This window comes from Bidens hawaiensis, unplaced genomic scaffold, assembly GCF_021521415.1.
Source record: "Bidens hawaiensis isolate Kalapana, Puna unplaced genomic scaffold, B.hawaiensis_p1.1 tig00028070_1, whole genome shotgun sequence".
Classification (NCBI taxonomy): domain Eukaryota; kingdom Viridiplantae; phylum Streptophyta; class Magnoliopsida; order Asterales; family Asteraceae; genus Bidens; species Bidens hawaiensis.
This window is the reverse complement of record NW_027494567.1, coordinates 3,605-75,693: the sequence shown is the minus strand read 5'-3', so window position 1 is coordinate 75,693 and position 72,089 is coordinate 3,605. Positions and strand designations below refer to the sequence as shown.

The following is a 72,089-nucleotide window of genomic DNA, read 5'->3' as shown; positions in this document are numbered from 1 at the left end:
TCACTCGAATGGTGCATCGACCTCTCAACATCATAAGTAACATTCTCATCACCTACCCGAAGTGTGATCTTTCCGTCATACACATTGATAAGCGCCTCCGCGGTACGTAAAAAAGGACGACCAAGAATAATGGAGACCCTATCGTCGGTCTCCATATCGAGCACCACAAAATCCACCGGGAAAACAAACTTTCAACTTATACTAGCAAATTTTCAATAATTCCCCGCGAGTATTTAACTGAGCGATCGGCTAATGAGAAAGACAAGTGAGTCGGTGTAAGCTCGCTTAAATCCAACTTCTCTCCGTTTCTATTTTTTCATCCACCAGTTCTTCATCTTCAACTTCAACCTCACCTTTGCCTACCTCAGGACCCAAAACCCTTCCTCTACGAGCAGTAATTGCTTTTAATTGAGCGATTGGATTCTGTTGAGTAAAACCTGAAAAATGTCCCAGAAGTCTCTTATCTAAACGTCGATCAATGTCAATAACCAACGGACCTTTGAAGGTCAAGTAGTGATGATCGATGATTTTTCAAAAGTAGATCATGATAGGTAAGAGTCTTCTGATTGACTTGATCACTAGCAAGAATTTGCTGCATTATCTCTTCCAACCTATCCATTCCAACACTCAGATCTTTCCCATTACTTGCACTTTGAACATCCGAACCCCCATTGTTATACCGACCTTGTCCCCTGTTGTAAGCAACTTGAAAACAAGGTGGTACGCCGGCCGGATGCCAATTTGAGTTGTTTTGATTCTAGTTATGGTTCTTGTAATTGTTCCAATTCTGATTATTGCTATTGGTGTAAGTATTTGGGAACCTGTCTGACCAACTACAAAATCCACCTCTTGATTATTCATCAACGGCCATTCCAAAGTACCATGACCACCCTTGCAGAACTCACACTTATCCACTCTAGCCCTCAACTCTTCCATCTACCCGATTAAATTCTCCAAAGCAGCAGCCACACCAGTATCCAGATTAACCTAGTGCACATCTCGAATGGATGAGGGGGCACTAGTGACGGGATTGTAATTCCCCTAACGTGGCTTCTTCGCGTATTCTAATTTTGCAAAACTCTAAAATATCTCATTACATTCAGCCGCGCTCTTCCTATCCATCAAATTACCCCCAGCAGCTGTGTCGAACCGAGCTTGAGTTTCGTAGTTCAGCCTATAGTAAAACTTCTCAACAAGAGCCCAAAGAGTGAGACCATGCTGTGAACAATGGGAAAATAAGTTCTGGAAACGCTCCCAAGCTTTGTAGTAAGGTTCGTCTGGCTTCATGTGAAAGGAGTGGACTTGATCACAGAGACGATATGCTTTGGCAGGCGGAAAGTATTTCTTAATAAATGTTGAACGAAGCGCCTCCCAAGTAGTGAATTCCCCAGCTGGTTGCGAATCGAGCCAAGTGGTGGCTCGTCCCGCGAGTGAAAACGAGAACAAATGCAAGAAAGTCGCATATTCATTAGCACTTTGCAAATTGAAAGTCCTAAGAACATGGGTGAGACGGTTAATGTGATGGTGTGTCTTCATCTTCACGGACATGAAACTGATTGTTTTGGGTGAGAGCGACCACGATGTGGGCTGGGATTTGCCATGAATTCGGTTTATTAATTTCAGGAATGATGATGGGTGAATGAATTTTGGTGAAACCCTCGAAGGCTTGCTAGTAAACGGTTAGGTTGTTAAAAGCCATTTGATTAATAGGAAAGTTTATGGGACTTGATGGCGGTGCAATTGTTGGTGATGATTTTGGTGTAGAATCTATGTTAATCTATGTTGATCGGTAGCTTTTCTGAAGAAGATGAACTGGCCTCGAACTTTAACGGAGTAGGTCCAAGACAATCCACAGGTGGTCCGTGCGAATGAAGATGTGGCATATACCTACAAAACGCACAAAACCGAGTAAGTAGACTAAAATATAAAAGACTCAAAAAATAAACTAAAATTAAAAATAGACTAAATTTAATTAGACTCCTACGACTCGGAAACAATGTAAAACAAAAGAAGTAGCACGTATGTAGCAAGTAAATCTAATCAAAGCTAATAACACAATCGCCAAGAGTTCCCGGTAATATACTTATGTAGCATGTATGTCATACTCCCATGCCCTAAGGAAAGGGAGTGAAAACAAAATACAGGAATTTCTAAGGAATTTTCTAAAATAAAAGGCAATCTACTAAAAATAAAAGATTTAGAAAATATTTTGAATGGTGAGGTATAGCCTCGGAATTTATGTGTGCAACAAATAAATAAGATAAAATAAAATAAAATAATTAACCTAATTAAACTGTAAACAATTAAATAGCACATAAAGTAGTTCAGATCAGCACGTATGTGGTCCTAACATATGACTAGGACAATTTTTAACGACCTATCTTAAAACCTTCGGCTCTGATATCAATCTGTCACACCCCTACTTAAGGTGGAAATGTCGGGTCATGAGCTGATTGTTTACAGCTCGAAGATACTATCATGAATATAAATAAAAATATCTATTTAATTATTTTATTTCAAAGACTACACACAATTTTACGAATATTACAAAACAATTCAAATAAATAAATATAATCCAAGATAAACTTAAATAGTGATTGTCTTCGTTAAATCCTAAGGTCTGGTCTAGATGTCCTTTTCACGTCAAACTTCAATTCAAAAGGAACCTGCATATGCATAGAAAATAATAGAGTTTGTTAACAACACATGTTGAGTGAGATGATCACCAATTTTGACACTAACAGTAATATCTATATAATATATGATAAATGTTAAATACGCAAACAAGCATATGTGAGTAATAATCAATCAAACCATAACAAACCATATAAAAACCATAGACATGCTAGTGTGCAATTAATGTAACATCTCAGATTTTTCGTATTTGTATTCGTTTAAGTTTAAACCGATTCGGGAACGTAATTTGGATCTTTCCAACTATTTAAAACTTGTATTTATTGGTATTTAACTTGGTTTAACTTATTTTATAATTTCATTACTTTCAATTATACCAAATAGCCCATAAAAACTTTTAAAATCGCTTAAAACGGTTAAACATCGCATTTTCGGGAACTGCAGGGACTAGTTTTGCCAATTTTTTCACATTTTCGATTAAATTAACGAAACTTAAGCTCCAAGATATATGTTAACTAATGTTATAAAACATTTCAATTTCGTTTTATTGCTATCCAAACCAAAATCTTTAAGTTATTATACCCGATTTTGTCATTAATTGATTATTTTGTTTCCTAATTCGTTTTTGGTATCTAAATCACTTATTTTTGGCATAAATCAAGTGTTTTAAGCCCCAAGAGATCCCCCAAAGGTTAAACACATGTCCATATTCATTAAACATTGTCCAAGAACGAATTTTACTGATTTTAATGTTGATTTGATCATTAAAACTCAATTCGGTTTCTTAAACGAGTAAATAACCATAATTAGTTCAATTTAGTGTTTCCTCTATAAGCAACCCTTATTTCTCAAGCCATAAACTTCCCTAAACCCTAAATAGACACCCTCCATCCGTCACCTACCTCCAACATTCATCATCTTCTTCAGTTTTTGATGTATTGTTGAAGATACGCTCATAAACGGTTGACTTTGCATACGTGTGGACCTTTAACTCATCGTTTCTCTTGATCCTTTCACTTTCCGGGTAAGTTGTAAACATTGAAATCATTCATACATATTCCCTAGTCAATAACCTTCAATCAATTTCGGTGGTTGTAGGGTGTTAACTGGTCAATTCGTCTAAAACTCTATAAAGGGCAAATCAGTCAAAAAGTTTGACTTAATGTTTTCTCATACTTCTGATTGGATTCAACGTTCGGTCCAGAAGGATTTTATTCTCGTAACAAAATTAATGCCATTGACCAAAACCCGACTTCTGACTTGCTGTTCGGATTCTGGTCAGTACCAACTCGCTTAAATCTTAAAACAAACATAACTTGAAATCTAAACGTCCATTTGGATTGATTCCAGCGGTAATAAGTTCTTTTTGACTTATGTTATCGTATCCTAAAATCTCAGATTCTAAATTGGATATATCGTTTGACGTGTAGTGGACGACTCGCTTATTCGTTACCTCGCTTATTCGTATTTATACTCGTTTGTCGTTAATCTAAGGTGGGTTTTGTTGATAATGTTTAGTACGTCTCAGTCTTTATTTTATCTGTTAATGTAATAGTCTTATTTTATAGGGGGTTTAATGTAAATAGTCACATTCGCCTTTATTGAATGTGTCACATTCGTATTAATGTAAGTCCCATTCATTAACCCTGTTTAACGAATGGAACATAACGAATGAAGGCTATTCGCTATGTGTAATGTAACAAGAATGAGATGTTTCATTCGTTAGTTTTTAATGTAACGAATGACCCATTCGTTAAGGCTATTTTAACGAATGAGGTCATCTTCCTATATATACCCCTGTAATCTATTTCAATGCAACAGTTCTTATTATTCATCCTCTAGCCTCGTTACTCGGTCCAAATTTACTCTCAACACACACAGTACACATAGTTAACGTAATCAATCCAAATTGTATATCTAAGCATCGAATTCATCGATGTCATCATAAGTTCTAGATCCGATAAAGCTAAATCAAGTGGTATCAGAGCCATTTGATCTGATCTTTGAGGTTATTCGTTGGAAAATTGTATTTATTGATCAAGGAATGAATCAATTTTGTTATGATTGATCTAATTCGTGATTCGTTAAGCTCTGATGATACAGAGGTTTTCATTTTAACTGTAATTAGATTTTTCTAAGTGTAATAGACTGTGATTAAGGTAATTGAAGCTAGATAATTGAGGTTTAGTTCGAATTAAGTCTGAATTCAGTACGAATTGAGTTTAATTAAAGAGAATTAATTGTTACGGACTTGTGTTTGAAGTAATAGATAATTGATAGGTTCTGGTGTGGTTGGTGATTGCGGACTAGTGTAATCTGGTTCGGAATTGTGTTCACGAGTAGATTGATATAGATTATAGGAATTTTGGACAAATATGGACATAGATTTGATGGTTTGAAGATTTGAATAGTTGAAGACTGATTCGTTAATCAGTTGAAGACTGATTCGTTAAGCCATTCGTTCATCCTCTAATCGTTCAAACACTTTCACTTAAATTCACATTCGTTAAACCCGTTCACACTCGTTACTATTCTCATTCGTTATCAATCACATTCGCTTAAACTTCACACTCCTCATTCGTTATCAATCACATTCGCTTAAATTTCACATTCGTTACGATAATCATTTGTCATCTCTCACATTCGCTTGAATTGATAATGAATATCACTCCATTCGTTACTCATTAAAACTTCACATTCGTTATTGTTATGAATCGTTTGAACAGTAAACATAAGTTTTAAAATTTGACAAGTTTGGTCCCTGAATTTCAAAACTTGGTATCATATGGCTTCTCAGAATGCTTCGTTCTATGCATTAGCATCCAAGAATGATTTAATGCAACAAATACTGACGATGGATAACGAAATTGGTAGTCATAACAAGTGTCCAAAACTTCTGAAGCTTTCAGATTTTTCTAGGTGGGAACCAAGATTTCGTGCTCATTTGGGGTCGGTACATCCAAGCAGTGTGCGGTATCTCGATGTCGTGTATGCAGCACCTCTTGTAGGTAGTGACAATCTTGGTTGGATTCCAAAGGAATTTAAGCATTATGAAGCACAAGCACTGAAAGATTTTGAAAGTGAGACAAAGGCTTATTCGACTCTCACAATGGCTTTGCCCAAGCAAATCTTTCACCAATATAGCACTATAAAGATTTGTGCATCTCTATTTGATACTCTGGAAAGAAGAACCTTGGGTAATACCCTTGAGAGTAAGAAGACTCTTGTAAAGTTTAAGTTTAAAAATGTTATCTTAATGAAGAATGAAACTGTGGAAGAAATGATTTATCGTTTTAGTCATCTTGTTGTGGAAATGGCAAGTGTGAATCTTGAGCCAACTAAAGCCGATAAAATTGATACACTAAAGAACGCATTGCCCTCATCATATTCTAGTTTCCTTTTTGTGTTAAAAGAGAATGGTTTCTTTCGTAACACAGAGTTCACGACAGTGCAATTTATTAACAAGATAGAGGAAAGAGAATTTGAGTTGAAATGCCAACATTCTTTGAAGGACAATCAAAACCAGAATCCTTCACTTTATGGTGGAGCAATGCTAGCAAACAATTCATCAAGTTCAAGTTCTGTCCCAATCACTGCTTTCTTCACTCAAGCTTAAGATGAGACTTCTAATGTAAAAATCTCACCTAATGTATGCTTCATGGCAACGGGTGCAAATTCTGGGTCAAACTCAAATGCTCTAAGTTTGTTTCCTAAAGTGAATCTTCAAGAAGCTAAATAGCAATTTGCATTTGTATGTGCATTCATGACTTCATATGAACAACTGGTTGGTAGCAAGATTGCAACAAGTGAGTTGACCAATGAAGACTATGACCAAATTGATCCCGATGACCTTGAACTAATGGATCTCAAGTGGAATATGGCAATGATTGTCAGAAAGGTCAAGGGGTTTATGCAAAGAACGGGAAAAGATCTTCCATTTCTTAACAAGCGAGTTGGGTTTGATAAACTGAAGGTCAAGTGTTATAATTGTGGGGACTTTGGCCACTTTGCCAAAGAATGTGATAAACCAAGAAAGGAGTATTCAAGGCCACGTAATGCTGAGAAAACCCAAGGAAAGAATGCATCGGGAAGTGATCATAGTAAGAAGATTTCATCAGAAAGTGACAAATCTAAGTTGTCCAACAATCAAGCTCTTGTCACAAATGAAGGTGTAGACTGGTCTCAACGCTTATTGGAAAATCAAGCAAATCTGGCGGTTATCGAACTGTATGAGAAGTTTGAAGATGCAAGCAATGATAATGTATCTGAAGAAAGCGACTCCTCGGACTCTGAAACTGATTCTGATCAGAGTTCGTCTGTGCAAATTGAATCTGATAAATCAATTCCTGATCAAGTTGAATCTAATGCTTGCATGGCTAAGATCGAAGAGGTATGTCCTAAACCTCAAGTTAATGAATCTGAACCCTCAGCTAGTGTGATTGAGTGTACTGAATGTGCTGAACTCAAAACTAAACTTGAATCAGCTTTAAATTAGAACACTACTCTCACAAAAGATCACTTTATAATCAATGAATGCTATCGACAGAAATCCAAATTACTAGAACAATCTACATTAAAAATTCAAAATCTGTCTGAAAGCAATCATGATCTCAAAGCTGAGGTTCAATGTAAGATAATTGTTGTTGAGCAACATTTCAAGGAGATTCTCCGACTCCGAACCTACATTTCTAACCTGGAAAATGAAGTTTTAGAACTGAAAAACAAACTTGGAAGATTTCGAGATTCCTCATTTCTTTTAAATGAGATCATTGAAGTAAACCATTCTCACAAGAAAAATGGGAAAGCAGGTTTAGGGTATGTCGAGATTCCTCCTCCTTTTAAAGGAGATTACTGTAGCATTCCCGATGTGAAACAATGTCCAGAAATGCATACAGTTGAAGCTGATAATGTTGAACAAATTAAAACAACTAAAGAACCAATTCACATTACAAGTAAATCTGTGTTTACCAAAAGTGAAATGGATGGTTCTAATGAGGAGTTGTGAACCTGCTGAGAATCATAACTTATGTGAACCTGAAGAGTTTGAACAAGCAGTGTATGGTTCAAAACCTTCAGGCGGTTCATCAAAAACTCCTAAGGTATCTCCTAAAGTATATAAACCAGATAAACCTTCAGTATCTGATGAGGAGTTGATGAGGTTCATCAATCCTCAACCTAAATCTTCAAGTGGGAAGATTTTTAAGTTAAAAGGATTGTCAAAAGTTTTTTCAGATAAAGAAGTTCCTTTGAATCTTCTAAATCCTAAAATAATCGAAAGTGTCTTTTAAGATGACACGTCAAAAGTTACTGAGATTGAACAAAGATTTACCAAATCAAAATTTGAGAATGTTCAAGAAAATTCAAACGGTAACAAGTTTGAACCTATAAAATTTGTAAAATCATCTGGGATGGAGAATTCTTCTAATTCTACCAACCTAGAGTTTTATCAAAATAAAAAGGGACTCAAACCCACTGTTCCAATGAAAGTAACTTTTGAAAAGTCTAAGATTGATGTTCCTCAACCTGTGCATGAAAGTAAGCCAAGTGTTTCACCACATAAGTCATTAGACACACGTTTATGCTTCAAATGTGGTGAACCGAGTCATGTTTTGAAGAAATGTGAAGCAAAGGTTGATATATCACGTTGTCATCAAACCGAAAGACTGAATTGAATCAGAATATTGGCTGGTACAGCACATTGGCTGACCATTTGATAGAAAGTGGATTCAAGAGGGGAACTGTGGATTGTACTTTGTTTTATAAGAACGTTGGTGATGATCTGCTCCTCGTCAAAATCTATGTGGACGACATTATTTTCGGTTCGACAAACGACAGCCTGTGCAAAGATTTCGAGAAGACGATGCGAACCAAATTTGAGATGAGTTCGATGGGAGAGATAAGCTTTTTCTTAGGATTGCAAGTTCACTAGTCTGAGTCCGGGATCTTTATCCATCAGACCAAATACGTGAATGATGTCTTGAGCCGATTCAAGATATCAGACGGCAAAATTCCTTCGACACCTCTTCCCGTGGGTCACAATTTATCACCGGATGAATTGGAGGATACCGTAGATCCAACCCTGTATCAAGCAATGATCGGATCTCTTATGTATTTGACTGCATCTTGACATGATATTATGTTTCCTGTTTGCTTGTGTGCCAGGTACCAATCGAGTCCCCAAGTGACTCATCTGGCGGCAGTAAAGCGCATCTTACATTATCTGAGGGGAAATCTTGACATTGGGTTGTGGTACCCCAAGGATGATAAGTTTGATCTCACCGCTTTTACTGATTCGGACTATGGAGGATGCAAGATCAATTTCAAGTCTACAACAGCGGGTTATCAGTTCTTAGGAAACCGGCTTGTTTCCTGTTAGTGTAAGAAGCAAATGACGGTCTTAACTTCAACAGCCGAAGCGGAGTATGTGGCGGCCTCGAGTTGCTGCTCACAGGTTCTCTGGATCCAGCAACATTTGAGGGATTACGGTTTGAAGTTTCTTACTACTCCTATTTTATTGACAATTCGGCAGCTATTTCTATCACCAAAAATCCGGTTCACCATTCGAAAACTAAGCACATTGAAATCCGTTATCACTTTATACGTGATTGCTTTGTAAAGAAATTAATTTCGATTGATAAAATTCACACGGATTTTCAAAAGGCTGACCTTTATACCAAAGCGTTTGATAAAACACGTTTTCAATATTTTCTGGGTATAAATGGTTTAAAAACTTTAAAAGATATTCAAAAGCTTGGTTAAATCATTTTATTTCTTGTTTTAGTTCAATTTTTGTTGTTTTTAGGGGGAGAAAATTAAAAACTCCAAAAACATTCATATATTTAAAAATTCAAAAACAATGAAAAATGCTCCTCAAAATGAGTTTAGTAGCAAAAAGGGAAAATGATAGTACATTGATCATTTGCTCCTAAGTCCAGTAAAAAGTAAGTAATAAAAGACTATGCGCTTAATTGTATTGATGTATTGGTAGGTCTTTTAACAAACAAGTATGGATTAGTAAGTGATATAAACATAAAATTGCTAAATATTCAGGGAGATTAATTCTATAGAAGGTCTTGATAATGATGGCAGAAATGTAATAATTCGGTTATACTCAAGCCTTTTAATCAATTCGAAAACACTTTTAACAAAAAGGTCTAGTTGGTGGTTAACGCTTCAACGATGTATGGTCTTGTGTCCTTAAATCCTGTATTGATGGGATGCTTTAAGGTTCTGGATTCCATTGGGTCTTTATACGGTTTTACATCTGGTATTCATTTCTATGAATTTAAAAATGCTTGTAAAAGCGAACCCGCAGTGTAACTGCTTAAGTCTCTAAACTTGATCGCAAAAAGTACTTCGTGTACAAAATGAATTACAGACTTGATCAAAATACAATGTGAGTCATACATTGTCCCCTTGCTCGCGTCTTATTACCATTAAGAAACAGACCACAAGGGACACAATGTTTGTAAACCGACAGATGAAATCATGCATACTCATCCATGGGAACGGACCTTAGGGTATTGCTTGATAACGGGGGTATGTCTTGTAGTGGGGATTACGGACTATGATTGCTTAAATTAATCACTTTTCATCAAATTAGCTCTAAGGTTTAAGTCAAGTTGGGGAGATTTGGAGAAAATCAAATTACGCTTGAATCAAGATTTGAACTAATTCTTTTTAATATTGGTGCCTTATTGAACAACTTAAGAAATATCACTGAAAATTCTGAAAAATTTGTTAGAAGATTTAAGTGGACAACAATACCAATAATCGACTTAACACCTGTCATAATAAAATCTAAAAATAAAACTGGTATGGATGGAAATTTTGATCAATATGATTCGCTCCTCGACTTACAAAAATATGTACTGCTTTATTAGTTAGTCTTACTACTTTATTTTTGTTTGTTATTTGAAAAATATTTCAAAACTCAAAAAGATTTTATTTCTGCTTTATTTTCGATTTACCGAGCTTGCGAATGAATTCAAAAACAAAAAGAAAAAGTTAAACACCCCAAATTTTAAGTTAATCATGCTTAACGTAATTCACAACTGGTATCGGTTGAGATTTAACGTAAAAATCTGTTTAATTTAAACCGTATTGATCGTTGATCGGTGATCTAATGTATTCATTAAAACATAGTTGGTTTTAATTTTATTTAGTTCACTAAACCCTAATTGGTTTTAATATTATTTAATTCCTTAATGAGATTACTTCTCATTTGCTAAGGAAGTTTGGTGATTTGTTAACTAGTTAACGAATGTAAATCCATTCATTATCTAAAACATAACGAATAAGTTTCTTATTCGTTATCTTAACATTCGCTTCCGTTGTGCATAACGAATGAAAGACATTCGTTTAAACTTTTAACAAATGAAATGAAATGATTTTAAAGTATTATTCGTTAAGATTTTAACGAATGATTCCTATATTCGTTAAAAAGTTAACAAACAAGTGGAATTAAATTTAAGATTCTTTAAAACTTAACTAATGGACAACTTATTCGTCTAAAAGGATGACGAATCAGGTTCTTAATTTAACGAATGAGGCCATTCGTTAGTTCAAATTTGAACGAATGACCTTGTAATTCGTGAAATAATTGAGATTTATAATCCCAAGGACAGACGAATGACCTTTCATTCGCCTGTTCCTATTTCATCATCAACCTAAAGGAAACCCTTGCCAAATTTTCTAAAAATTCTGTGCTTGCTTAGGTACTCTATTGACTAATATATTCGTATCATTCAGGTAAATGCGAGTTCAAGGATATAAGATTTATGAACTTTCATCAGGTGTTTAAGGGTTAATTGGTTTAGTTGGTTATTGCATATTAACCGAACAGTTAACTTCTATTAAACCTTATAATCGAATCAATTTAGGAACAGATGATCCGTGTTTAGTGTATTAAATTGATTATCGATCATCATTGTTATGGTTAATTGTTGAATGATATAGAAGATCAAACGTTCCGAAGATATTCATCGTCTTTTTTGACTTTAATTAGCAAAATTAAGTGTAAACTTGACTTTTGTTAGTCAAAGTGGGTAATGAAGTCAGATTCGTTACTGATATAACGAATGATGGTCCGTTTCTTGAACTTGTTAACGAATGACTATATAATTCGTTAAAAGTTGTAACGAATAAGAATAACGAATCTTAGTTAATTCGTTAAAGTATTAAGAATTTTGTTAGTTTAAACGAATGACTTAATGTATGTGATTCGTTATTAATAACGAATATGAGATATGTAATGTATAACGAATATCTCATTCGTTTAAATCTTTTTAACGAATGAGATGGACATTCGTTAAATCATCATTATAATCCTGAACAATTTACTAATGTTTGTATTTGTTTTAGCAATAATGGCAGACGAGAATGTTTAAAACCCTGTTCCTGAGCAAAATCCCGAGGCTAACCCTGATTAACCGCCTCAAGCTGAACCTGAACAAGCTCCAGTTTTATTATCATGGAACAAGAGCCACAATATATGTGCTTATCTAGAGCCGAAGTTTGAAGACTCACCGATATTCGGGGGCATGATCAGTTTCTTGACGCGTTCTAGAATACACAAGGCTATCTCTACTCGTGCTGTCGTTTATCAGAGTATTATACGTGACTTTTAGGATACAGCTAAGTTTAACGAGGCTGAGAAACATATAGAGGCAGTAATTCAAGATAAACGAGTAGTGATTGATGTTGGGGTGATTCGAGAGTCTTTGGGCTTTCGTGATACCATAGATGATAGGTGCGAGTTTGATCGGAGTTTGATACGTGGGTTATTTGGAAGGGGGGAGTATAACAGTGATATGGGAAAATCAATGTATAACAAAGCAAACTTGTGCGAACAATACAAGTACTTGCTTCACGTGTTGATACATTGTCTCGGTGGACGTTGTGAAAACGTTATACGAACGTTACGAGCCAGGAATCTAGTCGCAAATCGATACGTTAAGTCGTGTTCATTCAATACGTTAATGGAGATCAATACATTAAGCCTAGAGAGAATCCGGCAGCATAACGTTACATAAACATAAATAAGCACAGATCACTATGCACATTCACTAGGGAAGGCCTATTTATAAGCAGTCCTCCTCATTCGTTAACATCACTAACGAATGAGGTTTCCCATAGCGAATGACCTCCCATTCGCTAAACATCCTTAGCGAATGGGCATTACTTTAACGAATGAGCCTCCATTCGTTACACAGTAGTAACGAATGAGCTCTTACATTAACGAATATGTCTAGTCTTTAACGAATGAGGCCCATTCGCTAAACATCCTTAGCGAATGTGCCTTTATACATTAATATAAAGACTAAACAACCCCTATCCTATTCGAATAGTTGCGGACACCAAATCCGTGCACTTACAGACTCCCCCTTGTCCGTAGCTGTCGAATGCTTTCCAATACTTTAGCATCCAATACTTTAGTCTTCAATACTTTAGCGTCGAATACTTTAGCGACGAATACGTTAACGTCGAATACTTTAACCGTTAATACTTTAACTACATATCATCAGCCGTATAGCCAACCTCCCCCTTGGCTGATAATTCTCGGGCTTGTGCAAACAGACAAAATATAACTCTTTGTAAGCAAACCAAAACTTGTAGCTACTCGTATCAGATCTCCCCCTCAAATCAGCATCTCCAAGTGATCATTCCGATCATCCAACTAACATATGATATGGTTCGATCAAACGAGTCAATCATCAACAAATCCTCGGCTATCTGTCACACTGGTAACGTAAAAATGTCTTTACGTTAAACCTCGTCACACATCTTCATGAACCACCCAATCATTCCACATCTTTCACATCGGTCTTCACTCTCTTGATAACGTCTATCCCAAAATATAACTGTTTGAAGCCCCTCGACATCCCATTCGTTAGGACGCTTAGCCAATGCTTTGGGCATATGATTCAGAGTTCCAACCTTTGTTAATCAGTCTCGAACGATCAAATTCATCAATCTGATGACAAGACACGTATATTCTTCAACAAGATCAACCCATTCAAGAATTTTCCCCTTCAACAGAAGCAATCTGCCGAATACTCGTAGCCAACATTGTCAGGATCAAAGTCCCTCAGAAAGAAGTAATCGGACAGACACTCATATCCCACATAGTCAGATTTCAATCTTGAACAAATCAATCCACAATGGAAGAACAATTGCAGTCTCAAACTCGGTCAAAGATAGCTTTGCAATCACGTATTACCACCCAAATTGCAGTAATTTTTCAAAAAACATTTGCGAACGTAGGAAAATAACGATCGAATAAACTCTTTAAAGTTTTATCTCCCCCCTTTTCTTGACAAATTCGGCAAGGTCTTGAACAATTCTACGAAAATCTTCAATAAAATTCTAGTTAACTTAATCGGTTACTCCCCCTCGGCCCCTCGATGTGCGTGAAAAGTTGGCCGAAAAATATATCACCAAATTTTTATTTTTTTATGAATCTCATACGTTATCCTGTTCATTCGTTATCCAGGTATCACATTCGTCTAGCATCCATCCTCATTCGTTACTTCTTGAACGAATGGTTCTCATTCGTGAACCCTATAACGAATGACTCATTCGTTAAATCCCTCATTCGTATGAACAGTGAACTCACATTCGTTATTCCTTGAACGAATATGACTCCTTAATGAATTAAGCTCACATTCGTTAAATTCCAACGAATAACTCATTCGTTAAAACTCCGTAACGAATGAGTTTAAATTAACGAATGGGTTGTTTATCGCCGGAAAATTCCGTTATCTTCATCGGAAAAACGGGTTTCTCGCCGGAAAATACAAATCTTCAACCTCTAACAATGGCAGATTGATCAAATCTTCATCAAATCACCACCAGATTATACTATTATGCTCGGATTTGTATCAGGAACTTGATTCAATCTCCAATTTTATCAATAATACATTAATCGTTGTCAATTCAGATATGCCATTGAAAGCTTCAACCAAGGTCATCAATGGCGAATCAATTAATTCACCATAATTAAACACCAAATTGATAACGAAGCTTCGGATTTGATCCATAAACATGAATATAACATCAATTTCATGATTCATCCTTGAAATCATCCTTAATTAGATCATACATTAACCGAAACACGAAGAACACAAACCAAACCGTATCACGAGCAACCTCCGGCTCTGATACCAATTGTGAAAACATTATACGAACGTTTACGAGCCAGGAATCTAGTCGCAAATCGATACGTTAAGTCGTGTTCATTCAATACGTTAATGGAGATCAATACATTAAGCCTAGAGAGAATCCGGCAGCATAACGTTACATAAACATAAATAAGCACAGATCACTATGCACATTCACTAGGGAAGGCCTATTTATAAGCAGTCCTCCTCATTCGTTAACATCACTAACGAATGAGGCTTCCCATTGCGAATGACCTCCCATTCGCTAAACATCCTTAGCGAATGGGCATTACTTTAACGAATGAGCCTCCATTCGTTACACAGTAGTAACGAATGAGCTCTTACATTAACGAATATGTCTAGTCTTTAACGAATGAGGCCCATTCGCTAAACATCCTTAGCGAATGTGCCTTTATACATTAATATAAAGACTAAACAACCCCTATCCTATTCGAACAGCTACGGACACCAAATCCGTGCACTTACAGACGCAAAGGTGGATTCGATGAGTGCCGAGTAATATTACAATCTGCTTTTGTTGCCTTGGTGTTGAATAAACCATTCAATTTCTCTGAATTTAGTTTATTATCACTTTAAGGAAAATCTCACGAGCCGTCACAAGTTTCATATGTGTCCGAGATTTCTACAGATGATTATCAATGATTTACAGCCTAATTTGATTAAAGATCAAGATGATGTTATGAAGCTTGAGCACATGAATGACGAGACGATGAGACGTTTAAGATCTTACCGAGGTCAGAGTCTGGAAGAACGACCGAGGTTTAAGCGTTTGATTGGTCACCTTGTGAATATTGATTATGTTGCACCACCTATTGATCGTTGGGCTCATTATGATTCCGACTCTGAACGTGAAGGTGGTGATGGTGGAAATGGTGGAAATGATGGTGGTGATGGTGGTCCCGGACCACAAGCTGAGTTAAATTATGAGCAGAAACGTAAACGTAAAGGCAAAGAACCTATGGTGGAAAATGGAGAAAAACCAAAGAAGCAAATGGTGCGACGTGGTTATGGTATTGAGATTCCTAGTCAACCTTTTGAGAGATCGACTCCACCGGTATCTATTTCAGCTCCTATTCCTACTTCTCCATTGCTTCAGAGTATTCCGAGATCTCCTACTCTTGTTTTTACTCGATCTCCAACTCCTATTCAGATGCCTATTTCTCTAGTGCCTCCATCTATGACTTTGGTTACTACTGCAAGACCAGATCCTTATTTTGGAGATGTATTGCAGACAGTGTTGGCTCGTATGCCTACACCACAGCCAACTACTCTAGTGACTCCAGTTACACCTTCACAGTTGCCACGACCTGAGCATTCGTTTATGACATTTACTCGTCCTCAAGGTCCCTTGCAACTAGTTCATCTAAATTTCTTTGGTATGTCTCCTCAAACTCAATGGTTCCATATGATGAATCTGTTGCATCTTCAACAAACATAGATGCAAGCTGACAGAGCTTCCCATGAGCTAGCACAATGGAATTTGTTACGACATATTCAGTATATTCAGCGACAGAATAAGGAACTGAAAGCCCTTGTTGTTGCTCAGGGGGAGAGGATTGATAGAGCTGATGAGATAATTCTTCAACTCACGTGTAATGATGATGAGTTGAAAAGATTGAGGAATGATGAAGAAGATCCGGATGCGGGAGGTGTGGGTGATCAGCAACCGGGCGGTGGTACATCGTCGGCTAGTAATGCTGAGAGTACACCAATAGCAGGTAATCAAGCTGGTGATACAAGTATGGGTGGTGGTAGTGAAGGAGAAGGTAATCAGTTGCAGATTGTGTTGTACAAGGATTACACGAGTGTGAAACCGATTGACGTTGTACCAGCAAATATGATTTTATCTGTGGGTATGGACGGTATTATTTATAGTATGGTGAACGCGGATGAGATCGAAGAAGGCGAGTTTGTGGATCAATCGTTGACTAAAGAGCAAATAGCCTTGCTTGTGGATCTAAATGAAGAGGAAGTTGAGGAATTGGGTAAGAGTGTGGATGTGGATGTTGAGATTGAGGAAAGTACGAAAACAGGCATTCCATGCGGGAATGTGCCTGAATTTGATGAAGTGGAAGTTAAGGATGTTACTGCTGAGGAGTACCCTGAGTTCTACACTAACAACAACAACAACAACGACTCAAGTATTCCGTTTTTCACTACAGAACATTTTGATGCAGCAGAACGTCGTTTACGAGAAGAGATCGAGAAGTGGAACAAAGCTGCGGAGACAAGTCACATGTCTGCTAAAGAAAGAAAATAGAAACGTGCTTTGGAGGGTATGTTTGAGCATGATATGAAGAAAATGAACAAGATGATCGAGGCCTTTCGATATCATGAAAAGGAGGAAGTAAAATTGGCCAAGGCTCGAGCTTCGGCATACCAGATGTAGAAGTACAAGCCTGTCAAAGATGTTAAAGGTGATTTGGTGGCATGGCAGTTTGATTCTGAACTTAAGGTATATATCGTGAAGTGGGAACATGATATTTATTACTTCAAGCATCCACACGATATCTTCTCTATGCCAAGGTGGGATGTTAGAACACTAACCAACAGACCGTTGATGAATCGTGGGAAAGATTAGTGGGCTGAGTGGTTCTACACACATTTCATGAAACCCGTTATGGTTTCAAATTCTTCAAGCCACAGGTGCCTACTCACAAGTATATCGATGAGATTGATCCGCGCACAGGCTAGAGGAAGATGATTCTACAAGTAAAGCCGCCATAGACCATGAAGAGGGCTCCAATGACGACATTCCCTCAGAGTCTATTCACCTCGTTTAATTATTGGTATTATGACAATCGTACAGGTGAAGCGGTTATTGTATTTGGTTCCGGTTCAAATACGAAGACTATTCATGTGATTGATCCGATGTGGCTTGTTAACTTATTTGAGTCTGACAACGATGCTTTATTTACTAGTTAGGTCAGATTTGCTAACGTAAGCGATTACGAACTTGCTATGCAGTTTCAGAAGGTTGTTCGTGTCTGTTATGCATACAAGATTCATAGTTGTGTGGACTGGAAGACGAAGATGTTCCAGCGTTGAAGAATAAAGAGCTCGAGACGAGGGGGAGTTTGTTGATACATGTTTAGTACGTCTCGGTCTTTATTTTATTTGTTAAAGTAATAGTCTTATTTTATAGGGGGTTTAATGTAAATAGTCACATTCGCTTTTATTGTAAGGCACATTCGTTACCCTGTAACGAATGTGTCACATTCGTATTAATGTAAGTCCCATTCGTTAACCCTGTTTAACGAATGGAACATAATGAATGAATGCTATTCGCTATGTGTAATGTAAAACGAATGAGATTTTTCATTTGTTAGTTTTTAATGTAATGAATGACCCATTCGTTAAGGCTATCTTAACGAATGAGGTCATCTTCCTATATATACCCCTGTAATCTATTTCTAATGCAACAGTTCATATTATTCATCCTCTAGCCTCGTTACTCTGTCCAAATTTACTCTCAACACACACAGTACACATAGTTAACATAATCAAGCGTAATTGTATACCTAAGCAACGAATTCATCGATGTCATCATAAGATCTAGATCCGATAAGGCTAAATCAAGTTTATCATTCCCCTATTTTACCAACTTTTCTAAACGTTTTTGGGACATATGCGTACCTATCCGTATTTCATATATATTCAAACAAATGCATACGTGTAATTGTGAGTGACTTAATCAAACATACATGCTACTTGCTTACTTGTGTTACTATTAATTCATTCGTATATTGTGATTACTATTCCTTCATTCGTATAGTGGGTGCTCCTGCTATTGACCAATGTCCGATTCGCTTGGTCTACATACTTGTTTATGGTTTGATTATATTTACCGCACTTATCACGTTATGCTTATTTATATTGGTGTGTCAAAACTGGTGATATTTTCACTCAACTTTATACAGACAAAACTCCATTTTCTATGCATATGCAGGTTCCTTGTATTGAAGATTGAAGTTTGGACACGTAGACAAGACCTTAGGATATAATCAAGATAAACATTATTTGAGCTTATATTCATATTTGTAAATTGCTTGTTATAATTGGATAATGTGTGTATTATTTGAATAAAATAATTAATTAGATATTGTCGCATTTTATATATGATAGTATCTTCGAGCTGTGAGCAATCAGATCACGCCCCGACATTTCCGCCTTAGGTTGGGGTCTGACAGATTGGTATCAGAGCCGAAGGTTATAAGATAGGTCATTAGAAATTGTCCTAGAAATATGATTAAGACCCTATACGTGCTTATCTAAACTGCCTTATGTGCTATTTAATTGTTTACAGCTTAATTAGATTAATTATTTTATTGTATTGTATTCTATTTATTTATTGCACACACATACAAATTCCGAGGCTATGCCTCACATTCAAAATATTTTTCTAAATCTTTTATTTTGGTAGATTATCTTTTATTGTGGGAAATTCCTTTAGAATTCCCGTGTTTTGTTTTGCTCCTTCACCTTGAAGCATGGGGGTATGGCAAATGTCGTACAACCATAACTTTAAGTGGTACCCATAATCGGCTAAACGGTTGCATGGTAAACATAACTGGCTAAACAGTTATACTTCCAAATTGTGTTTTTATTTATTTTAAATTTATTTGATTCGTTGATTAGATAATTAGTTGGGTCGGTTAAATGCCATGTAACGCTCATGGTCTGAACAACTCCATTGATTTGATAATTCGTTAATTAGTTGGGTCAGTTAAACGCCATGTACACGCTCATGGGCTGAACAACTCAATTGTTTATTTCTAGTTATTTGAATGGGCCAACAAATTGCCATGGAATGCTCATGGGAGGTCAATTCACAAACTTTATGTTGGTTATATAGTTGGGCCATTCAAATTGCCATGGAAAGCTCATGGGAGGTCAACTCGTTTGATATGCTTACTTATTTTATTCTTGGGAAAAAAATTTATAAACATTGTTCATTTACTTAAATGCTTCAAACTTATACATATTATTTTAAATCCCAACTCGTCCTCGAGTCTTCCCTAGCACTAATTCATATACATACATATACATATACATACGCATCCTTATTATTTCACATCAACTCATTCCCACAACTTACCCATCATCTCATTAAAATTTCATCATTGGTCTTCGTAGAATGTCTTCCCTACTAAATCATCGTCATAATCAACATCGTTCACCTATTCCTCGTGAATATTGTTCGACTACTAGAATCGACAATGAGTTTGCTGTTGTATTCCGTTAACCAAACGACCGCCAATCTCGACAAAACTAAAATACACCAAACAAGAACTCTTATACTAACTCATATCCGATAAATATATATATATATACACACACACACATACATATATATATAATTTAAATTATTCTTTTTATTTATATCCATATTCTCAAACTATAAATTTCTAAGTGCATTTAAATTCTTACCCTTAATTTTAACTATAAAAAGTTTATTACTTCCTGTCTTTCCTCAACTTCATGTTAGTTTTCACAACTTACTTTTCATTTCTTAAATCTTTATTATTAAAATTCAATTATGGTAAATTTTATTATTATCCTCTAAATTTAATTTTCATTTTTAAATTAAAAATCATCCATTAATTAATTTAACATTCGACTTTTTGATTAAATCTCCATATAAATCCATTCAGTGATTAAAGTTTCGTTATTTAATTGAAATTAAACGATGGTTCATAAATACTTCAACTCCCCACTTTGATTTTTGATATATATTGAAAATTTTGAACGTTTTAAATGATAAATTCGTAGTTGTAAGAATAGTCATGGTGGTTCATGCATATCTAGCCTTGCATTTATCTTATTTTATTATACTATTTCACACTTATTTTTGGTATCACAATTAATTTAACATTTCTTATTTACTTGAAATTCCATTATAAACCATCGATAATTCGATTTACATAATTCCTAATATTTATAACGATTTTGTGAAAAAGGAAAAATCAACGAATTTCCAAGTTAATCTAATTTAATATCTTCAATTACCCATTTTATATTTTATCTAATTTTAAAAGATTTAATTGGAATAGGACTATCTCGGTGATTCTGGAATATCAGCTTCCCAATATAATCTATTAACGATTTATTGGAATGCATACATTTTCGCATTTTCATTAATTATTATTTAATAATTATTATAATATTTAATTATAAAATCGAATTAATCTCATCTCAAAATCACAACTTGAAAAGCTATAACTTTGTATTAACTTTTCTTTAATCTCATAAGTTCTCAAACTAACTAAACTCGACTCACCAAAATCCTCGTTTAAACTTATACTCTCGTTTAAACTTATACTTTAAAGATTCCACCTGCTATTAACTATATTAGTATTTGTTATAAATTAAACTTTTGCACATTTTATCTCCTGAATGAAGTTCCTTTCGTCAAGGTAAACATTAGAATCTTGTACCTCTATCTCATTTCCTTATTCTCGATTATCACAATAACATCTGTTTCACGAAATTTATTTTCTTTCAATTTTCAAAATTGAACCTTTAAAAGCTAAAGATGTTTTAGAAATTTCACGGTTTTATCAATCCAACTCGAAAATTATTAATTATCTTTTGAATTTATATTTAAAATTTTCAAAAACATTTGCTTTCTCTTAAAATTTTATTTTCAATGTTTTATAACCCACATAATGAAATGGATTATGCGGACCGTCTGACGATAAGAGTAATTATGGATGCATACATAATTATCCGAGTTCTCGCATGAAATCATAATACGTAAAATTGTGTGTCATGGTCTAGAACCTAATGTAATTTGAGTAACGGTACAGATGATAAGATGATAAGGACATGGTGTATACGCCATTGGTACATCCTATACATAAGTGCCCTTATCAGATTGTCATTTGGAGCGTTGCTCGATTATTAGAAGTTCTATGTTATGATATTTTCCTTAAAAGTTTAATTATTTTTAAAAATGATTATGTTTTAGTTTTCTTAAATTCGGGACGAAATTCCCTAAAGTAGGGGAGACTGTAACATCTCGAATTTTTCGTATTTGTATTCGTTTAGGTTTAAACCGATTCAGGAACGTAATTTGGATCTTTCCAACTATTTAAAACATGTATTTATTGGTATTTAACTTGGTTTAACTTATTTTATAATTTTATAACTTTCAATTATGCCAAATAGCCCTTAAAAAATTTAAAATCGCTTAAAATGGCTAAAAATCGCATTTTCGGGAACTACAGGGACTAGTTTTGCCAATTCTTTCATATTTTCGATTAAATTAATGAAACTTAAGCTCCAAGATATATGTCAACTAATGTTATAAAACATTTCAATTTCGTTTTATTGCTATCCAAACCAAAATCTTTAAGTTATTATACCTGATTTTGTCATTAATTGATTATTTTGTTTCCTAATTCATTTTTGGTATCTAAATCGCTTATTTTAGGCATAAATCAAGTGTTTTAAGCCCCAACATATCCCCTAAAGCTTAGATAAATTTCCATATTCATTAAACCTTGTCCAAGAACGAATTTAACTGATTTTAATGTTGATTTGATCATTAAATCTCGATTCGGTTTCTTAAATGATTAAATAACCACAATTAGTTCATTTTAGTGTTTTCTATATAACAACCCTTATTTCTCCTGCTATAAACTTCCCTAAACCCTAAATAGACACCCTCCATCCGTCACCTACCTCCAACATTCATCATCTTCTTCAGTTTTTGATGTATTGTTGAAGATATCCTCATAAACGGTTGACTTTGCATACGTGTGGACCTTTGACTCATCGTTTCTCTTGATCCTTTCACTCTCCGGGTAAGTTGTAATATATAGAAATCGTTCATACATATTCCCTATTCAATAATATTCAATCAATTTTGGTGGTTGTAGGGTGTTGACTGCTCAATTCGTCTAAAACTCATTAAAGGGCAAATTAGTCAAAAAGTTTGACTTAACGTTTTCTCATACTTCTGATCGGATTCAACGTTCGGTCCAGAAAACTTTTATTCTCATAACGAAATTTTAAGGCTACTGACCAAAACCCAACTTCCGAATCGATGTTCAGATTCTGGTCAGTACCTGCTCGCTTAAATCTTAAAACAAACATAATTTGAATTCTAACGTCCGTTTGGATTGATTCCAGTGGCAACAAGTTCGTTTTGACCTATGTTAACATATCCTAAAATCTCATATTCTGAATTGGTTATATCGTTTGACATGCAGAGGACGAATCGCTTATTCGTTAGCTCGTTTATTCGTATTTATACTCGTTTGTCGTTAATCTAAAGTGAGTTTAACATTCCCCTATTTTACCAACTTTTCTAAATGTTTTGGGGACATATGCGTACCTATCCGTATTTCATATTATATATATATATATATATATATATATATATATATATATATATATATCTATTCAAACAAATGCATATGTGTAATTGTGAGTGACTTAATCAAACATACGTGCTACTTGCTTACTTGTGTTACTATTCATTCATTCGTATATTGGGTGCTCCTGCTATTGACCAACGCCCGATTCGCTTGGCAATGGTCTACATACTTGTCTATGGTTTGATTATATTTACCGCACTTATCACGTTATGCTTATTTATATTGTTGTCTCAAAACTGGTGATATTCTAACTCAACTTTATGTTGACAAAACTCTATTTTATATGCATATGCAGGTTGCTTGTATTGAAGATTGATGTTTGGACACGTAGACAAGACCTTAGGATATAATCAAGATAAACATTATTTGAGCTTATATTCATATTTCTAAATTGCTTGTTATAATTGGATAATGTGTGTATTATTTGAATAAAATAATTAATTTGATATTGTTGCATTTTATATATGATAGTATCTTCGAGCTATGATCAATCAGATCACGCCCCGACATTTCCGCCTTAGGTTGGGGTATGACAATTAAATTGTTGCCATGCGAACGGGCATTGGTTACAATGACTGACTGAGGTTGTCGGTTTACCATCGCCAAGCGAATTGGGCTCAGGTTACTACGACGGCGTACGATCATACTTTAAATGAGAATATGTAGGACCTCTCTAAATGTGATAAATTAAACAATTAAACAAGTAGCAATAAGCATTTATTGAAATACAAACAATAATTATGTTATCGAGTTTGTGTGTATATATGATCTAAAAATATAATAAGTACATATATGTCCCTAATACATTTTAAAAACAGTAAAATAGAGGGGAATGATCAAACTCACCTTAAACCGAAGGCAAGTGTATAATGATAACGACAAATGAGTTAATAATTAAGCGAGTTGTCCACTAATGCGTCGAGTGAAACAAACTAACTGAATCTTAAGACTCATTTTGAAAAACGATAGGCGTAAGTATATCCAAGAACAAACAATTTTGATAGGAAAGATCCCTTTAATGACTTCTCTTGGATCTTTTATAGCAAATGGAATCTATAGAATTGTGATCAATCAAATATTGCAAAGTCCCGGTATTTATTACCAGTCAGAATTAAACGATAACGGAATTTCGTTCTATACTGGCACTTTGGGATATGAAAATATAAGTAAAAATGAACTCGTTGCCGCTGGAATCGTTCCAAACGGATATTTAAAACTCCCGTTATGTTAAATTAAATATTTAAGCGAGTCGGTACTGACCAGAATCCGAGCAGCAAGTCGGAAGTCAGGTTTTAGGTAGTAGCCTTAAAATTTCGTTAGGAGAATAAAAATCTTCTGGATTGAACATTGGTTCTGAACAGAAGTATGAGAAAACAAATAGTGAAACTTGTTGACTGTTTTGCCCTTTAACGGGTTTTAAACGAATTGATCAGTCAACACCCTTCAACCATTGAAACTGATTGAAGGTTATTGACTAGGGAACATGTATGAACGATTTCACAGAAGACAACTTACCCGTATAATGCGTGAATTGATGAGAAACGGAAGCCAAAGGTTGATGTATAAGCAAAGTCAACTGTTTAAGCTAGTATCTTCAACAATAATTCAAAAACCGAATGATATGATGATGAACAGAAGGGGTGACGGCTGAGGATGCTCTCTTAGGGTTTAGGTAAAGTTTCTGGCAGGTTATAATGAGTTTATATAGGGATTACTAAAACGAAACAATTATGGTTAATTCACTCGTTTAAGCAACTGAATATGCATTTAATGACCGAGTCAATATAATAACCAGAAGATTTCATGCTTGATCAAGGAGTTAAGAACATGGACATGTATTTTAGTTATATTCCTTTTCTTTTACCTTAATTTGCTCAATTTATGTAAAAAATAAGCGATTTGGATGCTAAAAACAAACCAGGAAAGAATAACAAGAACCAAATCTGTACAGCTAGGTCATAGCGCCCCAGCACCAAGGGGTTAGGGTTTTGATTTTTGTCACTTATGGTCCTTGTAGTTTGATAATTGGCTAAATATTGAACCTTTTATGCTTAAAACAAGAAATGAACAACATGGAAAATGTAAAGGGTAAAAAAATGAAAATACCATTCTTAATAATGCTAAAGATCTAAATAATATTCAAAATTCGATAAAACAAAAACAAATGCGAATACGGAAAAACCCTAAATGTTACAGTCTCCCATACTTTAGGGAATTTCGTCCCGAAATTAAGAAAAACTAACACATAATCATTTTAAAAATAATTTAAAATTTTAAGAAAAATATCATAACATAGAACTTTTAATAATCAAAGCAATGCTCTAAATGACAATCCGATAGGGACACTTATATATAGGATGTACCAGCGGCGCATCCACCATGTCCCTATCATCTTAACATTTGTACCGTTACTCAAACTACTTTAGGTTCTTGATCATGACACACAATCGTACGCATTATGATTTCCATGCAAGGACTTGGATAATGATGGTTCATCATATTTACTCTTATCGTCGGATGGTCCACATAATCCGTTCCATCATGTGGGTTATAAACATTGAAAACCATCATTTTGAAAGAAGCAAACGTTTTGATAAATTCAAAAGATAATTAATAATTGTTCAAGTTGGATTAATAAAACCATGAAATTTCTAATATATATTTTTCTTATAAAAGTAGAATTTGGAAGATTGAAAGGAAATGAATTCCTTGAAATAGACGCTATAGTGAATCATGATGAATAAGAATAAGAGAATAAGAGAAGGGTACAAAATCATAAGAACTTAACCTTGATAAATAGAAACGTTAATTCATGAGATAAAATGTACAAAATAGTTCAACTTGAAATTATCCAATACCACAAATAACTAAAGAGTCAATAAAATGCATAAGCAGAAATGACAAGATTACTTAAGATAGAAGTAATGAAAGCAACTAAATCTTCAGAGTCTTCAAGAATCTTCAGTTACGGTTTCCTTGATTCACTTGACTTGGAGCACTTGAGGAAGTTGGATCCATGATAACTTGAGTAGTCGAGGTAGATGGATTTGGGATAGCTCAAATAGGTTGAACTTGAACAGCTTTCATAGGTGGGGTTTGGTTAAAGTGAGTTTGGTAAACTTGAGCTTGCGGGTATGGGGTGTGATAGGTTTGAGTTAAGTATGGAGGATCTTGGTTAACGGGAGGAGCTTGAATAGTATATGGTTTATGGGTTTGGACTTGATGAGCATTGGTAGTGTAGAAGGATGCAGGTATAGCTTGTGCTTGGTGTGCATGGATAAGTTGAGGACAGGCATTGCGGAGATGATTTGGGTTTCCACAATTGTAGCAAGCACGTTAGTAGAGGGTCTAGGAGTAGGCGGCGTACGACAAACATTAGCAAGGTGGCCAAAACGGTTGCATTGGGTGCAATATTGGGTTGGATGATGATAGTTACAAGTGGAGCATAATGGGTAAGGTGCGGTATAGGTTTTCTTGTTACAAGCATTTTGGTTAGAGGGTTGAGAGTTGGCTTGGTTAACAACATAGTTTTGGTCGTTGGATTTACGTTTGTGGTGAGAAAGGTTACTATTGTGCGGGGTGGGTTTGGGTTCGGCTTTAGCATCGGGTGAGGAATTGGTTTTGGAACTTTCAAGAGTAGGTTTAGTGTCCTTGTGAGGTAGGGTTCCATCTCTAACATGGTCATCAGAAAGTGAGGCAGCAAGAGCAATAGCTTCCTCGATTGAGAGAGGGTCTCGACTAACCACGGCATCACGGAAAATCGTTGGCAATCCACGAATATACTTTCGAATCCCACGAGACAGAGGGGTTACGAGGTAGGGTACTAGCAGGCTAAGTTCCTTGAAACGGTTGGAATAAGTAGAGTTGTCACCACCAATTTGCTTGACTTCCCAAAACTCTGTCTCCAGATGATGCAGTTCATGTTCAGGGCAAAACTCCTTCTTCATAGCATCCTTTAGTTCATCCCAAGGCATAGTTGTAGCGATCTCGATTCCTTGGGGGCCTTGAAAGTATTCTACCATGTGAGAGCTCATTCCTCAAAGACACTTGAGGCGAACCTAGTATGCTTGTTGTCCAGACATTCATAGTGGATAAAGATATTCTCCATCCTTTCAAACCAGCAGAGGAGCTTGGTAGCATTCTCTTCATCAAGATAAGGGGGATGGTTTAGCACTTGTAAAGTTCTTGTAGTGGAAGTTGTTCGGTGTAGCCAAAGTAGCGGATCCATTGGAGTTGATGCTTTGCAGTTGGGACACGACCTCGGGCAAAGCAGTAGTAAATTCTCTGGTGATCTTAGCAGCCAAACGGTGATCATGAGCAGCCGATGAATTAGAGAAGACATTATACGAGTACCGAAAATGAAAATTTATAAGATGATGGGTAAATTGTGTGAATGAGTTGATGTGAGATAATAGAGATGCAGATTTTAAATAAAATTTTTCTAGTGATGACTCGAGGACGAGTTGGGATTTAAAATAATCTGAATAAGTTTGAGGCATTGAATTAAATAAACAATGTTTCTAAAAATTCCAAATGTAAAATGTTATTGGGTTGGGCTTTCCATGGGCTTCCCATGATAGCTTGAGATCCCAAATAGAATAACGAAACATATCAAATGAGTTGACCTTCCATGAGCTTTTCATGGCAATTTGAATGGCCCAACTAAATAAAGGAACATAAATTTTGTTAATTGGGCCTCACATGAGCGTTCCATGGCAATTTATTGGCCCAATTAAAATAATGAGTAACATACAATTGAGTTGGTCAGCCCATGAGCGTTACATGGCATTTAACTAACCCAACAAATTAACGAATTATCAAATCAATGGAGTTGGTCGAACCATGAGCGTTACATGGCATTTAATCGACCCAACTAAATATCGAATCAACGAATCAAATATGAGTAATTGGTGTATCTCAGTAACCACCCCGTACGATACGTTCCAACCAAATATTAAATTGAAAACGGGTTGACAAATGGATAGTTGGTGTGCCCATGGATTTACATGGATTTTTCACCCAACTAAGCATTTTAAAATAATTAAAAACACAATTTTGGAAGTTTTCCCGAATTTAGCCACGAACCACCGTGAATTTGGGTTTTCTAAAAGGAGTGCAACCATTTAACCGGTCACGTTGAACCCCTTAGGGGTCCGGTCGTATGACATCTTGTTCTGCTTTGGCCTAGAGGCTCGAGTACTATGGTCAGGGTATCCTCCAGGTAAGGAATAGTGTCATAAATTTGGTTCTTGGAACCATTTTGTCAAGGCCCAACTCACAGTTTCTCGCACCCCCTGCGGTTACTTACCGAACATGTCATATTCCCATGCCCTAAGGAGAGGGAGTGAAAACAAAATTCGAGAATTCTTAAGAAATTTCTCAAAATAAAAGGCAATCTACTAAAAATAAAAGGCAATCTACTAAAAATAAAAGATTTAGAAAATATATTGAATGGTGAGGCATAGCCTCGGAATTTGTGTGTGCAATAAATAAATAAGATAAATAAAATAAAATAATTAACCTATTTAAGTTGTAAACAATTAAATAGCACATAAGGCAGTTCAGATAAGCACGGATGTGGTCCTAACCTATGACTAGGACAATTTCTAACAACCTATCTTTAAACCTTCGGCTTTGATACCAATCTGTCACACCTCAACCTAAGATGGAAATTATTAACCACAACACAATCATACAACCAAACACAAGGCCATGGCTAGGTTATGAACATCTATTACACATCCAAATATGCAATAATCCAAGACCAAAAAATGGTTCCCCTTTCCCTCAAAACTTTCGGCCCAACCTTAACCAAACCGAAAGTTTTGGGTTTGTCCAAACAAAGTAAACAATCATCCAAATGACCTAGTTTTTCAAGATTACCACATGCATGTAAAGTATAACCTTGAAAAACCATGGGGAAACCAAAACCCCAAAAACTTTCGGCCATATGGTAAACCCACCATAAACCCAAAAATTTTTGGGTCTAATGAAGCATGCATTCGTATAAGCGGCTCTTGATGCCATTGTGGGTTTTAACAAGATTAACAAAGTGATAAAACCTTACTTTTACCAAAAACGCAGTGGATAAATGTTTTGAATCTTGTTCCTCCTTAAGCCAGCTGCCTCAATCTATTTGTCTGCATGCATACTAAAAGTCAGCTACGCTGAATGAGTTCTAGTTAATCATTTAACATACAATACATTCATACCCTTACTCATACGCATCCGAAGATACGTATTCATACCTTATTTACTCTTACTTCTTTCATACAAACTTTATATACATGCACACGCGCTTACAAACTTTCTTTCATAAGGCCTTGTAAATTACCATAAGCTATTCTATCTCTACCATCACAGATATTATTAGGGTCTGTTCCCTTCTGTCTCAGATATTATCAGGGTCTGGTCCCTTCTGTCTCAGATATTATCAAGGTCTGGTCCCTTCTGTCTCAGATATTATTAGGGTCTGGTCCCTTTGTCACCAATAACCGTACATGTCACGTCACTCGATCATACATTCATTTTCATTTATACATACTTTACATATCTTCTGGTCATGCACATACATATATGTACATATTCAGTCGTATAAACAATCCATACTTAGTCATACATTTAACATACACATATCATACACTTACCACTTAAGTTAAGTGTATTAACAACTATCACAAAGGAGTATGCATGCAGCCCCAAAAACATAACGGATAAAGGGGCTAGAATCTCACCTGAAGTCGGTTTCTCTCGCCGTTAATAGTAATGCCCTTCTTTAGCTGTGCACAGCTAACTGTATAACGCATTACGAGTGTCAAATATCCATTACTACTACTTCTTATATCTAAGTCAATGACACCATCAACTCACGGGGGTCCGGGGGCAGCGCCCCTGGTAGCAGGGTCTAGGGGCGGCAGCCCCTAGCAGGGTCCAAGGGGCAGCGCCCCTGGCTGGGGTTGAGCTGCCCCTTGGAAGAATTTTATAAAATGCATCAGAAAATGAATTTTATAAAATTTTTGCATGGAAGAATTTCGCTTCGCATGGGACTGTTTCGCTTCGCATGGAAGCGTTTCGCTTCGCATGAAACTGTTTCGCTTCGCATGGAAGCATTTCGTTTCGCTTCGCATGGAACCATTTCGCTTCGCATGAAACTGTTTCGCTTCGCATGGAAGCGTTTCGCTTCGCATGAAACTGTTTCGCTTCGCATGGAAGCGTTTCGCTTCGCATGGCTAAGCGAAGCGAAATTCCTGTTTCGCTTCTCATGGCTGAGCGAAGCGAAATGCCTGTCTTTCTTCGCTTTTACCATCTTTAAGCCATTTTACTTTGTGGCTCTTCCTCAGGACCTGATTTTTACTCTTTCCCAACTTTTGACACATTCTGACCCCATGCACCTGATCCTGAACCCATCTCTCAAAGTCCAAACACCACCTTTTTATCACAAAGTGCACCCGAGAGGTTATAACTTACCAAGTTTATATTTTTCTTACATTTTACAACCCGATCTATCATTATAACTGTTTGCATAACGATTCTAACCATAAAACTTAACCATTTAAACCGAAACCTACCTTTGCTTCGGGTTCGAGTTCAGATCCGGACAATACATAGATCTGGACTATGATTCTTGCTATTTGATGATGTCTACACACGAGATTCTTCCTCTTTTTTTTACACGGATTTGGATCCGGAGTGTAGAGAGAAAGTGTGTGTGTTCTTGAGTGTGTGTGTTTGTGTATGTTTGAATGAGAAAGGAAAAGAAAAGGAAGAAGTTGTTAGGTTATATATATAGGGGGTTTCATGGGTCCCACCACCCATTCCCAATTCCTACTTCCCAAACACTTAACACAAAACTATTTTAACGACACACACTATTAACAAAACTTTCTGTTATTTATTTCACAAAAGTTGGATGTTACAATAAATAGTTTATTTGATTTTTGATATAAATAAAACAGGTTTTAAAAATAATACCAGAAAATTTGCTTTGACCCGGGTTCGAACCCGGGACTATGGTTTAGTAACAAACAGGTCCAACCATCAGACCAGAAAGTGAAGTTATTCCTGAGCCAGAAAACAAAATATAAATATCATATTAACTTGTTCATCTTCTCCATAAACAAAACCCTAGGTCTTCAAACTGATAATCCGTTTCATGATCGATGTAATTGACTTATGGGTTTTGTTAATCACTGAAAAACGAATTGGAACCATATACTAATTACCTGTAGACGTGAGGAGTTGACGACGAACGAAGGTGGCGGGAGTAATGAACTTGGACGGATTAAATAGGCAGTATAAAGTGTATATTAATGAGTTTCTATATGAGGGACGAGTTTAGAAGAAGGTAAAGGTCCTATTTATACTAACAATTTGATCGTATGCCACACAATGTTCGTTAATGATATTTCGCATAATTTTTGGCAAGGATAACGGAATTATTTCCGTGATTAGGACGTCATAATACAATTAATATATTGATTAGCGGTTGTTATGGTCGTCTAAATATGTCATACTAAACATACGGGTCAAGGAACGAGGATTGTGGGATTTTAATGCTTGCCAGATTTGCTGTAATTGGCAGGAATTCTGGCCGGGTTTATTAGCCAGAAAAACGGGTTTCCAAGGTGGGTGAGCTGGGTTATTTTATTAATTTAATATAATTTAAATATTTACATATTAGCCTCCTCAAGTTCCAAATTGTTTTAAAATCATAATATAAAGTATTTTTATACATTAAACCTTAAACTTTGGAATGTTTTATAAACTTAATATACTTGGATTAGTTTTGTATTATACCCGATAGTTTGCGAACAGATTAGCTTTAATAAACTTTAAACCTAGAAGTTTCATTATTTGAATAAAATAAACAGAAATTGAAAGAATAATAATCGTAACTCATCGCGATCTTTAATAATTATATTAAACATGAATGTATAACAAAACAATATCGAAATAACGAAACGAGTCGATTTAATGAATGTGAAGCAATAGCGAATGTCACATAACCACATGCGACAAAACATAATGATATATATATATACACACACATATAATATTTATAAATAAAAACCGAAAATTAAAAATGGGTCGGTTTTCAGATTTGAAAAGTAACGAATGTTACAGGATTCACAACTTTTAGAAATTTGGTCCTGAAATTAAAATAAAAATAAGATTTTTAAAAGAAAATAACTAATACAAGTGGTTGTTAAAATTTTAAAAATTTTCTATATACATAATTATATAAAAATAATAATATCAATCTTTGAATTGCCCGAAAAACGTCACAAATGGGAATATGGCAAGGACACTTATATATAGGATGTACCAGCGGCATATCCACCATGCCCTTATCATACTGCATTTGTCTCATCTTTCAAAATCATTCCACGTTTTGAGTTATTGCACATAACTATTATGCTTTCCATGCGAGTACTTGGATAATTACGTGTCGACCTATAATTGCCTTTATCGTCGGATGATCCACATAATTCATCTCATTGTGTGGGTTTAAAATATAATAAGTCCTTATGTGAAAACTTTAGAATTCAAGATCAATGAACTATACCGATCAAAATTTAACAAAATATAGAAACCAATCCTTAAGGTCAAGGATAAGTGAGAATATGAAATCATTGAAGTTTTAAAGATTCAAACGATGTTTTCCAAACAAAATGCGTGAAACTCTTGAGTAGTATGAGATAATTAGAATAACGGATGACATCAATGGAAATCATGAACATGAAATAATAAAGTTGAGAATAACATGTTAATTAAACATAACATTGAGCTACAAAATGTAAACGCGTGAGTCGATAAGCATTAGGTCCGAGAATAAGATAGAATAAACAAGACTTTAGTAAAAGAATCAAGTAAGTTCTTGGAGTCAATAATGACTCCATAAACAACTGAAAATATCAACGTGAATAAGAGCCACGTTTGAGATTAATAAATAATTGCAACTTCGAGATCAAAGTAAAACATTGACCTAAAATTGGTAAGACATTGAAAATAAAATAATCAAAATTCCAAGATCGAATTAAAATATTGATCTTAAATTGGTAAAACATTGGAAATAAAATAATCAAAATTCCAAGATCAAATTAAAATGTTGATCTTAAATTGGTAAAATATTGGAAATAAAATAATCGAAATTCCAAGATCAAATTAAAATATCGGTCTTAAATTGGTAAAACATTGGAAATAAAATAATTGAAACAAAACGTTGAGTGAAAACAGAACAATATGACCAAACTATTCGTGTAACTAAAATAAACTCAAAATGTGTAAAAACATGCTCATGGTCTCCAACTTCCACTAAACGATTATGTTTATGGAAAATCGGTTATAGACCGCGAAATTGAGACAACTAAATAAATCGATTCAATAATGCAATTATGAATTACGTATGGAAGTAGCTCACCAGTCAAGGAATAATCAAACTTAGTTTGAACTTCGTAAATAACATTTGAAAGAACTTGACACATAAAGCTATTTTGACAAAGTCCAAACAGGACAATATATATATACGTGAAGAAGAAAGAAACGTTAAACAAAAGGGTAATTTGTGATGCTTGTCTTCTCGAGGATGGGTGGAGGCATGAAATTTGTTATGGGGATGGTGGTATGATTTATTAATTGAAACTCTTTGGCGTTGACAAAGAAGTGAAAAGGAATGATTGATGACATTGTTTGTGAAAATCGTTTGTAGGGACGCGATGTTTAAAACTCAAAGGAAATTTATGATAGTAATTTTGGATATATAGTTAACTAGATTAGAAAACTTTGGAAAACTTTTGATGTAAAGGATTTTCCCGGTTGGGTGACGTTTTAGGAAAATGAATGTCGTTAGATAAAATAACCCGTTGATTGTAATATAATAGCCTCATGGCTTAAGAATTGTTTAAAGTGAAATATTTTATTTGATTTTTAATAGTTTTACTGGAATAATAGTAATAGTAATAGTAATAATAATAATAGTAATGGTATTAATAATATTAAGGGTAATAATAATAATAGTAATAATAATAATAACAACAACAACAACAACAATAATAATAATAATAATAATAAATCATAATAAGGTGTTGATAGTAGTAATGACAAAAATGAACCATTGAATTTTCGTAAAATTCTTTTGATGCAAAAACTACTTAAGTATACTTCGTATACCATAATATAAACTTATCAATGATTTTTTTAAAATAATAAAGATTTGAAATTTCATGATAGAGAATACTTGTAAACAAACTAAATGTGAAAAAAAAGAGTGCATGAAATAATAACAGGTTTGACAAGACGAAGTATTTAAGTCGAAAATCAAAAAAACCTTTGATAGGTCAAGGAATGCGAGGTAAGGTTTTGTATGGCGCAAATAAGTTAGGCCTCTTAACGGGTGTGTTCAAGTTACTGCAATAGTAGCGAGTTTGAAGTAAGAGCATGAGGTAAGGTAGAAGGTAAGGGGATAAAACAGGTCGTGGGAATAAAGGTATGTATAGTTATGAGACAAAAGTTTGATGAGTTAGCCGAATTTAACACCATTTGGGACATTTTGACATTGCGGTAGCGGAGTTGGGGGGGGGGTAATCGTATGTGTTATACAAAGAGTGGGTTCTCATGTATATATCTTGGTTGGGTTGGGTTTGAGTATCCATGAGTTAGGTTGGGTTTGTGTAAGTCCCGTGACGGGTCTTTCAATGTGATATCAAGATACTCAATGATTAGGCGGAAACTAATCACCAAACCGATTCTATGTAACAAGCAAGAACACACGTAAAACAAATAAACATGCTTCAAAACACACGTATATTATACGTCGGGTGCTTAAGCCCTTAAAAACTTACACGGGTGAGTAATACTTTTATCGAACAACCTTAAATTCGTTAACATAGATGAATATATATTCTACCAACTAGGTCCAAAACAAACTAAAGCCCACCGAGATCAATAGATCTAGGTTTACATACAAAAGCCCAACTAAGCCAAAAACTAAATCCAACACTACAAGCATACACCACAAAATACGACCTAACATTCTCTCCATTGGTTTATTGCTTGATTCCTGCTACTATCAAAATGTTAACCATAAACGTCTAATATGCTCCTATACCTCCATTTCTTCCTTCCGGCGTATAAACTGTGGCTTCTAAATAGACAATTGGAAGTTGAGTGTCTTATTTAGTGCCTTTATTCCGGTAATAGTAACCCCAACGAGTAATCCAGCATAGGTCATGCTACTTGCCAATAGAAGTAGATGTTCATGAGGTTGGTTAATGAAAACAGTAGAAAATCCTAGGCTCGATCGACTCGGAAACGTCGAATATGATGTACTTTTGATTAAACAAACAAAATCCCGATCAAGGCAACCTCCATCAGGAACACATAAACACGACCCTTCGTCTTCACCATTCTACCAATCACCATTGATGCCAAAACCTGCATCTACACTCAACAACTCAAAAAGGCAATTAGTAACATCAAAAGAAAACCGAGAAGACAGATCATAAACACAAATCGATTGAGCCATCGTTACTTCAAAGCCGTCATACCCAAGAATCAAAGATATATATCTGTTACATTCACTTACCTTTCTCAATGATTTTTTCAAAAGAACTTAGGTGTAAACATGAAAAGATGTAGATGGATGATTAGATAGGTATGATTTCGGAAGATCTTGGAAGATTTTGAAAGATGCAACTTTCAAGAATGATTAATAAGGTACAATGAGTGCCTTTTAAACTTCTAGGTCACATCAACCTGCACCGAGAACATATATTGACCGAAACATGTATGGGCCAAGAACAGTTATCTTGAGCCGAGAACACTCATCTGTGGAGTTCGTTGGACCTAATGGATCAGGCCGAGAACAAAAACATCCGTTGGGCCAAAGGACTGGTCCACTAATCAAGACCAGTAATTTTAAGATAAAAAATGAGAGTCATGAAAAATTGATTTCTTATGGACATCTGTTTCGACACGAGTACACATGAGGTAAAAATAAAAAAATAAAAAAAAAATAAAATCACAACAAAACTAAATTAAAACAAAAACAATTTACATGTCTAGCAGATTAATCAAATTTTTGGGATCAAATTTTAGCTGTTTGAAAACATCCATTCCCTTTTAGGAAAATATCCAAACATCAGATCATATTGATTAAGATACTTTCACAATGATTCATTTTCAACATTATTATGACATAGTGAAAAGGTTGATAGCAGGTAATTAGAAATTTAGCTTGACTTTCATTGCGCCAGTGATATGCTTAGATTCAATTAGGCATAAAGCTTATATGGACATCACTTATGGACCTATGATGCCCCCTATCTCTTCTCAAAGCTTATTTGGCTTTCCCCATATTACCACAATTTGACTCCAACCCCCTAGTGCTTGATCAAAATAATTTCTCTATACAAAGATAATTTTAAGCTTTAAGGTTGAACGTTGGACTTACATGCCATCCGGACTTACAAGCCTTACATTCAGGGTGTTTAGGACTTATTTGTATGCCCCACCCTTGTAGTTCCCTAGTGCCCCTTTAAGCCTTTGAAACAAATTTAAATTGCAGTAATTTTCATATATATATATATGTACACAATTTTTTTTTAATAATGAAATATAATAATTTTTGGCAATCAAGACACTAGCAGGCTCGTATATGACCGGGTAATTACTTTTCTGCCTAACATTCGGAGAGATGTATCTAGGGACATGCAAAGCATCTTCAAAATGACTCTCCACAATAGGTTTAGCAAATTTAGTTTATATCACTTCAAACTTTTACATATCATGGAAGGCTACCATACACATCAATGACCAATCAAGAGCCTTTGTTTAGCCTAATAACTTCACATGTTAGGCACACATAAACAATTGATCTATCATTTCTAAAAGGTTGGATCAATTTTCATTTGAAAATATTTTATGTTTCTAGTAAGCTTTTAGCTGAATAATAATATCACTTCCCAGATGATAACTTAGAATACAATTTTAGATTCAATCACCCTAGTCACTTTCAGTCTTCAGATAAATGGCTATCCTATATGTCTACAGGTAGACAATAGGACCAAACATATAATAATATATGTCCTTCAAACTTAGATAACCGACATAATTTTTCAGTGAAGGAACTTAAAATCAGATAGTTAAACCAAAAAACTATACATATTTTTATATTCAGTCGCCCCAGTCACTTTCAGTCCTTAGGTTAATGGCTATCCCGTATGTCAACGATTGACAACAGGACCAAACATAAAGATATGTCCCTTGAACTTGAGTAACCGGCATAATTTTAAGCAACAGAACAAAACAATTTTTTTTAAAGTAAGAACGCACACACACTCTTTTTTGTCTTTTTCTTTTTCTCCCCCTAAATTTATATAGAAATTAAGATAAAATCAGAAAACATTTTTGTACAAATTTAACCTCAAAAGTACTCAGTCTTCAAAACATAACATCTTAAGAAACCCTACAAGCACATTGAATCTGGCTGTTCTGACTGATTTCGTAAATAGGTCCGCCACATTATTATCAGTGTGGACCTGTTTAAGATGAATTAACTTCCGGTCGTAACAGTCACGAATAAAATGAATTTTAATATCGATGTGCTTGGTTTTAGAATGCTGGACGGGTTTTTAACAATGGCAATTGCAGCATCATTATTGCAGAAAATGGGAGTATCAAGAAAGTCCAAACCATAATCCAGTAGTTGATGTTGCATCCATATGACCTGAGAACAACAGGCAGAAGCAGCAACATATTCAGCCCCAGTAGTGCTTGTGGACACCGTTTGTTGTTTCTTGCATTGCCACGAAATGAGCCGATCCCCCAAAAATTGACATCCAATAAACGTCGATTTCCTATCAATATCATCACCTCCATAATTGTTGTCAGCAAAAGCATACAGATCAAATTCTTAATTCTTGGGATACCAAAGACCAAGCTTTGGTTTCCCTTTCAAATATCTAAAAATTCGTTTAACAGCAATTAAATGAGAGAGTTTAGGATTAGCCTGGAAATGAGCACACTGACAGACTGCGAACATGATGTCAGGGCGACTGGCAGTAAGATACATTAGGGACCCCATCATCGACTGATAGTACGTTTGATCTACTGGTTTCCCATCAGGATCTGAAGACAGAAGAGGTCTTTCAGCCATAGGAGTCGCCGCACTTTTGGAGTCCTGAAACTCAAATTTTGTCAGCATGTCCTCGACGTATTTTCCCTGATGTAGCAGAATCCCTGTCGAGCTTTGACGAACTTGCAAACCCAAAAACATTGTCATCTCCCCCAACGAGCTCATCTCTAACCTTTTCTTCATCACCTCTTCAAATTCAAAACAGAGAGCAGTACTAGTAGATAAAAAGATGATGTCATCCACATAAATCAGAACCAAGATCAGATCCTTTCCAACAGTCTTTATGAACAGTGTCTGATCAATGGTTCCACGCTTATACCCGTGCTCCAGAAGATGTGCAGTCAACGTCGCATACCATGCTCGAGGAGCCTGATGAAGGCCATAGAAAGCCTTGTCTGACGAATGCTTGGAATCCACAAAACCTGGTGGCTGATCCACATAAATTTCTTCCTTCACTTCTCCATATAGAAACGCTGTCTTGACATCCATTTGATAGACTGTGAAGCACATGTACGATGCATAAGCCAAAAAGATCCGAATGGCCTCAAGACGAGCCACTGGAGCGTACACCTCAGTATAGTCCAAACCCTCAACCTGACGAAAACCACGAACCACAAGCCTTGCCTTGTTTCTAACAATAACCCCCGAGTCATCATGCTTGTTGCGAAAAACCAATCTCGTATCTAGCGACTTCTTCCCAGCAAGTAGTTCGACCAACCTCGAAACCTTGAGTTTTTTAAACTGATTTAGTTCCTCATGCATGGCGTCAACCCTACTTGGTTCTTGCAGAGCCATGTCAATTGTCTTGGGCTCAATTTGTGAGATGAAGCAAGAATACAAGCAGTTGTTGATTGTTCTAGTCTGACTTCTGGTTGAGACGCCAGCTTCAAGGGGACCGATTATACTATCAATGGGGTGATCCCGTTGAATTCTTGATGGAATAGAGTGATCAGGAACAGAATAGTTTGATGATAAATTGGTTGGATCTGCAAGTAGTTCTGTGAGAGGGTTTCTCCATCCCGATGTTGCGGTACTGTGCGAGTACAAAGTACTGGCAACATACTCGTTTGGAATGGCATCAGGAAATAGGGTGCTACCGAATATCTGACAAATGACACTCTCCCCCTCAACTGGTGAAATCTCTGTTGTAGAGGGTTCTAGTGGGGACACAGTCTCGGTGACAGTCTCTTCCAGATTCTCTGATGACGGCTGAGTAGTGTTTGAAGGTTCAGACGGGTCCACACTCATCATAGGAAACTCTTGAGTATTAATATAAATATCTTCTTCATCATCAACAGCAGTGGAAATTCCTCCCCCTTAGTTATCTGAATCAATCACAGGGAACACATTGAATGGCTTGAACAATTTGTCATAATCAAATAATCAGTCAGGATCCACACGGGCATTTGTCTCATTTTCTTCAAGCCAGCGCACATCATAGGATTCTACAATCTATTTTGATGCCTTGTTGTAGACTCTGCAGGCAATTCTACCAGCATAACCAACAAAATAACAATCATCTGCCTTCGCTTCAAACTTAGGAGTCGACTCAAGATTCAACAAAGTGCACGGACACCCGAATGCTCGAAAGTGTGCGACTGTGGGGCTTGTGACCGTAAACGATTTCATAGGGAGTTTTCATATGAGATTTGTTGATCAACACCCGATTTTGAACATAACAGGCGGTGTTGACGGCTTCAGCCCAGAAGAATAATTGTAACTTTGAATCACATAACATCGTTCTTGCCGCTTCGATCAAATTACGGTTCCTTCTTTCAGCAACACCATTCTGCTGCGGGGTACAAGTTGAGCTGTAATGACGAAATATTCCCTTTTCGGTACAAAAATGATTCAGTGTAGAATTCTTGAACTCCGTGCCGTTGTCACAACGAATTCCCTTGAGCTTCAAGTTCAACTGATTTTCCATAAGTATCACGAACTTCTTGATCAATTCAGCTGTATCACCTTTATTTGATAGGAAAAATACCCAAGTGAAACGAGAGTAGTCGTCGGTGATGACTAGACAGTGATTACTACGACATAGACTCAAGATATGAACTGGACCAAACAGATCCATGTGTAGCTACTAGAAGACACTGAAAATTGTATTGATCAGCTTCAGCTTGTATGCTTTTCGATGATGCTTGCCTAACACACAAGCCACACACTTTTCTATAATCACAAAATCTTTAACTGGCAGACCACATACAATAGGATTCTTCGCAAGACGATTCAGGGTTTTGACATTTGCATGACCTAGGCGACGATGCCACAGCATGGCATTATGTTCCGACACTTTAGAAAACAAACATGTAATTTCGTTGGGAATGTTCTTGTTCATGTCAATCAGGTAGGCATTATCTTTTCTCTGAGATCTGACTAGAACCCACTCCTCTGGTATGTCAATACCAGGTTTCAGAATCAAGCATTCTTTGTTGGTAAAGTGTGCAGAAAAACCCTTATCATAGATCTGTGACACGCTGAGCAGACTGTGCTTCAGTTCTGGAACATAGTTAACATTTTCAAACTTCAAAACCCCGTTACTCACGGTACCCTTTTTGGTAATCTTCCCTTTCTCTCCTCCCGCAAAGGAAACATATCCACCGTTAAAGATTTGAAGTCACTTAGCTGAGATATGTTCCCCGTCAAGTGCCTGGAACAGCCACTATCAACAAACCATGGTCTGATAATATTCCTCCATAGTTGTTCCTGCACAATGTGCAAGATTAGTTAGTTTTGGGTACCCAGTCCATAGTAGTTCTGGGTATGCCGGACTCGGTTAATCGTGTTACAGATTGCCATGACATATCCTCATTGTTATCAAAGGTCGAGCCAGAAGACGATAAGGACTTTGTTACCAGAGACTTGGGCAAACACTTGCATTTTGGTTTTAAAACTTTGTGATTTACACAAGTGGTTGACTTAGCATCCGGTTTGCGAATAGAAAACTCGATCGCCTTTGACCTGAGGCCCACTTCGGTCTTGGAACCGAAATCAAGTTTCCATTCCCCCTTTGATTTACAACGGGCTTGGTCCTATGAGAATTTGACCTGTCAGCCTTGTCTCTTCTCCAATTGCCATCAGAGAGCCTTGCTTCATAATGCCTTGTTATATTAGAATGAAAGTTTTTGCAGGCATTCTGATGCATGGTCCTCTGATGTCGTTTATAATAAGGGATATACGGGAGACGAGAACAGTTTCTAGCAATGTGACCGGGAATAACATAGTTGAAACAAGTCTGCCTTTTAACATAAAGGTCGTTGTGGCCGATTCCAGGTCTTGCTCTGTTGTGTGAGTTTTTCTTTCCCTCATTGAACTTATCATTTGAGGTTCCACATTTATTATCACAAAAACTCTTTTCTTTTACAAACTTAGGTGATAAATATTTATTATGTTTTTTATGCTCATCAGATTTATTAATAGACAGATCACTGCCTTTGGAAGTTTTAAGAAAATTATTCAAATTGTCTTTGCTCTTAAAACCTGAGCCCACACACACATCAGTAATATCATTGTTTAAATTAGGCAAAATAGGTAAATTAGAAAGCATAGCAGAGTCAATAGGTGGGTCATCATCCTCATCGGTCCAATCCTCAACTATTACTTCATCTGCACATGAGGTAGACACATTAGAATTGTTCGCCCCAGAGGTGGATTCAGATGCCAAGTCTGAACCAGCCGTACCCTTTTCGGTTACAGGAGACTTACCATATTGCAAGTACTTTTCCTTTTCTTCTTCTTCCTTGGTGAGAGGAAGACTAGTATAATTATTTTTATATGGAGGGGGAACCAGGTTATATCCAATACCCACACCCTTATTTTCTTTCCATTACAATTGTTTTCCAATCATTGACTCAACAACAGCACTAGAGACATCAAATTTTTTAAAATTGAATTAACCATTTTTGAATTTATTTGTTAGTTTTGCTATCTCCAACTTCGATGCATCTAACTCAGCGGTTAGTTCAGCAATTTTCTTTCTAGCATCTAGATGGTGACAGCACTTTATACTATAATCCGATTGCAATTTGGAAAAATCTTGTTTTTGTGCCTCTAGTTTGTCTTTTAAAGCCTTTTCAAGTTTATTAAGTGTTGAATTTTCATATTTAACACCCTCCATCTCCTTGATTAAGTTACTGTTATGTATTTTATACAAACCTACTTTATCAATGCACGATTGAGAACAAAGTATAGGACTTACCTCAGTTGGTTTGGTGGAGGTGAACGCCATGAAGGCATGCTGAAGATCCCTGACCTGCTCCTCAGCTTTGTTCTCCTCTTCCTCGACATCCATCTCAGCATAATTTGCAACTTGATTACTCAAGTTCAGTGCTGCCATTTGATCTTCCCAAGAGAAGTTCTGAACCACCAAACCTCGCTCACCCGCACTCGAACTAGCCACATTCTCTTCTCTTCCACCATTTACCGGAACCATTGCCCTCTCTCTATTTCCTTCCTTAGCTGGATTGGTACACTCACGAGCAAAATGACCCGGCTCATGACAGTTGTAGCACCTCAGAGAACTTTTGTTGAATCCCACTTTCTGATTTGCAGTCACATTCCAGTTGTTCATGTCTGTCCTCTTAGTGAAATTCTTGCCTCTAAAAATAGCCTTGGCGATTTGCCAAGAAATATCCATCTCCTCCACATCATCATGATGTACCTGATCCCGCTCAGCTACCACAACGGGTTGTACCAGGTCTCCAGTAAGAAAAACATTATAGCAGTTCATAAAACCTGCCATTAAATCTATGTTCTCTTGAGTCTCTTTGGAAATAATAGGAGTTTGAATAGGAGACTGGCTGGAGGTGGCCATAGAAGCTTGCGATTTTGGTGCAAGAGTTGGTTGTGGAAAGAAAATAGTAGCAGCTGGTGCAGGTTGTGGAATGGGTTGACTTTGAGATGACCTGAACATTGAGAAGGTCTGCTGAGAGTGCTGCGGTTGAGCTGGCTGACTTCTGTACGATAAGAAATTGTCTTGTGAAACTAGAGCATTGTTAGCCATAACGCCATAACCAGCAGTATTGTAGGTACTTGCATGATTGATAGCACGCTGCTTGTCATCCATGTCACAAGCCTTAATAATCGCCATCACCTCAGAGAGAGTCAGTCTAGCCAGATCCTTGGTCTTCTTAATAACAGCCACATTTAAATCCCAGCTATGTGGTAGAGAGTTGACTATCTTGTTGTTGATCTCGGCAGGTGTGAGAGTTATATTTGCAGACCTAATCTCCGTGACTAACGAGATGAACCGATGACGCTTTTTTTAAGAGACTCTCCTAAAACATAGTTAAATATGTTGAATTGTTGTCTTAGGAGATCTTGCCTGCTTCTCCTCATGTCTTCATTTCCTTCAAACACTTCAATGAGAGCCTCCCAGAGTGCTTTAGCAAAATTCAACTCTCTAAATCCCAAGGCAATCTCAGGTGAAAGTGCCATGGTTAAAGTAGCTAGAGCCTTCTCATCTTGCTCAACAATGTCAAAATCAGCATCTGTATACGACTCAACTGGCTTTGTCTCCACTTCTTCGGAACCTTCTCTTTGATAGGTAATAACCTGAGGACCTCTAACTATGCTTCTCTACAGTTTCGCATCCTTTGCTTTCATGTACTTTTCAAATCTAAACTTCCACTCAGCAAACCCTTCTAATGTCAGTAGTAGTGGTATGCAAGTGGTGGTTCCCATTATAGAATCAAGCTCTTGATGAAGAGTGGCAGTGGAAGACGCACAAACACCTGATTGATCCATAATATCCCTGACCGAGAACTTAATAAAGTGACCGAAAACAGCAAAATTTTTCCGAAAACACAGAAAGTTGACCAAGAACTGTTTACAATATCTGATAACACACCAGGTTGCCCGAGAACAACGAAATCTACCCGAGAACTTGAAGATCCTCCCGATAACCTTGAATTCAACCCGAGAGCTGAAGCAGATTTACCGAGAACTTGGAATGGTTCAAGATATGATAATCCTTAAATATTTAACTAAATCTCGAGAATGATGGGATTCAAATTAAACATGAGATTTTCAAAATCTATTCCAAATTAAACTTTTACCAGCCGAAGAACACGAAGAACAATCTTCTTCAAGCTCCAGAAATCCTCAACCAAATAAAAACACCCGCAAATCACCGGTAGAATCCTTGATACCAATACTCGAGCCTAGAGTAGGTCTATAGGCTCTGATACCAATTGTAAGTCCCGTGACGGATCTTTCAATGTGATATCAAGATACTCAATGATTAGGCGGAAACTAATCACCAAGTCGATTCAATCTAACACGCATAAATACACGTAAAACAAATAAACAACCTTCAAAACACACATATATTATACGTCGGGTGCATAAGCCCTTAACAACTTACACAGGTGAATAATACTTTTAACGAGCAACCCTAACTTCGTTAACATACATGAATATATATTCTACCAACTACGCCCAAAACAAACTAAAGCCCACAGAGATTAATAGATCTCGGATTACATACAAAAGCCCAACTAAGCCAAAAACTAAATCCAACACTACAAGCATAAACCACAAAATACGACCCAACAGTTTGGATTTATTAAGGTATAGCTTTGCGGTTTGAATGTATTATTGTGGTTGGGGTTTGTCGTTTTGTGGTTTGAGTTTCGAGGGCAACGTCGAGGAAAGCGAGAAGACATGCTACGAAGCGTGAAGAATTTACGTGACATAGGACCTAAATATGAAATTTGTAACAAAAATCAAAAGAAACTTTACATAAAAGATTCCTAAAATCGGAATCCGTATATAAATATGTAAATAAATAAATAAGTACAATCGAATGAAACAAGATTTGAAATCGAAATCGAAGTGCTCATAAGTCAGTACTGATCTCGTAAATTTTGAAATAAAAATATATCAAATTTTGAAATAAAAATACGGAATTCTAACATGAGTAATGAAATCGAATTGAAAATCGAGTGTTTATGTACCACCATAACTTTTTGAATTTTCAATTAAAACTATAATAAACGAATTATATAAAGAAAGCATATTGAAAATTGACAATTCATGCATCACCACGACTTTTCAAATTCTCAATTTAAAACACACGAGAAAACGGATATTTGAAAATTTGACTATTCATGTATCACCATGACTTTTCGAATTCTCAATTTAAAACACACGTAATGAGTATTGAAAAATCGACTATTTATGTATCACTATGACTTTTCGTATTTTCATTTTAAACTATAAGAAATAATGAATATATACGAATAAAGAAAACGAATTGAAACTTGACTACTCATGTATCACCATGACCTTTCGAATTTTCAAATTATAATAATAATTGAATTTATAAATTAAGAAAACGGGTTGAAATTCAACAATTTATAAACTAGCATGACTTTTAGAAATTTTAATGAATATAAACACAGAAAATGAATTAAAACTCGAGTATTCGCATATCCCAATGACTTGTCAAAACCACAATATAAATGATTGAGTATTCGGAATCACACATTGTATGAATAATCATAATTTGCGTGTTTTTCAAAATAATAATAATAAAAATAAATAAGTGTAATCAAATCGAACCAAAAGTTGGGCATTCATGTATAACCACGACTTGACAGACTTTCAGTTAAAAAATCAAAATACGTAATCAAATCGAACCAAAAGCTAGTTATTCGTGTATCACCACGACTTGGCAGACTTTTAGTTAAAACACATTGTAAAACATTGAGGGTCGAAGTCACACGTCGCATGAACCACCATGACTTATGTGACATCCTAAGGAGTGCAACCATATCCTTATCAAAAAGAGAACATGATCACGGTTGAAAACATAAAGTTGTTATTTCGTATGGCGTTTGGTGTGGTACGTTTTAGCCTATTAAGTTTCATGCCCTTCCCGAACTCTCCAGGTAAGCAACCAGGTCCGACGTCTGATTGGATACATGCGCATTGCTAATCCTTAGGTTTTAATAACCTTGGTGTCAAGAGTTCGGAAAATAAGCACGTCCCCCTTCCAGTTACTACATACCCGCCACGTATAACCATCTTTATGAGGAAAAATATCGGAAAACTGAATTTGAAAATTACTTGAAATTGCTTTTGAGAAAACTTGTTTTAGGCCTAAGCCTTGGACTTGTGTGTGTGTACTTGTGTTCATGATGCGTTATTGAAATAAGCAGTACGGTAATACAGTAATAGTAAGTGCGTTTAAAGAATCAAGTAGAGGCTCACATAATTCTATCATGCAACCTAAACATTTAACAAATAAGCAATAGCTACCTAGAACACTACGTCTAATGTCCTATCGTATAGCCACGGATCTTATACCAATCTGTAACACCCCGGCTTAAGCGGAAACGCCCGAGTGTGACGTACAGATTGTTCATACACACGTGACACTATTTTGTGACAATAATAACATTAATTCATTTCAAGCAACATGTAACACAAGTTTGAATACATAAGAAAACCAAATCAAACAACTACAATAATAATCCGTTTATTTTAATACCCTAAATAAACTAAGTGTCTTCCAATACTTCATCCTCTAATTTTGTTACCTGTAACATATGTATAAAATACGGTCAGCTATAAATATAGCTGGTGAGATTTCCACAATATGATATACTACGTAAAAACCATACAATTCCATGAGAACTTGTAAAATGCACAAGTAAGGGTTCTTTACACTCGAAGCAATGGACCTGAGTGTAAAGAACAAACGAAGATCCTTTCCAGTTGGGCAACCAACGTACTCGGATATGAGGTCCATTTTTCACTAGACACAAATGGACCTGAGTGCAAAAGAGGGGGCGTATGATCATACTTATTGAGGCAGCCGCTTGAAATCCACATATATAACAAATAAGCAAGTAAGCATACAAGTTCATGATACGAATTGTAGTTTGTAAGCAAAATTGTAAATCTTGAAGTTTGATAATAAATACATATGTCACCCCAAAATATGAAAGCGTTTAAAAAAGGGTTGTGAAAAATATGAAACCTTTCACACTCATTAGCAACCCAAACTTTACTATTTTTTATTAAATAAATATAATTTGCACTGGTTTTTTATTAATAATTGTTGTTTTTTTATTAAAAGTGTTTATAAATATAAAAAATAATTTCTTTATTTAAAAATAACCAATACGAAATTGACAAGTGTCGGATAATGAATTATATAATAAGATAATGTTAGATTGTTTAGATAATAAGTTTTATCCGAAAAATCTTATAAACCAAGACGGAGTTGACAAGTGTCGGATAATGTATATCACTAATGATTAATATTTAGTTTATTATAATTTTTTTTTTGCAATCTTATGTTTTTAATAAAATTTATACCTGTGTGTTCACAAAAAAAAACTAAACAATACTATGTTTTTTTTATTTTTTTAAAAACTTATTTATTAAAAGTTATTAAGAAAAAACATTTTTAGTGTTAAAATTAATTAGTATGAAAAGAAAAGAAAAACTAAATTAAAAGTTGAACCAATAATTTAGTGACATATGGCCATGATGGTAGTAGGCAAGCTAGTTTGTGGTGGGAAACTAGTTTGGTCAAGTTTGGTGATTTTTTCTTTTCTTTTTATTTTCAAATAGTGTCCCAACCCAAACTAATTCACCAATGGGAGTGGTCTTAAGCAATATAAAGTGTACATTAGTGAGTTTTGATGTGAGACGAGTTTAGAAGAAGGTAAAGGTCCTATTTATACTAACAATTGGTCGTATGCCGCTCAATGTTCGTTAATGATATTTCCCGTAATTTTCGGTGAGGTTAACGGAATTCTTTCCGGGATTAGGACGTCATAATACAATTAACATATTGATTAGCGATTGTTATGGTCGTCTAAATCTGTCATCCTAAACATACGGGTCAAAGAACGAGATTGCGGGATTTTAATGCTTGCCGGATTTGCTATAATTGGCCGGAATTCTGGCCGGGTTTATCAGCCGGAAAAACGGGTTTCCAAGGGGGTGGGCTGGGTTATTTTATTAATTTAATATAATTTAAATATTATCCCCCTTAAGTTCCAAATTGTTTTTAAATATTTTTATACATTAAACCTTAAACTTTAGAATGTTTTATAAAGTTAATATACTTGGGTTATTTTTATATTATACCTGATAGTTTGCGAATAGATTAGCTTTAATAAACTTTAAACCTTGGCGTTTCATTATTTGAACAAAATGAACAGAAATTGAACGAATAATAATCGTTACTCATCGCGATATTTAATTTTATATTAAAGATGAATGTGTAACAAAACAATATCGAAATAACAAAACGAGTCGATTTAATGAATGTGAAGCAATGACGAATGTCACATAACCACATGCGACGAAACATAATGATATATATATATATATATATATATATATATATATATATTTAAATAAAAACCGAAAATTCAAAATGGGTCGGGTTTTCAGATTTGAAAAGTAACGAATGTTACAAGTGAGGACATCGTTAACGTGTAACTGCCTCAGGTAGTCGGAAGCATGTATGTAATATGGAGAAATATGGTCTGACGCTCCTCCATTGGTCTTCTTTTCATTGTCGGCGGCCATGACGGCTGTTTAGGGTTACGAGGAAGATGAGTTTGGTGGGGGGGGGGTTTGTATAGATTTTTTTTTGGTACGCTCTGATACCATAACAGAATTGTTATGATATTGATACAAATATTATAATAGGCTGTGATGTTAATTTATACAAAGAGATGCTAATTATATGCCATATATTATACACCAATTAAGTAATCAATATGGAAATGAAATAAATCTATACGAGTAGTTAGGAGGGAAAGTGAATATTATCTTTTATTTATATAGTGTTCGGGGCCTAAAAATACTGATTTCGTGGAATGATCTGGAATACTGCCTCCACGCGCCGCGCGACCAACCTAAGCCTCCCTGGTCGCGCGGCGCGACGTGCCCAAAGAGGGGAGGGGTCTGGCCGGTCCAACTCGGTTCAATCTTGGTTTGTTTCCGGTTCATTCATGATCTTTCCAGTTCTCTGTTTTAGCTCATTTTAACTCAGTTTTCACGCTTTTTAACCACGATCAACTTTCGGAACCTGCTTACGCAAATATATTAGTAGTATACAAATTGTAAATAAAAAGAACAAAACTAATGAAATATTATACAAAATATATAAGGGAATTATGTATATTTAGCATTATATTAATCTGGGTAAGGTTAAAATGAAAACTCACTTGAGTTGTGAAAACTCGCGAAAACCTTATGTAACATCGTTTTTTTTTGTTACATATAATATATGTTGTAACATTTAATACAAAACATCGAAACATAAAAAAAAAATGTTTTGCTATTTTTTAACATTTTTTTACTAATTTTTATATATGTTTTCAGAAGAGAGAAAAAGTTATATTTATATTTACATTTACATTTTTTATTCACTTTAATTGTAGACCATAAGATTTAAACATTAATTAAAAATATATGGTTGAGAATGGGTTTCTAGAGTTTTCACAACTCAAATGGGTTTTCATTTTATACTTAGCCATATTAATCTTGTACTAAATATATAAGTCTAATTGATCTGTAATCATTAATAGTCAAAAGGATTTTCTTAGGAATTCATGTACTGAAAAGACGAATTGAACCTGGATGGAAACATTCTTGTCCTGTAGAATTCAGAAACAAATTCAAATATCTCATCTTTCGACTTCTAATGTTTTTTAATAAATTCAAACGAAAAATCATCAAGCCCAGGTGATTTATCGAAATCACAAGACCAAATGGCATTTTTTTACCTCATATATAGAAAATACGGACGTCAATGAATTAGCTCGATTCATCGATAGGATTTTAAAACCCACACATAAAATAAGTTTAATCCCCGAGGCTTTTTGAAACTTGGAACTAAAATGATTAAAAAAAATATCTTTAATAAGCGAAGTGTCAGTTGTCCACATACCTTCCACCTTTAGACCATTCATAGTCTGAGTCCTTTTTCTACTTCTTTTTAACTCCGAATGAAAAAATCTAGTGTTTTCATCCCAATGAACATTCCATTTTACTTTTATTTTCCGTAATGATTCCAAGTTTGACTCCTCAATTTTAATAGCCTCGCCCAAAATCTCCTTTCCGAACATAATAAATCAACCTCCGCATCCCTAAAACTAAACGAAACAGTACCACCCATCCCTGCTAACTGGGCATCCTATTGTTTTTATATTCGTCATGAAAGTCATTGTGATGCTTTCCCATTGTAAACATGTACTATCATTGTAATTGTTGGTGTATACCATCGTTCACAAAAATTACGGCATCACATATGAATATCAGTTACAAATCTAACTTATAAATACATAATTTTTATAATGCTGATACGTAATGCATGTCCCATGAAGTTGGATTCGACATGATTGGAGGTCTCATAGGCTCATAATCATATTTTTCTAGATAAACTAGTCACTAGTCACCACACGTACACATATCAGATGATAAAAGTTTTTCTCACCCCGTTGCGTCAAGTTTGTCGTCGATCATACATTGGTATGAAGTAGGACGCGACACACACCTTAATTATTAGGATTTTTTTGTCTTAATTTGTGACAAGCTCAATGAATTGAAAGGTCTATTATGGCTTGTTTGTATCTTGTTTTCCCTTGATAAAGAAAGGATCATGTCCTTGTATTCTATGCTTAATGAGTTGTTAACAGTTGGACCCATAACATGCAGTGTTTTGCCAACTTTAACTTCTATATAAGCATATATTTTTAGGGCATATTGTTTTGGTTTTAATAATATCTTGTTATCTAGCTACTAAATTTGAAAGGAGGGGGTCCAAGGAATGGGTATATAACCTAGAAGTACTTTATGTTTTCTAGGGATCGAGTACATACCAAATCAACTAACCTCTTTTTATATAAAAAGAATATTGGGTACTATAATAGATAACACATACTAGTACGTAATATGGATTGAGTAAATATATATAACCGACATAACATTGACGGAAATGCCAAATTCTGATTAAAAAATTTTAATTCCAAATATTTTTAAGTTTCCTTTGTTAAAATCCAACAATGCTTGCAGAGATCTAACAAAGATCTACTGGTGAAACAAGTGATAGAAGATAGTCTTTGATAATTCATCGGTGACCTTTCATCAGTGATTCACGGTAAACTCTGTCGGCAATCCATTGCTAATGTGCTCTAGTTTGTACCGGTTGTATATTAAAAGAAGAAAAAACGAGTTTAGGAAATATATAGTGGATTCAAAAGTAGATTGTAAATTTTTTGACCAAAACCAAAAGAAAGAAATGAAAAGGATTTACAATAGAAAGGGGAAAGGCTAAGTAAAGAAACGTAAATGCGCGGAATGTTATTGTTACATGCATGTGCTCATAGATAGCTAAGATGACACACATGCATGAGGAAGTACGAATTCATGCTTCCTCTAACCATAGCTTAAACTACAACGTTGCCATATAATTATCTTAAAGAAAATAAAAATAAAAATAAAAATTCAAAGGTCTACTTTTGATTAATATAAAAAACGTACAAGGTTAAGATTGAAAACATAATCAAACCACAAGGGTGAAAAGTGGAACTAAACCAATTCATTCTTAGGGTTATTGAAAAGCTTCACAGCCTATAAATAATCCCTTTTAGGGTGACAATTTGCTAAGAACCAAAAAAGGCATCATTTCTTCTAAACAAATGACCAAAATACAAGTGTTCGCAAATACTCAGTTTTCTAGTAGCACACCATTGGTATCAATGGATTCTACTAATTCATCAAACACGATGAGGGTTCGTGTGAGATATGGTGAGTGTCAAAGAAACCATGCAGCGAGCGTTGGCGGGTATGCTGTTGACGGGTGTCGGGAATTCATGGCGTTAAACGAGGAAGAGGAGGGGACGGAGGCTTCACTTACCTGTGCCGCCTGTGGCTGCCACCGCAACTTCCATAGACGGGTGGTTGAAACTCATCAAGAAGCATTTTGCTGCAACGATTGTGAGTAACAATAAGAACCTCAATCACACGTCTCCTTATGAAACGTACCCTCTATTTATACAAAAATGTATTGTATATATGTGTATGTGGTTTGTTTGTCTTCTTTTGTGTTTATTGTTTTGTCTTTTAGCGTGTGTAAATGAGTGTTGGGTGAGTTGATGTTAATTAATCAGTTGAAGTAAAATTAGGTTCATCTTTTGTGTTTTCTAAATCCTTTTTTGCTTTAACATTATAACTTTTAGCATTTTTATATGATGCTTTCTAAGTAATCTGATATCTTGAGTAATTATTGATCATCATATTTTTACAAATCAACCACAACATATACAACCTTTCAAATCTTTTGAAAATATGGTCAGGTAAATATGTTTTTTAATCAGCAGTTTGCAATGGAAAATCAATAAGATTTCAATATTGGAATGACTTTTTGTCACGGGCGGGCCCACACACACATTTATAAGGGAGAAAGTAAGATGGCGCAAACTTTGCATGCTTTTCTTTCCATTTTTAGAGAGGAGGAGAATGAAGGCATATGCATATGTACCAAACTGATAAAGATATTATTTCCAAGCTTGGTTAAATGAATACGTATCATTGCCCAAAGTTCAGTATGACATGTTCCTTAATGTAACTATTTTAAAGATAAACAAAGTTTTTTTTTTCTTTTTAGTATGTGGTTTAATTAGAATTCAGCTAATTAATTCTAGATGTTTTTGGGAAGTTGTTGAAATTCTAGATGCTCAGTTTGCTATGGCCAGCAAATGAATTTGGCAATTCACTTGGGTGGTTAGCAAACTCTATAGAACTTACCATAAGTGACGTGTTAAATTTGGTGAAAACCTCCATAGATTCCCTTCCCATTTCACACCTGCGAATTTGTGGAGTTTGCTAGTCACAACTACGAACTCTAAAAAGCATTGTCAGAACTTGCATGAGTTTGCTTCCAAGGATAGCAAACTCCCTATGTACTAGAACTTAATAAAAGCCCTAGAAATTTAGTCCTAAAACTTATATTAACCGAACGAATTCGATAACTAGCTAATAACATGAACTAATTAGGGTTTGTTATCTTGAAAACTCACTTGAATAGCAAGAAGTTGGCTGATTAATTAACTTCTTGTTTCTTAGATTTGGCTTCGGAATTAAACCATAATAATCATATTGAAATATTATATTGAAATAACAAATAGCAATCATAATAAATTTGGAAGTGGTTAGATATGTGTCCAATGGTGGTAATGTTAGGCATGAAACATATGAATGATGGAACAAAGTTTCTGGTATACCTGATAACAAAATCGGGTATATGTCACCTCTAATCTTGTCACAAGGTACATTTTCTAACATAAATGTATTTTTAAGAATGGTGGAATAACAAATGTTGTTATTGGTCATATAATATAAGTGAATTTAGTGAGTAGAAGCAAACTTGCAAAATAATATATATTAAATTTCCTTCTTAAAAAGGGGTTTAATCAGAATATAATTTTACATTAGCAAACATTAGATAAAACCTTGTAGAATTTTTTCAAATAGGGCCGTCTATAGTGTGGTTAAATTAAATGATTACAGACGGTTGGAATAGTTAACCTAATTGACTATGTTATACATTTGATACAAATTAAATGATTATAAACGATTAAACGATGTTGTCTGTATATAAAACAATTGATACAAATGTTATACTTTGCTACAGTTTTCTACTTTAAATTAGTTCTGTGGGTTAAACATAATTGTTCGTTACAAACTTTATTTATGTTCATTCGTTTATGTCTTAAAATTTTCATGTTTAATAAAGGAACACTATTATTATTATGGTTAAAACAAAGAAAACCAAATATACCATGTGCTCAAAACTCAAAAGAATTAAAAAGTGGAAATTTTCATGTTTAATAAAGGAACACTATTATTATTATGGTTAAAACGAAGAAAACCAAATATACCATGTGCTCAAAACTCAAAAGAATTAAAAAGTGGAGAATGTCTAACCAAAACCGGTAACCCACAATTCAACTTTGAGATGAAGAAATTATTGGTTCATACTAACACCTTTTTTTATATTTATTTTGTTAGATTTAAATCTTGAACTTTGTTCAAAGTATTAAAATGCTATTCTCACTAATTATTTGCTTTGATGGGTTTATAGGCTAGTTTCTTTTCGTGGTTACTATTGTTTGCTTGGGTTGGGCTTTGTTGGCCATTGCTATATGTATTGGGATATATGGTAGATATAGAAAGCAGATATATTGAAAATTGAAACATGAACATGTATCGGTTTCTAAATCAAAATAACATGAAATAAAAAACATGTTTAGTCTTGTTTTACACAAAAATTTAAATACAAAACCCTAACAGTTAAATATGTGTTGTATGCATGCATGATGCATCATACATGCGAACATTCTTTTTCTGAAAATTCTTTTTATATTTTATCTTTCATATTCAGTTTTAACATATATATATATATATATATATATATATATATATATTAATCGATAAGTTTCTGTTACTCACATAAGCGCGTTGTTTTACCCATACAACATTTGAAGCTTATCGTACAAGTTGATGTAGCATATGATTTCTGCCAACTCACACTTAAGACTTTGCAACGTGTTTTAGTCTTATGCTTTGACAAGCCCAATACCTCCTCGCCTTCACTAAGTTGCAAACCATTCATTTTTATTTCTTTGCTTAAATCGATTCACTTTTCCTTCAAATTTGAAGGTATCCTTCTTTAAGTTTGTTGTAATTTATAACCGAAGAGGTTCGTTTCTATTGATGTTTGATTGTTCGACTTTTTTTGCAATCAAGAAGAATTTGAGGTTAATAGTGGTGGCGATGGGGAATTTTGTGGGCTCTCTATAAATGTGGCATTTTGGGTAGTAAGACTAGCCGTACTTAATGCTTTTAGTGGCGCCATATGCATGAGCTGGCAATGAAACCATTGTTAAAACCACTACCTTAATTATGAAATGGGCATCCCTTTTTTTTCTCCGTTATACCCTTAACGGGCTTATATTAGAATACATATTAATTTATGACCATTGAGATTGAACTTTTCATGCCTTTCTAGCCGCCAATTCAATATTTTTTTCCTTTGCATATATATATATATATATATATATATATATATATATATATATATATAAACCTAGGTATATTTTTAACCATACTCTCTTGTAACTTATTCTCTAATCTCTTATATTTTATATTAAAATAGATCAACTACCCAATAATATATCTACTTGGGAAGTGGATGAGGCGGTGATAATCGAAGTTGTTTGAGTGGGGGTAAAACTTTTAGTCGAGCAACGCCAAAAATCACTACAAGAACCACTTAAACGACGACCACCGTTAGAACGGGATCGTGTGTGGGCTCATAACCGGTTGATGCAAGATTACTTTATTGAAAGACCTTTGTATGACCATGCCATGTTCCGACGTCGTTTTCGTATGAGCCGCCAACTATTTCTACGAATTATCGGTGATTTAGAGCGCAAGTTTCCATATTTCCAACAAAGGGAAGACACTAGACATACGCTAGGATTTAGTCCTATTCAAAAGTGCACTTCCGCAATTCGTCAATTAGCGTATGGTACTTCACAAGATTCATGGGACGAGTATTTAAAGATGTTAGAAAAAGCGTCTCGAGATAGTTTTCACAATTTTTATGAAGGTATGGTTATTAATTATCTTTGTTATTTTTATTCTTATTTATAATTATTATTTTATTATTTATATTATTGTTATTGTTGATGTTATTATTATTATTATATTGTTTTAGGCATAATTGATCTCTATGCCAAGAGATATTTGAGTAGCCTGTCGTGTAGCGACATCCAGAAAATATATGAGGTCCATCAAGAGGTACATGGTTTTCCCGGGATGCTTGGTAGCATCGATTGCACACATTGGGATTGGGCCAGTTGTCCAACTGCCTGGCGAGGTCAGCACCATCGAGGTGATCATGATGGCCCATCCCTAATACTAGAAGCCGTCGCGTCTTATGATCTTTGGATTTGGCATGCTTTTTTTGGTGTTGCTGGTGCAAACAATGATATTACTGTTATAGAGCAATCACCGGTATTCAATGACATCATTGATGGAGTTGCACGTGGATCTTCGATCTTCATTTTATGCAAATGATGTGGAGTATAAGTACGGTTACTATCTTACCGACGGTATTTATCCTGAGTGGGCAACATTGGTGAAAGCATTTTCATGTTCAAGTGAGGAGAAACGGATATACTTTAAGAAAAAACAAGAATCGGCAAGAAAAGATATTGAACGGGCGTTCGGGGTGTTGAAGAAAAGATGGAGCATCATTGCCCAACCGGCACGGATTTGGATGAAAGAAAGATTAAGGAACATTATGTATACTTGTTTAATTTTACATAATATGATCTTGGAGGATTCAAGGAAAGCGATTTGTCAAGAATATGATGATGACATTCAATTGGTGACCGCATTATTATCCGCAGAAGAGAAACGAGCAAACTTACGGAACATAAAAAATAGGGATACTCATGACAATCTTCGAGCAGACTTGGTAGAACATCTATGGAACAATTGTTGGGTTTTAACAAGATTATCAAAGTCATAAAATCCTAATTTTATGAAAATGCAGCGGAAATTAGTTTTAAATCTTGTTAATTTGATATGTATAAAACCAATTTTACACATGCAAAACCTAGCCCGGATCCAAATACAAAATACATGCTATCAAACATATGCATGACACTATAAGTTCATGCATGTCAATATACCTTTCAAGAAGAATCAAAACCGGTTGAAAGAGATGATGAAAGAAAGGCTAGAGCTTCAATGGAGATGCTCCTCAAGCTTGCATACCCCAAGCTTTTCAACAAACACCTCTAGCTAGGATTTTCAACACTTGAAATCACCTACTTGTCTTCCCTTTGCTTGGCCGAAATCAAGAAGAGAAGAAAGAGTTGAGAGGATTTTTCCTCTCTTGTGTTCTTGTTACTTGTGAGTTATGAGAATGAAAGAAATGAAATAGTCTTTCAAAATAGGCACCTCCCAATTCCACCAATGAAATTACTTGCATGTACCCACTAAGTGATGTTTATTAATAAAATAATACAAGAGTAAGAGAGAGAGGGGGGGCTTCCTTCTCTTTGTTATTATTATTATTATTATTATTATTATTAATTTTTTTTTCTAAATATATATCCATATATATTTATATGTTACAACTTATATTATGTTATAACATATTATAGGTAACATGCTTGGTAACCATTATTCACATATTACTATTTAACCATCTTAAATAACACTATGGAATGCTCTCTCTCAAAGTATAAATCATCCATATGATTTATTTATTTCACAAGTACATATTATTTAGAAACCCCTTTTCTAAATAACTTAAGTGTTAATATTTATTTACTATGATCACATCATAAATAAACAAATATAATTGGTGTTTATCTAGCTTGTTATTGGGTATGACCCGACTTGGATCATGACGTACTAGCCACATCAATAATAATATGTGTCTTGGGCATACCGAGTTCAACAATCTCCCACTTGCACAAGATACATAGAAGATTGATGCAAGTAGCAAATACCGCCTAACTACGGTTTACTACCCCTAATACGCATGACAAAGTGTCATTCAATAACATCATCCCCTTCAAGTCCCTTACTTGAAATGATTTAGGTACATCTATCATTTATCCTTTTGCCATAGATGTCATGTCAAATCCAGAGACACAGAGTGATCATTCTCTATTGATTTAACTTTCAGGCAATAGACATCTCACTCTCAACGAATAAGAGGGACAAATCCCCTCTTGACTACATACGTCTCTCACAATCACCTTGTACCATACCTGATCTTAGACTTATGTATTGTCATGTTTTAGAGCAGCGAAGAACTAAGTCAAAGTATAATATTCGGTGAATATCAAGACCGAGGATACTATGATATTCGCCTTTATTCAAATTTACTTATGATCAATCACAAGGATTCCATGTAGTAACATTTGAGAGCGGGTCAGTCCAATATTTATAACCCATAAATATCTATGAACCTTGGCAGCAACCCTTGCTCTATATTCATATCCCATGAATATCCACCAATCCAAGTTCATAATAGTCTTACCTTCATATTTGTTCCCACAAATATGAGCGACTACGGACATTTAGAATAAGTAACTTATTCACGGATTTGAACATGCTAAAATGGAACATAACTCAAAATGTCATAATCATATGAATGAGTCAAAATAACAATTGTTCCGATATCCAAATACAAAATTCGATCATATCCAATCACTAGAATATCGAAGTCCTAAGGCACAAGTATGACCCTCATGCTTTGGCCTTTCAAGAAGCTTCGTGAGTGGATCCGCAATGTTTTGATAGGTGTGAACTTTGCGAATACATATCTTTCCCTTTTCAACTTCATCCCTTATGTAGTTGAACCTCCGCTCAATGTGCTCGTCTTTTGATGTGCACGACGTTCCTTGATTTGAGCAATCGCACCCTCGTTGTCACAAAAGATCTCTAGAGGGTCCTGAATGATACGGACCACCCCTAGATCGGCAATGAATTTCCTAATCCATGCAGCTTCTTGAGCTGCCAATGAGGCGGCGATGTATTCCGATTCTGTGGTAGACAATACTACCACGTCTTGTTTTGAGCTCTTCCAAGAGACTGCCCCACCATTCATAATGAAAACATATCCTGATTGTTATCGAGAATCATCTCGATCGGTTTGGAAACTCGCATCCGTGTAACCCTTTACAACGAGTTCCTCCTCACCCGAACCGTATATTAGAAATATGTCCTTAGTCCTTCTAAGGTATTTCAATATACTCTTAACTGCCATCTAATGGCTACTTCCCGGATTATGTTGGAATCTACTTGTCATTCTTAAAGCGCATGACACATCCGGTCTAGTGCATACCATTGCATATATGATAGATCCAATAGCCGATGCGTATGGGATCCCATTCATTCTATCTTGCTCTTCTTTCGAGCTTGGACATTGAGACGCACTCAATATCGTTCCTCTTTGAATAGGTACCAAACCTTTCTTAGAGTTTTCCATCTTGAACCTCTTTAAGATTTTGTCAATATATGCACTTTGGTTTAAACCTATCAACCGCCTTGATCTATCCCTATAGATCTTTATTTCCAAAATATAGGCGGCTTCACCAAGATCCTTGATAGAAAAACAACTTCCAAGCCATGCTTTTACCCCTTCCATGGTTGGAATGTCATTCCCAAATAGTAGTATGTCATCAACATACAATACTAAGAAGGTAACGATGTTCCCACTAGCTTTCTTATACACACAAGCTTCATCACCATTCTTGATGAATCCAAATTTCTTAACTTCTTCATCAAATCGGTGATTCCAACTTCTAGATGCTTGTTTTAATCCATAGATTGATTTCTTTAACTTGTATACTTTGTTAGGATGTTGTGGATCGACAAAACCTTCGAGTTGAACCATATAGACATCTTCCTCAATATGCCCATTTAGAAAAGCGGTTTTGACATCCATTTGCCATATCTCATAGTCATAATGTGTGGCTATGGCAAACAATATCCTAATAGACTTTAGCATTGCTACGGGAGAGAAAGTTTCATCATAATCAACCCCTTGAGTTTGAGTGAAACATTTTGTTACAAGTTTTGCTTTATAAGTATCCAAGTTTCCATGCATAACGGTTTTCTTCTTGAAAACCCACTTACTTTCAACCAGTTTGGAATTAAGAGGTGGTACAACCAAGTCCCATACTTGGTTGTCATGCATGGATTGCATCTCTACGTTCATGGCTTCAAGCCATTTGTCACAATCAGATTGTGACATTGCATCACGGTATGTAGTGGGTTCATCCGAATCTACCACATAGCATCCATCCATGAAAAATCCATATCTTTCGGGTGGATGACTAATTCTACCGGACTTGCGAACGTTTTGTGTGTCTTGATCAACCATTTGATCATTTTCAACAACCTCTTGTTGATCGCTAGTATCAACCAAACGTGTATCGTCTTGTGGTTCTCGATCCTCCTCGAGTTCCACCGTTCTACTAATACCTTCCATAAGGAACTTAGTTTCCATGAACTCGGCCTTTCAAGCAACAAACACCTTTTGCTCGATTGGGTTGTAGAAATAATATCCCATAGAGTCCTTGGGATATCCTACAAAGATACACTTAGTGGATCGACTTTCAAGTTTGTTTTGGGTGTTGTTCTTGACATAAGCCTCACAACCCTATACCTTTAAACATGATAACGATGGAGCCCTTCCTTGCCATATCTCAAAAGGTGTCTTGTCCACTTTCTTGGTTGGGGACACATTTAGAATACGAGCCGCGGAGAGCAAAGCGAAACCCCAAAAATGATAGAGGCAATGTGCTTCTAGCCATTATAGATCGAACCATATCTAATAGGGTTCGATTCCTCCTTTCGGACACACCATTGTGTTGTGGTGTTCCGGGTGGAGTAAGTTATGAGATATTCCCATAACTTATAAGATGATCTCGGAAAGCATCACTTAGGTATTCACCTCCTCTATCCGAACGAAGTACTTTGATGGTTTTATCGAGTTGATTTTGTACTTCATTTTGGAAGACTTTGAACATTTTAAAGGCTTCATCTTTGTGTCTTAACAAGTACACATACCCATAACGACTATAATCGTCGATAAAGGTAATGAAGTATCTTTCACCATTCCTTGTCATTGCCTTAAAGGGACCACATACATCCGAATGTATGATACCCAATAAGTCTTTTGCCCCTTCATTTGTTCCACTAAAGGGGCCTTCGGTCATCTTTCCAAGTAAACAAGACTCACACTTATCAAATGAATCATCTTCACTTGATTCCAAAAGACCATTCTTTTGAAGTGTATGTATGCGATCTTTGTTTTTGTGACTAAGGCGACAATGCCAAAGATAAGTCTTACTCAAATCCATTTTGAGTTTCTTAGTGCTTGATTGGTACAACATGTTTTCAAAGGATGTGTTATCATGAACTAATTCATAAATGCCATTAGACGGCATTGCTTTAAAATAAAAGACATTATTCATGAAAACACAAATACACGGATCCTCCGCGCAAACCTTTGGCTTCTTTTCTTTATGTTACAACTTATATTATGTTATAACATATTATAAGTAACATGCTTGGTAACCATTATTCACATATTGCTATTTAATCATCTTAAATAACACTATGGAATGCTCTCTCTCAAAGTATAAATCATCCATATGATTTATTTATTTCACAGGTACATATTATTTAGAAACCCCTTTTCTAAATAACTTAAGTGTTAATATTTATTTACTATGATCACATCATAAATAAACAAATATAAGGTGTTTGTCTAGCTTGTTATTGGGTATGACCCGACTTGGATCATGACGTACTAGCCACATCAATAATAATATGTGTCTTGGGCATACCGAGTCCAACAACAATCACATAACTGACGACAACGATGATGAAAGCAACGATGAGGAGAACGAAGATTATTATAATTAAAAAATTGTACTATTTTATAAATAAGGTTATATATTTTTTTTTTTCAAAATGCAAGTTTTATTAAAGAACTACGAGCAAACGCAATGGCAAACAACACAACAAAGAGACAGTTATAGAAAGGAAAAATCACACCAATCTTTTTATCAAGTGACCTTATGAGACGATCTATTTCTGAACCAAATAAGGTTTTATATGAAAATTAAATAAAACAATCCATTGATTAGATAAACAAATTGTTAATTACAACAAAAATAGTAAGTTACAATCCAATATAATCTATGCATATCGTTAGGTGTTTAAAATTAAAAAAACAAAGAATAGAATGCAAAGAATAGAAAATTTGATTCTAAAATTACACCTGAGCCGTTGGTTGTTCATAAGGAAAATATAAAATAAATAATAATAATAAGTTACAATCCAATATAATCCATGCATATCGTTAGGTGTTTAAAATTCAAAGAACAAAGAATAGAATGTAAAGAATAGAAAATTTGATTCCAAAATTACACTCGAGCCGTTGGATGTTCAAAAGGAAAATATCAAATAAATAATAATAACAATTATAATTTTTACACTATATAAACTAACAATTCTAACCATTTTTACCACACCAAAAAATACCCAACTCTATATTCTCTACATTTCACTCTTGTGATCATTAACCCAAACAACCACAACATCCCCGCAATAAACATTTTTTACCCAAACGAAACAAGCATGCCGCAAGTGATCCCAATAACCCATACTACTTCAACACAAACACGAATGAAATCGTGTACCAACCTCTACCCCTAACCCCACAACCAAGATTCGACCTCTTTTCCCTTCTCAATGCATACCGGAGCAAGACGTTTTGGGATGTGTTCGACACAAATTCCATGTTGAAATGCATCGTGATTTATATCGAAATCCTGACCAAATTTCCAGGAAATGGTCCGCCATGCGAACCAAACTCACCCACTTCAACAATGTTTATAATCGGTTAACAAGTAATCAATCAAGAGGAAGCGGGATTAGCGATGTCGACATCAGAACCGAGGCGCATAAGATTTACAAAGATGAGTATAAAATCGCCTTCACCATGGTAAAACCATGGGAGTTATTGTGTAAGTCATCAAAGTGGCAACTAGTTCCCCCGGTAAAGGTTCGTCGTTCCTCTAAACGATCAAAAACACCATCGATCACCAACGAAGAAAACTCCGCTCATGCCGAAATAAATTTAAACGACATTGATGACGAACTTGATTTTGATCTACCCAAAGAACCGATTCGCCCGATCGGAAGAGATAAAGCAAAGGCTAAGGTCCGATCCTCATCCTCTACCTTGAATAAAATGAATCCCGATATAATATCTCACGTGGGAAGCTTGGATTCTAAAATCGACCATTTAATCGAGTATAGAAGGGATCAACAAATTGATATCGATTTTACTTTTCTCGAAAAGGACTTATCTCATTACCACCCGAAGATCAAGCTATATTCGAGCAAAGGAAGAACGATATCCGTGACAAATATCGTGGCAACGAGTAGTCGTTTTTTCTTTAAAACAAATGTTCTAATACTTTTTTTTTACTTCAAGTATTCTTTGTTTCTTTTTTACTTCAAGTATCCTTGATTTACTTTTTTTCTTATTTCAAGTATCACTTTTTTATTCCTACGTTCTTATATCTTTTATTTTATTAAACTGTTCTAGTATTGTGAGTAGTGAATGCAGAGAATGTGTTCTAAAAATGTTCTGAACAGTCTCATTAAATAGGAAAAAGAGATAACAAACTAAGCTATAAACTCTGAAACCCTAGCCGGCCATGTGATCGCTGCATTTCTTATTCTTCAACTCCACGTGCGATTCAACTGAGCTTCCGAACTATTAGCAAGAGTGGGCCATCTAGCCGTTCCAGGTTGTTAGCTAAAGAGTAACTTGCAAGCATATCGGTTAGTTCAAATAAAACAAGGTACAATTTCACATGGTGGCATAATCGTAAATAACCTAAATCTAATTCTACGATCTAATTCATTAAGTAATTCATGCATCCATCCATATCAATATAATTCAACCATCGGCCCGTATCAAACTAATTTACATGTCAATATCCAACTAAATTGAGTTGTCTAACCCTAAAATGTTCGTTACCTGCAAATAAGACTTAAAACCACAATTGGTTAATTTTTTTTACAATTAAACACACACTTGTAGTTTGTTCTTCAATTTTCCACATAATCATACTAAATTGAGCCTTTAGTTTTACTCGTTTCAATAAGTTGTTGAAGTAGATACCAACAAAAGAAGTTAGGCGTTTGATCTTCAAATTGATAAAAAATTGATGATTTAATCAATCGAATTGAGGTGTTTCAGGCTTTAGAATCATCAATTGATTATGAAGTTGTAGAATATTACACTCAATTAAGTTCTGATTAGGGTTCAAAATATAATGTTGTGGGTACTGGGGCCTTTAAAGCCCATCCAATATGTTGCCTCGGTATGGTTCGATTTTGCTTTACAGCCCCATTATATATATATATATATATATATATATATATATAGGATCATGTGAGAACTTTTTGGGAATTGAGAACTCTGAGAACCATTTTGGACCACAAAAAAACCCAAAAATAAAAAAATATAAAACAAAAAATAAAAAAAGTAATAAAACCAAAGTTCTTAATTATCATCCCGGTTTCTAAAAAAACGTAAAAAAAAAATTCTCGGTTTAGCTAAATTATACATATACATATAAAATGTACATATATGTACACACATGTTTTTTTTCCTATGCACATATGTATAATTTAAGGTAAATGATAATATAAATATGTGCACATTACGTAATTAGAGATTAAATGAAATTATACATATGTGTATAGGTATAATACGAATTAAAAAAAATCAGTTTTTTTATTATACATATATATACCTATAATATGTACACACATGTTTTTTTTCCTATACACATATGTATAATTTAAGGTAAATGATAATGTACATATGTGTACATTACGTAACTAGAGATCAAATGAAAGTATACATATGTGTCTAGGTATAATACGAATTAAAAAGAAAAAAAATCGGTTTTTTTAATGAAAACGGAATGAAATATAAGAATTTTGGTTTTTTTACTTTTTTAAAATTTATGTTTTTTTTTTGTTTTATTTAACTAGTCAATTAAATCTTCTCATTAAAGCCACAACTAAATCTCTCTTTTGAAAATCAATTAATATTTTTGGTGTACTATCATTTTGAAGCTTACAAATGTTTCATCTAATCTTATGGATGATAAATATCTTGTTATTTGCAGGTGTACAGTGAAGAAACTGGTATAAATCTCTTGTATCCATATGAAGTGTAGGTACGTACGTACACACATACATACGTAGGTGCGTACCTATCTACGTCCCTATGTGCAGATTAAATTATATTATTATTATAAAATAACAATTAACCCAGCCCACCCCTCTCCTTGTACCCGTTTTTCTGTCAAAGAAGTCCGACCGCCAGAATCGGCACTAACGAGACCCAAAACATCATTTAAACGCCCATTTTAGCTCAATTAGTTATTGTAGCGACTTAAGTCAATGATAATAAACGTTCATAAAAAGGTTAATTGCTTTATAACGTCTCGTAATCATCGTAAAATCCATAACTATCGCCGGGTACTAAGCCGCGATCAACTCATTGACATTAACTAGTTTTTGACCCAATTCGTAGTATAAATAGGTCGTTCTTGTAAGCCTAAGCACACACCCATCATCAATTAACATAATATAACACTTAGAAGCCGTAACCAAGAAGATTCCTCGATCGAACTTCTGGCCATCGTCGTTCTCTTTCATTCTGACACCCTTAAAGGTAATTGTTACATGTTTATACATTGCGATTAACATCTATAACGAAACCCCAATCTAATTTTAACATACATGGATCGAAATCAGAGAATTAAAGAAATCTACAGTTTTGATAATAAAGATGATCCAGAATGTTTATATATATATATAATCGTTTTCATACTTTAAATTGAATGATATCTTGGTCCAGTGGTTAGTATGCTCGCGTGCCAACGGCCAGACCCGGGTTCGAAACCCCGGGTCAGCCTTTTTGTTTATTAAACGATATAATCTATTTTATTAAGTTAATATAACTAATAAAAATCAAACCTTAAACGAATATGTTACTTAGCTCATCTGGTTATTACACTTCACTTTTAACGATCAGACCCGGGTTTGAAACCCGGGTCAAGCCATATTTTTATTAAACTGTTTTATTATTATTATATATATTATACCTTATAAATCTTATTAAAATCATAATTAATTTAAAAAAATCAGTTATAATTAAATAAAAATTATATAAATTATATTCCATTATTTTTCTACTTGAAAACCAAACTTACATTTTCGTAACTTCATAATTTAAATTCGTTCACATAAACCGTAGACTTTATTTATTTAAATAATTTCATTAAAAATCATTAAATCTAATTTTGATTCATAAACGTTAGTCCAAGTCTTTTGAACGTCATGTCATTGTATTTATTTTTCTTTTTAAACCTTTTTAGTTTGTTATATTAATCAATTAAATTATAAAAATTGATACAAATCAAATAATATCATTTTAAATAAAATTTGGTATAAATTATATTTATCATTTCTGAACTAAAAACAAACTTTTGTTGTCATTAAAGTTCCTTGAAAACCCGATTAATATTATATTCGCTAAACTTTTTACCTTTAGTATTAGTATTCGTTAACTTCGTTCCGTTAACTTTATAAAATACGTTATCATAATTGTTCGAGATAAAATTCAACCGTTAAAACCTATGTTCTGGTAAATAAATAATTTTCATTTTAGTGGTAAACTCTCAATTAAATAATATTAAAATAATAATTTAATGTTATAATCGCAATTCCATTAACTAAAATAATAATACAATAATCAAGATTGGTAAAACTTGTATTATAAACTCAAAACCTCAATAAAACTTATCAATATATAATCCCATTAGATTCTCGATTAAAGTCTCGTATTATTTATCCTAGCTAGTGCGGATCCTTTCAAGTCGGCTTTTGTGACGCTTTCGGTTCGTACGTCGTTTACAATCTTTACAACGTATTCAGTTATCATTATCTTATCAACTCTTAAGGTGAGTTCAAGATTTACAGTTTTGCTTATAAACTACAATTCATATCATGGACTTGTGTTCTTACTTGCTTATTTGTTATATGCGTGGATTTCAAGTTGTTGCCTCAATAAGTATGATCATACACCCCTCTTTGAACTCAGGTCCATTTGTATCGAGTGGGAAAGAGACCTCATATCTGAGTACGTTGGTAGCCCCAACTGGAAAGGACATTCGTTTGTTCTTTACACTCAAGTCCATTGCATCGAGTGTAAAGAACCCTTATGTGCTCATTTCACAAGTTTCATGGAATTGAATATGGTCACCTAACAGTGCCACGTGTGTTTGAGCAATCTGTACGTCACACTCAGGCGTTTCCGCTTTAGCTGGGGTGTTACATCGAATCTTAAAGCCCTTGCCGTTTCTAAGAGGTGTCGGTGTTTTCATTCCACTACACCATTTTGTTGAGGTGTGTGTGGACACGTTGTTTCTAAGATAATTCCCTCTTTTGAATAGAAATCAAGCATATTGTTTGATGTAAATCCCCCCCACCCCATTGTCGCACCTTATTCCTTTAATACTCTTTTCGAATTGTACTTGAACCATTTTATGAAACCAACTAAACGTGTGCGCTTCGTACTTATGTTTGAGAAGGAAAACCTATACGGCTCGACTAAAATCATCAACAATAGTGAGAAAATAGTTTGCTTGTGTGAAGGAAGGGGTCCGATACTTTCCCCACACGTTACAATGTATTAGATCAAAACAAGCACTAGTTTTGGTGGTACTAATGGAAAAGGGCAATCTAGCAAATTGTGCTTCAACACAAGAGTTACAAACACCCTCTTAATCCAAAGAAACATTATTGATAAAACCAACCTGAGAAAGTTTCAAAATAGATGCGTGGCCCAATCTTTAATGCCATGTATTAACGTTGCCATCATTGCTTGCCTCTTAGTTCCCGTCATCCCCATCTTGTATAGACCTTTAATGCATTCACCCGCTCCAATTAATTCCCTCAAACGTAAGCTTTGCATGACACAAAAGCTTGGGAAAAATGTCACAGCACACTGTAAGTCATTTGATAATTTACTAACTGACAATAAGTTGCATTTGAAATCGAGAACATATAATACGTTTTTTATGGTGGTTCCGTTTGATAAAGTGTAATCTCCACGACCTTCAACGAGTATTGTTGCACCATTAGGTATAGTGACGGGAAATTCAAAATTTCTTTTTGTTACGTTTTTAAGGAGGGAGCTATCATAAATGTAATGTTCGGTGGCACCCGAATCAATGATCCACTTACCCACTTTATAATCGTTACCTGCAAGATTAGCTCCCGATGCATCATCTGCCTTGGCGGTTTGCCCTCTGCTTCCAAAAAAGTTGATAAACTGTTGGAATTGTTCATTATTTAGTCCCGGGACAGGACTTGTTTCAGCTTCAACACATGTCGCCTTTGGTTGTATTGGTTTTCCCTTGCCCAGCCACCACTCCGGGTAACCAATCCGCTTGAAGCAACCATCTTTGTTGTGACCATTTTTACCACAATAATTGCAATGCTCAACCAGTTTGCCAACATTTCCTTTTAGCACTATCTTTTCGAACAAATTCATTTTGTGACTGACCTTGGTCTCGTTTGGCCGAAACATACTGAAACGCAACAGCATTTGTGGTGGTCCTTCTAATGCTAGACATAGTTTGTTATTCATCTTCGGCAGCTAGGCGATAGGCTGTTCCAAAACGATTCTAGTTCCTGTTGTCGTCACCTGCCATGAAGCTAGTTTATATATGTGTATATATATATATATATATATATATATATATATATCTTAATACCGCTCTAATGCCATGAGAATTTTTGCTATCATGGTATGATATTAGAATTCCAATAATTTGATATATATTCTTACAAAGAAAGACACCTTTATATAATAAGGGGTCAACAACAATTAAAGGAAAAAGCTAATTACGAGCCTGACAATTAGGGATCATACAAGGAAATAATAAAATAATTAAAAGGAGAGAATCAATCTTGGTCCATAAATCTTGGTCCACTAATATGCTCTTTTATTTGTTGTCATCAACCAATTATTTACAGGAAGGTACTACATGGGTCTTAATTATTTTATGTTATCTTTTATTGAAAGAGTGTATGCAGTATACGGGTCTCAAGCTAGTATATATGAGTTGTAAAATTATGTCCTTTTCTTTATTCTTGGAACTTCATATTATATGTAAATTTAATAGCTTCTCTTTTAGGACTTCGATTTTAATTAAACTTATATAAATAATGAAATTACTTCACACGCTAAAAAACAATATTAGTATACTCCCTACATGGACCACTTGAAGAGAGAAAATGGAAAAGACCCACTATATTCAATATTCCTAAAATAGACCAAGAAATTTGAACTGAGGTGACGGGATTCAAAAGATTTGAATCTCATCTGCTTCGTCCAAATTTAAAGTTAATCTCGCCTTTCCCGTCCAAATTTTAAGTAATTTCGCCTTTCCAGTCCAAATTTTAAGAAAAACTTTTTTTTCCCTTTTTCTAACACTTTTTCCGTCTCCTTCAACCTGTCTCTTTTTTTTCTTCCTCATCATCATCATCATCATCATCATCATCATCATCCTCCTCCTCCTCTTCTTCTTCTTCTTCGGCGAGTTCTGGTTTTCGACGAGTCCGAGGAGAAAGATTTTGATGAAAATAGAGTGGCTTCATCATCAATTTCATCATCTTCATCACTGTTACAAAAATCATAGTAATAATTATTGGTCACCGATGAGAAATCTTGGAACTTGACCGTTTTACAGTGATTTGTTTTCTTTTTCTTACCGGTGATGATGATGATGATGAGAAATGTTGAATGAGAGAGAAAACGTGTTAGAGAGGAAAAAAAAATTTTTCTCAAAATTTAGACTAGAAATGCGAAATTATTTAAAATTTGGACAGGAAAGATGAGATTCACTTTAAAATTGGACGAAGCAGAAGAGATTCAAATCTTTTTGAATCTCGTCGCCCTAGTCCAAATTTCTCGTTCCATTTTGGGAATACTGAAGATTAGTGGGTCATTTCCATTTTCTCTCTCTTCAAATGTTTCATTTAGAAAATTTTCCCTTTTTTTAACATATACAATGAAAAAAATAATAAATTAAATGACAAATACATCTTTTATTCTTAACTAAAACAAAGATAATGCACGCAATCACAGTCATTAAACAATAACAATTATTTTAAAATTCCATCACTAAATTCTATTTTGTTAAATTTGACACAAGTAAACTATATAATAATAGTTTGAGCCTACGTGTTATGAAGGTTTGTTAGGTTTTTGTTTTTAATTGTTTTGTTATTTTATATTTTGTAATGATTTGTTTTACTTTTAACATAATTTTGTTTTGATGTAATGCATATACATTGGGTTGTTACGTTCATTATATTTTTAATGTTTAGGCTATTTCAATTGAGATGTGTATGTTTTTAGATTTTAACGAACGAACATAAATGAGCACAACTACGTTCATATTTTAAATGAAAAAACATGAACACAAATATTTTTCTTATGAAAAATGGATGGTTGATGTAAGTGACGATGGTGGTTGATACATGTGATGAGAGGTTGACGATGGTGGGTGGTAATCGGAAGTTAACTGTTGATGGAGGGGATAGATCGGCGACGTGGAATGTGTAAAGGAGAGAAATTAAAAAAGGGTTTGATAATGAAAGTGTTTCACAAATAAATGAGAAATTATAACCCGTTTAAGGGCTATCCGGGTTTGGTGAGACCCATGACCAGCGACATTTTTTGTTCGATAATTAAGAGATTATTTCACAAATAAATGAGATGTTAACCCGTTTAAGGGCTATCCTGGCTTGCTGAGACCCACGAGCCACGAAAATTATTGTTTGATTATGAAAAGATTTCACAAATAAATGAGATGTTATAATCCATTTAAGGACTATTCGGGTTTGGTGAGACCCATACCCGCGAATTTGGGTCAAACGCATGACAAGTCTCAAATCACAAATCAAGCAATCTGGTGGCTTGAGATGGTAGAGAACAACCAGAGAGTGATACGTATGATTTTTTGGCCGACATTTAGATAGATAGATAGATAGACTCTTAACCTTAAACTATACACGTATTTGAGTGAGGTTACCCTGATTTTTCCATAACCATTATTATGTTTAGACACATGAAAACATAACAATACACTTGTACGTGATATTTTTCTTTTTAATTAAGTGAGATAAACGATTACATAATCGACGTATAAATTATACTTAAAGTCGATGTTGTAGAAAACCCTTAGCACTAGTCGAGTTCTGGGGTAAAGACTCGTGATTAATCAGGATTAATAGGGACCAATCGAATTCGAAATTTATATGTTTTTTTTAATTATACATATATACAAAATTATATATATATTTTTTCAATTTTGACTAGGTAACGATTAATTGGAGACTAGTCGGTGAGACACCGACCAGAGATTAATCGACGCATAATCAAAATTTTTACAATCATAGTTAAAGCAATGTTGAGTCGGAAAAATGCTAAGGAAGATTGGAATCTTCTCAACCTTCTCGGAAAATGGCTAAGTATGGACTTCGAGCAAGATTGGACCTTCGAGCATGAATACTACTACTTCGAGCATGATATCTTACGCTTGTAAGATTTTCTTATGGAATTCTTCTAAGTGCTGAAAGCTTCGAGTAAGCTACACTTCGTCGAGCAAGGATGTTCTTTATCAAGCACAATTTGCTATCCGAGCAAACACTTGATCAATCCAGCTTAAACCAAGTTATACGAGCATCTTGGTGGGTCGAGCATGGAAACAATAAAAGGAAGATCTCAATATGTTCTAAGTAAAAGCTTCGAGCATGGTTCAATCTCGAGTAAGTTTCAGTACCCGAGTATGCTGGAGTTGTTCACAACAAATCCTAAGGAAAGATTGAAGAGATCAAGGAGAGCATGTTTGCTCGTAGACCTATTTGAGCAAAGTTTGAATATGTTATGAAGATTGAAGTCTGCTGGAGTAAAATATTTTCTAAGGAAAATATTCTAAGCGAAGTCTGCTTGAAGACATGTTTCGAGCATACTCTGTATTACAAGGTCTGCTCGACAAGGATATATTA

At 35.0% G+C, this 72,089-nt stretch overlaps 1 pseudogene; it reads left to right on the top strand.

Annotated features, from left to right (window-relative positions):
• Positions 1 to 51,871: 51,871 nt before the first annotated feature.
• On the top strand, positions 51,872 to 52,518 carry LOC143576322 (mini zinc finger protein 2 pseudogene; annotated as a pseudogene).
• The last annotated feature ends 19,571 nt before the right edge of the window (positions 52,519 to 72,089 follow it).